This window comes from Silurus meridionalis, chromosome 8 (genome assembly GCF_014805685.1).
Source record: "Silurus meridionalis isolate SWU-2019-XX chromosome 8, ASM1480568v1, whole genome shotgun sequence".
Classification (NCBI taxonomy): Eukaryota; Metazoa; Chordata; class Actinopteri; order Siluriformes; family Siluridae; genus Silurus; species Silurus meridionalis.
Genome location: NC_060891.1, coordinates 6,389,176 through 6,457,196, shown reverse-complemented (window position 1 = coordinate 6,457,196; position 68,021 = coordinate 6,389,176). Strand labels below are relative to the sequence as shown.

At 38.8% G+C, this 68,021-nt stretch overlaps 1 protein-coding gene across 2 annotated transcripts; it reads left to right on the top strand.

Annotated features, from left to right (window-relative positions):
• Positions 1-19,777: 19,777 nt before the first annotated feature.
• Positions 19,778-67,802, top strand: akt1 (v-akt murine thymoma viral oncogene homolog 1). Of its 2 annotated transcripts, none has more exons than XM_046855709.1 (14): positions 19,778-19,980; positions 30,647-30,792; positions 50,941-51,069; positions 52,940-53,051; positions 53,538-53,664; positions 54,584-54,715; positions 55,709-55,774; positions 56,965-57,033; positions 57,131-57,256; positions 58,260-58,388; positions 63,649-63,863; positions 64,054-64,141; positions 64,570-64,672; positions 66,523-67,802. In XM_046855709.1, the coding sequence occupies exons 2-14, from the start codon at positions 30,747-30,749 to the stop codon at positions 66,600-66,602; spliced, it is 1,422 nt and encodes a 473-aa protein (XP_046711665.1). In that variant the 5' UTR covers positions 19,778-19,980; positions 30,647-30,746; the 3' UTR covers positions 66,603-67,802. The 2 variants fall into 2 exon arrangements, with proteins under 2 accessions (XP_046711665.1, XP_046711666.1); XM_046855710.1 differs by lacking the exon at positions 19,778-19,980 and adding an exon at positions 20,009-20,127.
• Positions 67,803-68,021: the final 219 nt, after the last annotated feature.

Here is a 68,021-nt window from a genome sequence, read left to right as displayed (position 1 = left end):
GAATCTGCACTTGTTTTTGGATGAATTGCTGCACTCAGGAAAAGTTTTCTAGAGATTATGGTACATGCACATTTAGTGTTACTGATACGACATTATATCTATAGAAAAAGCCTGTGTATACAAACACTATATCGGGAAGACAATTAGTCAGCCAGTGATGTGGCAGCAGCACAGTGTATAATATCATGCAGATACAGGTCATTAATCTTCATATCAAACATCAGCATGAAGAAAAACATGCAATCTCTGGGATTTTAACCATGGTATTGGTTGTGGGTACAAGGGCTGTTTGGAGAATTTTAGAAACAGGGATTTTCTCAAAAGTCTCTAGAAATTAGCACAGAATAGTGAAAAACAAATAAACAAAAACTAAATACTGAAATGGAAAACACAAACACCTTTACTGTTACTTTGAAATTTTTTTTTATATCTATTAATTGGTCAGATAAGAGTAGATTGATCAGACTGGCTGGATCACTAATAAGCTGTCAGGTAACTCAAACAGCTCTCTCAAACAAGCAGAAAAACATCTCACAATGCTCTCATCTCACAACACATCAAACCTGAAGGTGGATGAGTTACAACAGCATTAGCTACTACTCCTATCAGCCAAGAACAACAACTGGAAGCCATTATTCAACTGTCAAAAGTGTTTCAACTGTCAAGAAAATGAATTGGCATCATCCAAATAAATGTTGTCTAGAACCATATATGTCCTGTCTCTGGAAGCAGGTCTTGCTCCACAGCAGCAGAGCATCAGCTGCAGATGTTGAAATGTCATAATGACAGATAAGTGACTTTTTAAATTGAGGAATAAATGACGACGTTAATTGTAAAATGGTTTCTTTGACGTTTCACATGTGGTGGTTGAATGGAAGTGTTCCAAAACATCAAGTATTATTTGTATTTCTGCAATTTAAGAAGTCAGTTGATAGATGCCAAGTCATAACATTTTAAATATATATTAGGCAAATTAGCTTCTAGTAATGTTCTGGTAATGCTATAGGTGACAAAAGATGGTTGCCTTGAAGGCTTTAAGAATGTACTGACAAACGCCTCATTTGGTTAGTAAAGGTTCGATATACAAAAAGTGGAGTTACTGGTGTACCATTTGGAGGACTATATATTTTTATCAAACACCTTTGAGGATATCTGACCCTTTTTTTTAGCATAAAAATGGTGTTGAATTCTGAATAAAAAATGTGTTGGGTTTTGTAGCCGATTTTGCTCATTGTGATTCCTTGACTAGTTTTGAACAAAATTATTCAAATTTCTTTCACATAGTAGACAGTTGTTTGGACATGTTTGCTGTCCTAATAAGCAATTCATTATCTTAACAACATATCCACCAAGTAAAGAATTACAGTGGCCTACAAATGAGCATCCTGCCAACAGCAGATATAGAGTTTTAAATGACTAATCTGGGTAATGGTTTTGAAAATTAACAAGCAAAATGTGTTTGCATCTAAAATGACATAAATCCAGTCTCAAGGATTTCATACCCAACCTTCCAATCATGTATGGGGTTTTATATATACTATTTTGCACGAGTGGTTGAATTTGCTTGGACTTCAGATATTCCTGAATCTGCACATCTGATTCCAGTGTCTCGTACTGAAGCAGCATGTCATCTTATTTAAGCATATTTTTCCCCAACAAAAGCACAATATGTCTATAGAATAATCCCTTGCTATCACAGAACGCCTAGAAGGCGACTGCAAACAGGAAAAAAGACCATACCATGTAGAAACGTCCAGTTTTAGAGTATGATACAAGTCAAAAATATTTGTACCACATTTGGAGTTCATATTGAAATTCCTCATGAATCTTAAAAGCTGGACCTCTGATCCTGAATGTGTTTTGTATTAACACTCAGGTTTAAAATGGCTGCCACTGCATTAATGCTTAGCAAATGCATTAGCTTTTCCTTTTTTTTTTTTTTAGATGAATTATGCATTATACCAAACCAAGTATTTCAGACACTGCTTAACAACTTGGAGGATGTGAATTCAGCCTGCAGTTTGCAAAGGGATAATTGTTGGTCATAAACAGGGGTGTGGCTAGAAATCCATAGGCCAAAAAATGATAAAGAAAAGAAATAAAAAAGCTTAGAGCTGGGCTCTCCACAACTCATATCCTCGAACCCCCTCTGAAACTATTTGTAGTTTTCTTAGACCTGCTTAATAAATTACATAACTTGTTTACTTTAGACTTGAACTGGTATAACTCAGGAACCAAAAGGTGTTTATTTGTTTGTAATTTAAATCATGTGTTAAGCATTTACTATACAATTCCAAATTATGGCGCTACCTCTAATCAAAGCATGCTTTTACTTTCTCTCTCTCTCTCTCTCTCTCTCTCTCTCTCTCTCTCTCTATATATATATATATATATATATATATATATATATACACACACATGACCACTAATGAGGTTTCTCCCACAGTTGTTGCAAGGTTGTGACAGATTGTATAATGTTACAGTATCTCGTTTTTTTAATGTTCTTCATCTTAAAAAATAAATCAACCATATCAGCTGTGTAAATGATACACATCATACATCATTATCATACACATCCAGCCTTTTCAGCAACATGCCGAGAGATATGGATACATAAAGATGTAGCACTGCAGCCGTCTCCCTGATCTACTTGACCTAAAGCCAGGTGCCTCCATCCAGTAGTTGCTGAGCGTAGCCTTGCACAAAAATCCCCAAGGTCACAAACCAGCACATTTTTTGTGCAAGACATATCCTCACGTAGAGTACTTCAACCAAACTGAGTGGCAACTCGAATGAACCCAAGAGTCTCGAAGTAAGAGCAGTCTCTTTCTCGAGAAAATCAAGTGCCCACTTAGAGGGGGTTCTAGACGTTTAGCAGTGAAGAACCCGCCTAAATAGATTTTAATGTTCCTGATTGTTGCTATTCCATCAAATGAGTTGAGGAAAATGCATTCCTGTCTTTTCACTAGATTTAAGTGTATAATTAGAGGCCCTTGCAGACAGTTCCCGCCTCCATCTCTGCACACTGTTGTGAGTGTGTGTGTGTGTGTGGATCTAGGATCTCATGGAGTGTGGTAAGGGGCTAATCCTGATCAGAGTTGGAATGCTTTGGCTCTGACTCACCTCTTAGCGATGCTAATGTTGGCACACACACACACACACACACACACACACACACTCAACGTTTCATACGTAATAACTGGTAATGTGTATTATTATTTAGCATTTTCATCATATTTATCAACTTAGATTGCGTTTGAGAAAAATAATATGTGTAATCAGATTCGTTACTCCTGATAGATTTTAGTCAATAGGTATGTCCTTATTTCTTAGACCCAGCTAAAGAATGTACCTTTAATCCTTGCCTTCACACCTACAAATATATTTTGAGTTGATCATTTTATACAGCAGACAGTAAAATAAAGGAAGTCGATAACATTGACACGCTATGACGACTCAAAACATTTAGTCATTTCTTACAATGTTGATTAAAAAGGAAAATGTTCAAAGAGCCATGTGTGAGCGTGTCATAGGCTGTATGAATATTAATGAGGCCATTGGCATTCGGCCACACACTTGGAATAATTTTATTCACACATCATGCATCGTATTAAAACTTCTTCTTTTTAGACATTTATAGATTTCAGAAAGAGGGAGAAAGAATATTATATGTTCATTTGATTGCAATTAGGTCAAGCAGTTACAAAACCTTTTTTTTCTCCATGTCTTTCCATCCTTCTTCAAAAACTCATGTTAAGGAGTGTAGTAAAGAAGCAAACTTGGAGGTGCAGCTGCTGAGCTTGTGCCCTCCACAACTGCTCAGGTCACCTTTGGCCCGGGTCCCAGCTGTCAAACGCTTTGAAAAGCCCATTTGCAGCTTCTCCCTGGGGTGCTGGGAGAGTTCTGCTTGCACACTGATTCGAGACCAGATTTGTTGCTTCTTCTACACTGGCCCGAGGGTTCTGATTACTTAGTTTGTAGCAGTATGAAAGGTTTTATTGCCCTGGGGAAGCAGTAGATATTGGGTACCATGGTGGAAGGGTTCTTCCACAGCTCCAGTAAATTCCTTGAGAGAGACTATTAATTAGTTTTATAGGTAAACCTCTTTTCATATTAAACAATGATTCATTTTTTGTTCTGATTCTATTCTATATTGTATTTGTTAATTAAATGTATTGGTTTATTTGAAGCTTAATATCAATTGTATATTATAAATGGTATGAATATATACACACTAATTTACTAGTAATTTGTTTATTAGCAGTAAATAATTACAGGATAGTTTATAAGCGTATGTAAGTTATAAGTGTCACATAACTCTGAAATGATCCAATATGGAAACAGTGAATATGTTGACTTCTCTATCGAAACCAACTATGTCCTGTTTGTAAAGCAGCCTGATCAGCATGGGTGTAATGATTTCCTGAGGACGATGTTGTTCTATGAGATGTAAATGAAGCCCCTGGTTTTCCCAACCGGAGAGAGGGAGGTTGATTGTGTTTCGCTGGGGTGTGTGTTTATGGGTGAAACAAAGCAGTTGTTGTGCACCCTGGGACCGGAGCTCCTGAGAGAGCCAGCAACTACGAGAGGTTCTCACAGAAGGGAGAGACAGAGAGCTTCCAGGAGGCTCACTCTTTCACTTTGCACTCATCAATGGCCCCACCCCCTCCCCCCGCCCCCGACCCTCTCTTCACTCAGACAATAGCAGCGCATTCCTTTGCGGACCTTTGCACAGCTCAGCCAGAGTTTCACCATGTCATTCATTTCCAGTTCCAGCACACGGGACATTAGATGCTCCTCACACTCACAGTCTCACAGGCAGCATCTGTGTGGTACTGAATGTCCTAATGTATTCTGAAAATACAAAGGCAGGGGAAACATAATGTACACTGTGGAAAAATTAGGTTTTAGGGGTTCACATGTAGGATTTAACCTCCAGTAAAAATAATATAAAACGATTCAGAATCTTTTTTTAGTTTGTTTGTTATTTTTTACATATATGCAGTGTTTTGTTAAATTTAGCGGATGTATCTAATCAGGGCTTTATTTGTGCATTTATTTTTATAGGAGGCCATGTGCACAACAAGAAAACCAAGCAGGACATTAGAAAACTATTAATTATAAAAACTATATAAACTCATAAGTGAAAGTGCAGGTCCATCATAAATATTATTCATGCTTTTTGCTGATTGAACATAGCAGACGACTTTGACAAAAAAATGGAAGTGCATTTCAGTTGCAGTTATCTGGTTAGCATCAGTGGTGTACAGTAACAAAGTCAATGTAATTCATTACTGTATGAGTAGCCATTTTGTGTATCTGTACTTTACTGAAGTATTTCCATTTGGGGAGACTTTTACTTTAACTTACTCAATACATTTAGCAAAATCAGCCGTTCCTTTTTATTTATTTATATACTTATTATTTATTTATGGATTGAGACTCGTGGTATCTACTCATCACCTACATACAGTTCAACCTTAGTTCAACAGTAAGCAAAACATTTTGAGAGTAATGAATGATGGAAGAATTACCACAACACCTGTGGCCTTATTTGTGTGATTTTTTAGTAGTTGAAAAGAAGATTTTGGGCTAATGATAATTTTAATAGACATCAATCAGTGTTTGACTCAATAATATGATTCTATTAATAGATTGGTTTGCTAAGTCTTTTTACATAAACTGAGTTAATTAAGCAACAGTCCTGTGACAAAAAATGATATTCTGAACATTATAGCCATAATAAATCTTAGTATTTTGGACATTTAAGTACATTTGAAGGCAAATAGATACATCAAATGCAATGTTATTTAATATACATGTCTTAACTAATACTGTTTGTTTCTATTACATCACTCAGACCTTTTGGGTAAGAGCTTGCCAAATGAGCAGATTTACTTATTTACCAAATTGTGAAAATACTCCAGTTAAAATTCCACACTTTTCGCATTGGATTTAAATTTAGAACTGATTGAGCCAATTCGAAACAACAACTCTTTTGTATTGACTTGGATTTGTGCTTTGGGTCATTAGTATGCTGAAGGGTGACATTTTTTCTAACAAATAGATTGGAATTTAAAGCTATCCATTTCTGTCTATCCTGACTAGAACTCCAGTCCTGGAAGAACAAAAGCAGGCCCATAGAATGATGCTGTCACCACCATGCTTCACCATGCTTATGATGTTCTTTGGATGATAAACTGTCATGTGTTTGCACAAAGCCACATTTTTAAGAATGATGCAATTTAATTTCCACTGTGGTCTCATCAGAATTTAAGACAATTTTTGGCAGGTTTGGATGTTTTTTTTTCTTTTCTGTGAGAAAGGGTCTCCATCTTAGCCAGCGTACCCTATAGTGCAGAGATTGCTGTCACATTCAATTAAATTTCAATTCATTTTTATTTGTATAGCACTTTTAACAATTAACAATGTCTCAAAGCAGCTTTGCACAGATAATGTGGTAAGAAAGAATCAATACGATTTTTAAGGACTGACCAACCAGCTTACTTCTTGTCCATTCATTAATTTTGGAGAGATGTCCTGTTATTGGAAAATCACTGTGATACCCTTTTTTCTCCACTTCTTGTTGATGGCCTTCAGTGTTCCATGGTACATCTAATGGTCTGAAAATTCTGTTGTACCTGACTTTGTGGAACAAAGCTGCAGCAGAACTAGTTGATCTTTATTTTGGTTTAAGTAGAAGGGCTTAACCGATGACAGGTGTATTATAAATAGTTTTGAATATGAGCACAGTCACTTGACCCAAAATGATATAGTTACTTCTGCAGCCTGCAATTGCTATTACATTGAATGCAGAAAATGTTCTTTTGTTTTGTTTGTTTGTTTGTTTATACTGTACTGTACCTCCAGTGAAAGAATTGAGCATGAAAAAAAGCATCAGTGATTTAATTAAAAATGACTGAAAACTTCCTCTACTGCTATTTTGTTCCGTAGATTTCAGACTTCCATGTGCTTCAGCAATCATATGATGTTCAGTATGGACTTACTGTTTTTATTTTGTGCTAATGCTGTTGTTTCAGAGTTTCCTGGGTTTTTGTTTAGTTTTGTTTTGTTTTGTTTTGCTGCTGTTTCCAGTTTTTCTGTTAAGTCTTATGTTGTCTTTTGTATGTTCTTTGTTGCTGATGTTCCTGACTTGCTATTATGTTTTTTTTGCATTGGAAATTGCATTCATGATTCATCTGAATTATTTCTGCTAACGCCAATTAATGATGAATTTCTAAAATTGTATTTAATTGCCTTTTTCATAAAATTTTAAATGTTTTATTTAAATCTACAATTTTTTATCTGTAAGCATGGGAACCGCAGTAGTTAGTGCTGTCCCTTACAGCTCCAGGGTTTCTGATTCAATCCTTAACTCAGATTACCGTCTGGGTGGAGTTCACTCCAGGTTCTCCAGTTTCCTCCTACTGTCAGAAACATACAGGTTGACAGATTGGCTTTGATAAATCGCCCCTAGGTGGGAACGAGAGTGTGGGAGTGTGTGATTATCCATGGTGTAATGAATAAACTTCCACTTTGCTGTAAGCATTTTCCGACATCATAAACAACTTCTGTGTAACTGGACAGCAATGACCTTTTTGTGCCAAAATGGATAGTACAACTATACAGACAATGGTATAGTATAATAGACAATTTCCATGGTTAGAAGTGCTATACAAATAAAAATTAATTGAACTATACAAAATTGCCCATTTTCGACTGCCCGTATTTGTCCCCACTGATCCATTGCAATTGTTGCATGTACGACTATGTACATCTGAGGGAACAGTCACTGTCAATTCATTCTATAAAGAACAAGTTCAGCAGATGTCACATCAAGTGAAAGCAGGGATTTACAGTGTGTGGTTAAGGAAGACAGGAAGATTAATGCCTTGCACTTCATTTTTAACCATTTCTTTTATTGTATTGTTTATTATGATGATATAGTTTGGTATAATGGACATTATCTTTTTTTACTACGTGGCAATAAGCTTTTTTCATGGAAACATTTGACGGAACCTGGTCAGAGTAATATTGATTTAAGGACCAGACCATCCTATATCCTTAACATGCTACTGTGAATTAATTATTATAATATTAGCTATGATATTGTTACTGAAAAGATTAATTACATTTAATTAAATAATAATAAAAATTATAAAATAAATGTAGACTAAATATGCACTGATATCATGCTGTTTAGCTGTAAGACAACTTTTCCCCATAATGTTTAGTGAGTGTCTAACAAGCTCTTACCATTTATACAGTACAGACCAAAAGTTTGGACACACCTTCTCATTCAAAGAGTCTTCTTTATTTTCATGACTATGAAAATTGTAGAGTCACACTGAAGGCATCAAGGCATCAATAATTCCACGTGTTAATTCATAGTTTTGATGCCTTCAGTGTGAATCTACAATTTTCATAGTCGTGAAAATAAAGAAAATTCTTTGAATGAGAAGGTGTGTCCAAACTTTTGGTCTGTACTGTATATTTTTTTGTATATGGATATACTCTGATCAGTTACATCACAGATATAACATTAGACCCACAGAAAGGTAATAACATTGATTATCTTGTCAAACGGCATATCTTGTTAAAATCGCTCATCGAATGAGATATATGAGGCAGCAAGCGAACAGAAAGTTCTGAATGGGCAAGACTAAGGAACTGAGTGACACTGACGAGGGTCAAACTGTGATAGCTAAACATCCAGGTCAGAGCATCTCTAAATTAGCAGGTCTTCTTTGGTTATACGGAGGTTAGTACCTCCAGAAAGTGGTCTAGTTAAGGACATGTGAAAGAGCAAAAAAGATAAACGGCACCCAAGGTTCATTTAAACCTATTTGATGTTACAAAAGAGCTCCTGTAGCATAAATTGCTGAAAAATGCTGACATTTCCATGGATTATATCCAGTGTGTGTCAATATCATCCTGAATAAACCCTAGCAAATCTTGAAATATTTTCCCTGAAAATTTCAGAAGGTCAGCAAAACTATTGAAACCAGAAATAGCGCAGTAACAAACACGGCACACTTAATAATTTATTCCAACTCAGATGTGAACATTTAATCATTTTGGAATTTTCTATAGTAATGTTGGCTGCAAACCAAAATGTAACTTTGACAATGCAGATATCATATTCTACTCGAAAAATATAGCCACATTAGCTTGAAACATTGCAACTAGTAGGGAACACTAAACATGCTCCAAGTTCATGGAAGTCACTGAGTAAATTACTGTACATTTTAATTTTGGGAAACCTCGGTACATTTTTGTGTAATACAGTGCCCTTCACTAATTTTTCACCCTTGTTAAATATGAGCAAAGAGAAAATTCTGAACATTTGATCTTTTATAAAAACAAAAAAAACAAGTGGCACAATTATTAGCACCCCTATGAATGTATATGAGTAAAATATATTTGAAGTATGTTCCCAATGCTATTTTTTTTTACATTTGATCCAAATGGAATAATCTAAAAAATACATTAAAACCAACACAAAAATAAATTGCTGATCACAATTACAAGGTCCTGCCATGGCCATCCCAGTCATCTAACCTGAACTACATAGAAAACTTGGAGAATCTGAGAGATTCTGTATTGAGGAATGGTTTAAAATCCCTTGTCATGTATTCTCCAACCTCATAAGGAATTATGTGATCTGGACAAAATGAGGTAGCACAAAGTATTGAATAAAAGGATGAAAATAAACGTGACACACCAGACACACACGTGCATACTGTATATAACTACTGTAAGAGTCAAGAGTTTGTTACATAATTTATTACTATTATAATGTTCTGCTTGCTGTTGAACTGATGCTAACTGTAAGCTGGTGATAAGTAGATACCATTAAGCGGCAATCAAAACAAGTTCTAAACAGAGCGTGTGCTCTACACTGATTGGTGGCTTGCTGCATGCTTCACCAGTTACGTTTTTATCCACGCATAAATAAAAAGGAACGACTGATTTAGCAAAATGCAGTTGAGTAAAATGTAAGACATTTGACTTTGAAATATAGGAAAATTAAAGTAAAAGTCTTCCCAAATTAGCAAAGTAGAGATACATGAAAAAGCTACTTAAGTAAAGTAACAAATTACATTTACTTTATTGTCCACCACTGTATGACAAGAAAACAAAGAAAATCCCTCTCTGATCATATTTAGGGTGCCAATATTAGTGGATGGTACTGTATCTGATTCCACTATATTTCAGAAAAACTTACAGTTCTTTGCTATTTTGATGTAAATACATACTTTGTATTAAATGAGAACTTTTCGTGAAACCACAAATGTAACCCTACAGTTCTCATGAGAGTTGTGTGGAGTAAAGGGTTCTTTCACTGTGTACCTGTAACAATACAAAACTCTCTCTTAATAAGGAATGATGTGCAGGAGAATGAAACATCAACTTGCAAAAGTGATTAAAGTCCTAAATTCATAGAACAGTACTTTTACATTTGATATATTTATAAGCATTTCTACCTTTAATTCCATGAACGTGAACGTCTGCTGTTTAAACGTACTTTTCCTGACATTTTCTGATTTTTGTTAAATAAATGTCTTCAGATTCCAATCTTTATTTGATTAAAACAAACTGTTGTACTTGGTGCTATCAGAAACCCATGAATGGTGAGAGTCATTGGTAGTTACAGATAATAGCATAGTGTAATCATGGTTATGGGGAGGAGACTGGATTTAAGTGGTGGAATGACATGGGATAGTTTTTTCAATTTGCATGTCCATGCATATTCATCGTAGTGAACTGAATTCCAGCTCTTTTCAGGGAGTCAAAGCAATCAGGTCAGTTCTTCAATGTGAATCAACTCTTTCAGCTTTCTCTCTTTCTCTCTCTTTATCTATCTCTCTCTTTTTTTTCTTCTCAGAACCATTTAGTTTGTCAGCTTTGTCCATTTTCCATTTTTAATTGCTCAATAAAATCTTTGGTAATCTTTGCTTTGTAACTGTTTAACAATATAACATCAATTTGACCTTTGATATAAAATCAAAATCATTATAAAACCAACATTGTACTACTTAAAAAAAAAACACACCACACTAGATACATACATGTGACTTTATATCACTATGCTTTGCAAAATGTCAATAAAATTCACTTAATGGCTTTGTGTTACATTAGAAGCAGAAGAATAGCCTTTTTTTGTCACATACATTACAGCACAGTTAAATTCTTTCTTCACATGGGGTCGTAGTGCAGCGTCAGCCATGACACAGCACCTCTGGAGCACAGAGGGTTAAGGGCCTTGCTTAAGGGCCCAAGAGTGGTGGCTTGGCGATACTGGGGCCTGAACCCCAAACCTTCTGATCAGTAAATCAACACCTTACCCACAGAGCGACCACCTCTGCAAAGTTTTAGACAATAATCAATAATATTGAAAACAGTGAGTAAAGAAGGCTCTATATATTTTCTTTATTGTTTAACCAATTGATCTTTGTTAAAAAATATCTCATGGATATCAAACATTTTCTAACACAACAGTTTTGTAAAAGAAAACAAATGTTGTTAAATGTGTGTAGAATTTTTAAGCACCCTTATGAATTCATCTGTGTAAACTATATTTAAACTATATATTTTATATTTTTAGTATACTTAAGTGACTAGAAGGAAATTAGAAAATTATTCACACATTATTTCCTGTTTCACAGAGTATAAATATGAGGTAAATTTACATCATTGATCACTTTGGGTAGCTGTGATGTGGAGGGAAGAGCATATGAGTCACCTTCAACAAGCCAAATTGTTCTGGATCATATTTAATAAACACATCTGTATGTAGTAATGTATGAGGAAACGAGGCCGAGATGTTCTAGATCATCAGCATTTCTCCAGTACATCCGGGTAAAAAAAAGTTGGGAATTCTAAATGTTTTGAGAATTTCAGCACGTTGGAAAATAAAAGTCAGAACTGTATCCTCCTCCTATTGTACGAGAGTGAGAGTCATATTCAGCTTTTATTGGTTTAATTTATAATTAGTCAGTGTGTATTTATAGTGCTACTGTATGTGCCATTCTTCTACCAATATAATTCATGTCCCTCCTCTGCACATGTCCAAGCCATCTCAATCTCGCCTCCCTCACCTTGTCACCAAAACATCCTACAGGGACAGCGCATGTAGGATGTTTTGGTGACAAGGTGAGAGAGGTGAGATTAAGATGGTTTGGACATGTGCAGAGGAGGGACATGAATTATATTGGTAGAAGAATGCTGAGGATGGAGCCACCAGGTAGGAGGAAAAGAGGGAGGCAAAGGAGGAGGTTCATGGATGTGGTGAGGGAAGACATGCAGGTTGTTGGTGTGAAAGAGGCAGATGTAGAGGACAGAGTAGTATGGAGACGGATGATTCGCTGTGGCGTCCCCTAATGGGAGCAGCCGAAAGAAGAAGAAGAAGAAGACTGTATGTGCCATACTGATATACACTATATGGACAAAATTATTGGGACACAATTGAATTTCCCAGTCATATGTCATGCAGAAGTAAACATGTTCCAACATGAAATGTTCCTTTGCACAAAGCCAATTCAATTCATTTTTATTTGTATAGTGCTTTTAACAATGAACATTGTCTCAAAGCAGCTTTACACAGATAATGTGGTGATAAGAAATGAATATGTTCTTTATAAGTACGTTTTTCCCTGATGAGTGAGCCGGTGGCGACTGTGGCAAGGAAAAACTCCCTGAGATGGCATAAGGAAGAAACCTTGAGAGAAACCAGACTCAAGAGGAACCCATCCTCCTCTGGGTTGCACCGAATGTCCATTTATTGCAGATATACAATGTTGCGGGGTACAGTGATGATGATCAGAAGTGAACTGTATCCTGAGTCAGTGTAGCAGACTGTTGACATTAACTACAGTCCAAATCCATCCTCAAAGCTCCCGTTCTTACTCCGGAATTTCATGGAACCACCCAAGGCGTTGATGAGAAACCATCCCAGGCTGCACAGAGTGGCCTCCAGTCGAAGAGGACACTATCCAGAGGCAGGCCTGGACGAAGTGGGAAGATCTACAGAGGGAAAAGGGGCAGGAACAGTGGTCACTGGAACCTCAGGAGCATGTTTAACTCGACTGAGAGAGAGAGGAAGAACATGTGGTTTAAATGAGACTGATTTTTAAAAAGCATTCCACATACAGTAACTCACAAAAGTGAGTGCACCCCTCACATTTCAGCAAACACTTTATTATATCTCCCCACAGGACAATAGTATAGAAATGAAACTTGGATATATTTAAGAGGTAGCTTGCATATCAGTACAGATTTACTGTCCTCTAAAAATAACTCAACATACAGCAATTATTGTCAAAATAACTGGCAACAAAAAGTAAGTACACCCTTAGTGATAACAGTTGTATGACCAGCAACCATGCAAAGCCACATGTCCTATTCATCATGTTCGTGTTTTTGTCTGCTTGACAGGACCATACTAATTTGTGTATTTTGTATTAGAGCAGTTAAGATTTGGTTCTTTGAGTACAATTCTCTCATACTGACCACTGGATGTTTAACATGGCACCTCATGGTAAATACTCTCTGAGGATTTGAGAATTAGAATTGTTGCTTTTCACAAAGACGGCTGAGGCTATAAGAAGATTGGTAACACCCTGAAGTTGAGTTACAGTACAGTGGCCAGGTTCATACAGAGGTTTTCCAAGACGGGTTCCACTCGGAACAGACCTCGCAAGGGTATTAAGAGACTAAGATAAACTTGTTCTAAGATAAACTTGGCTCATATTGTGTCTAGCATGTGTAGCGACACCCTGGTGAGAGAAATGTGTCTTGCCTACAGTCAAGCATAGTGGAGGTAGCGTCATGGTCTGAAGCAGAAAATGGTGCCATCTTTTCAGAAACTGGGCCGAGCGCCAGTTTTCCAACATAATAACGACCCCAAACACACCGCCAAAATGACAACTGGCTTGTTGAGGAAGCTAAAGGTGAAGGTGAAGGTGATGGAGTGGCCAAGTATGTCTCCAGACCTAAACCCTACCGAGCACCTGTGGGGCATCCTCAAGCAGAAGGTGGAGAAGCACCATGTGTCTTAGTTCTGTGATGTCATTATAGAGGAGTGGAAGAGGATCCCAACAACAACATGTGCAGCTCTGGTGAATTCCGTGCCCATTTAAGGCAGTGTTACATAACAATGGTGCTCACACAAAATATTCAAACTTTGGACACAGTTTTGACATGTTCACTTCAGGTGTAGTCACTTTTTTTTTTTTTTACTTTTACCAGTATTTATACAATTATGGTTGTATTATGGTTGAGTTATTTTTAGAGGACAGTAAATCTGTACTGCTATGCAAGCTGCATATTGACTACTCAAAAATATATCCAAGTTTAATTTCTATTGTATTGTCCCTCGAGAAGAAATACTAAAATGGTTGCTCACTTATGTGAGATACTGTAATTGTTTCAGACTGTACATCAAATAGGTGTTTGCATGATTTAGACTTGTAAAATTACAACACTAGGACTAAAGTGACAGGCACTTGCCCTAGCAATCTGTTTAATTTGATGAAGGGTTGAAGTGCAGTGGAGTTTCTTACTGTGTTGATTTGTTTTTTTATACAGTACTATCTGCAATGTTGGAAGTTTACGTTTCTATAATGAAGAATACAATGACAGAAAACACTTTAAATACATATACATGTTCTTTTTGCATATGGATTCAGAGCCTATCCCAGGAACACTGAGCACAAGGCAGGAATAAACCATGGATGTGACACCAGTTAATTCATAGGGCATCATTTGTACATGCATGCACACATTCCTTTTACAATACAATTTATTTCACCTGCTGGAATGCTTTTGGGTGGTGTGAGGAAACCAGACAGGAAACCTCACATGAGCAAGACTGAAGCTCTGGATTACACCAGGCAATTTGTATCTGTAACTTCTGAATCACTGTGTTATATTCATTCACAAATATACAGGATGCACAGCAGGTCTGTGCCTGCCCTGATTACTAGATTATTACAGTAATAATCGACCTTCTGTAAGTTTTTTCCCATCACCACACATAATCAAGGGTTTACACAAAGCTCATCAGGTTCTTGGTCAACTCTATTATCAAGACCTTTCTCTACAATTCGCTCAGTTTTAGCATCTACTGTAGCTTTAGGAATAGACCTGGTTGTTCCAAACATCTTTCATAAGAATCGTAAATTTTAGGTAGCCTTACTCAGAAATGGGCCTTGACACAATAATTTTCTGAGCACTACATCATGGCTTTTTTTTTTTTTTTTTACCTCTGATACCTGTTACACCTTATATAGACAGGTGTGTGCCTTTCCAAATTATGTCCAATCAGTTGAATTTGCCACAGATGGACTCGTGTAAAAGCATCTCAAAGATGATGGAAAGAAATAGACATCAAGATCTTAATATTTATGTCAATGTTATATTCAATTGTTTTCTTTGTAATAAGTATGCAAGGTTATCACAAATCTAGGTTTTGCTTTGTCATTTTAGGGGTATGAATTTTACATTCATGTGAAACAAACAAACAAAAAAAAAGTATTTATGATAGCCACCCTTATCCAGTGCAACTTACAATTATTTTCTTTATACAACAGCAGATGAGGGTTAAGGGCCTTGCTCAATGGCTCAACTGTGATATCATGGTGGTGCTAGAATGTGATATCAGAAGCTTCCAATCAGAACTCCAAAAACCCTAAAAACCAATTCCCATAACGGTAGCATAAGGCTGCAACATAATAAAATAAAAAGCCTGAATATCTTCTGAAATCACTGTAGCATCTGCCCAACACTTATGAGCCACAACATACAGTACTAGTGGTGGATGGGGTAACTCATAAATGATGCTCTTACCAAGGAAATGCAGCCATCATAAAAAAAAATTACTGGTTTGTTTAAGGCACTGAATTTAAATGTATTATTATTTTTCTCAGAAATGAGTAAATTCAGGTATTAGGAATAAACCCTTGTTTGTAGCCTGAGTAGTGTAGTCTTTCTAAATGAGCATAAATTAATTAATTTATTAATTAATTAAAATATAATCAATTACATATTTATTCTAGTGCAGGTAGTGGTGGATCTGTATGTAGAACCCATGTAGACAAACAGAACTTTGCTCTAAGACTAAATATGTGACATGAGATGTTCAAAAAGCACATACAAATCTTATGGTCACTTTTATACATATAGAGTATATTTTTAATGATGTATGCAATGTTTTATTTGCATACATTAAATGGAAAAATGGAGCGATGTGGGCCCTGAGGCCTGAAGAATTTGACAGACTCAGATTCAGCGATAACACTGTGCATGCTAAATATGCAGTATATGGTTAAATTTCCCTTAGTTCAATTCAATTCAATTCATTTTTATCTGTATAGTGCTTTTAACAATGAATATTGTCTCAAAGCAGCTTTACACAGATAATGTGGTGATTAAAAGTAAATATGTTCTTTGTAAGTAAGTTTGTCCCTGATGAGCAACTGTGGCAAGGAAAAACTCCCCAAGATGGCATAAGGAAGAAACCTTGAGAGGAACCAGACTCAAGAGGAAACCCATCCTCATCTGAGTTGCACCGAATGTCCATTTGTAGCAGAAATGTTGCGGGGTACAGTGATGATGATCAGAAGGGAACTGTATTCCTGAGTCAGTGTAGCAGACTGTTGACATTAACTACAGTCCAATCCATCCTCAAAGCTCCTGTTCTTACTCCGGAATTTCATGGAACCACCCAAGGCGTTGATGAGAAACCGTCTAGTTTAGTTAAAGTATACAAGTCAAAGTTACTGTTTTGTTTTGTTTTGTTTTGTTTTGTATTGGTACTCCACTGTTTGAGCTCCACCTCTGCCTTGTACATGTTGTAAAGATAAGTCATACATACATACATAAAGTGGGGGAAATAATTATTTGATCTCCTGCAGATTTTGTGAGTTTTTACCCCCTTACAAAAAAATTTACAGTCTAGAATTTTTATGGTAGGTTTATTTTAACGGAGAGACAAAATCTAAAAAAATCTATAAAAAAATTAAACAAAGGCTATAAATTATTTTTTATTTGATCGAGTGAAATAAGTTTTTGATCCTGTACCAAAACAGCAAGAATTCTGACTCCCACAGACCAAAATGAGTCTCTTTAGGAAAGAGCTCCTAATATCAACTCATTATGTATGTAAAAGTCACCAGTCACAGAATCAACCTCTTCCATTCAAACCTCTCCACCACCATGGAAAAGACCAAATAGCTGTCTAAGGGCGTCTGGGACGAGATTGTAGACCTCGTTCATGTGGTGAATTCTTTCTGTACCCTTAGCAGAGACGGTCCCAAAGCAGAATGTTTCTCCTCCATGTTTGACAGTGGGGATGATGTTCTTGAGGTCATATTCAGCATTTCTCTGCCTCCAAACACGGCGAGTCAAGTTGATGCCAGAGAGCTAAATTTTGGTCACATCTGACCACATCACAATCTCCCAGGCCTTCTCTGAATCATGCAGGTGTTCATCAGTGAACTTCAGACGAGTCTGTTCATGTACATTCTTGAGCAGAGGGTCTTTGCTGTGTTACCAATAGTTTTCTTGGTGACTGTGGTCCCAGCTCCCTTGAGATCATTAACAAGATCCTTCCGTATAATTCTGGACTGATCCCTCACCTTTCTCAGAATCATCCTTACCCCTACCCCATGAGGTAAGATTTTGACTTATCTTGTATTTCTTCTATTTTTTTATTATTTCCATTCCAGCCTTGTGCAGGTCTACAATCTTGTCCCTGACCTTCTTTTGACAGCTCTTTGGTTTTGTAAACTGTGGTGACGAGGAAGAGGTTGATTCTGTGGCGTGTCACGTTTATACACATAACAAGTTGATATTAGGAGCTCTTTCTTATAGGCACAGGAATAATTTGGGTGTGCACTTCATGTAGAGTTTGGACATTGGAACTCTTCGTATTTTTAAAGGCTTTGGCATGGAGGACTTGGTGTCGGATATATGATGATCTCAAATGATGTCAAACTATTTTATTATTTGCTTAGTAGCTCCTGCTTCCATAATGTCAATTGATTGTATAAGACTGTAGAAAGGACATTATTCAAAATCTCACACACTCTGGTACTCATGATAGTTCTCACTCTCCTGTGTTTTGTATTGTTTTAAGTTTTAAAGTCACACTCTTGATATCACCCAAATGAGGATGGGTTTCCCTTTTAAGTCTGGTACCTCTCAAGGTTTATTCCTCATAACATATGAGTTTTCCCTTGACACAGTCGTCCCAGGCTGCTCATTAGGGTTAAATACACATCATTCACTTTAATTCTTAAATTCTGTGAAGCTGTTTTCAGACAATGTATATTGTGAAAAGCGCTATAGAAATTAACTTGAAACTTAAAACTTGAAAAAGGCCCAGCAGAGGTTGTACTTCCTTCACCAACTGAGGAAATTCAACCTGCCACATGAGCTGCTGAAACAGTTGTACTCGGCTATCATTGAGTCTATCCTGTGTACATCTATAACTGTCTGGTTTGGTTTAGCTACCAAATCAGACATCAAGAGGCTACACTGGATGGTCAGGACTATTAATGCCCTACTGCCCAATCTCCAAGATCTTTACTCATCCAGACTGGAGAAAATCTATAAGAAAATCACTTTAGACCCACACACCCAGCCCACTCTCTCTTCGAACTGTTGCCTTCTGGTCGGCGCCACAGAGCCTCGTCCACCAGAACAGCCCGGCACAAAAACAGTTTTTTCTGCAGGCTATACTCAGCCTGAACAATTAGAATATTCATAACTACACATTGTACATCATAACGGACACATTTATACATAGAACCCAAATGGTACATTTGTAAACTGCACACTTGTAAATAACATCGGTACATTTATTTAAACAATATTTCTACTTCTGTCTATAGTGCATTATTTAATTGTCTGTTTTACTTACAATTTGTTATATTATGTCTGTACTTTCTTCTGCACTGGAAGTTCCTGTCGTCAAGTCAAATTCCTTGTGTAAACATACTTGGTTATAAAGCTATTTCTGATTCTGATTCTAAAACACACACACACACACACACACACACACTTACATACACATATATATTACCCAAATGGGGTAACACATGTTACCTATTTAATAACATTTTGTTTCTATTTATTAAATTTCATTTAATCAATTAAATTTGTGGCAGTTTAATTCATTATTTAAATTAATCAATATAATAAAAAACATGTTGCATTAATCAGATTTTTTCAATTTTATTTTTTCATAAAATATTATAAAATATTTATATTATAAAAAAATTTATATTATTTAACCAAGCAGTCATTTTTTTTAATAAAAAATTTAAACTGTTCAAATATTGACGATCACTTTAATAAAATAAAATAAAAAACAAGCTTTGATCCTGAATTACAATAAATAGCAAGTACTTTTTGTACTTTTATGCAAGCATGAGGAGTAGTTTGACTTTTATTTAAGTAATATTTAAGCAGGGGATTTGTACTTTTTACTCAAGCACAGGAACGCTTGCTAAAAATGATATACTGTGATGCTAGTCAGAATATAGCTGTTAACCAACTACAGATTGATGGATAGATGGATGATAGGTTTTTCCTATATTATATTTTAACTATATATTTATCTACATTAATTAGTTTTTAAAAATAGTTTTAAAAAATGCTAAAGAAGTGGGTTGAGGGTGTTCTTTGTATACCTGATTCGACTGATGGTGTGCACGTGGTCATTATGTGCAGGGTGGTGTTGAGCGGGTCGGCGCTAGGACCGCGGTGTCCTACTAGTTGTAGCAGCCCTGCAGCACCAGAGCCGTTTGGGAGGCGTAGTGGAGTAAAGGCAAAAGGGGAGCGGGGTAAATGAAAACACTTTACCTGGCCTTTTATTTTATTTATTTTTTTTACCGTGGGATTTTAGCAGCCAGCGAAAATCGCCTGACGCCACCCAGGGCAATGCTTCGGAGACATTTTTGATCTGTCATCGAGGTAAGGTGCCATTTTGTAGCTCGGTTTCGGCGGCGGGCGACGCGGACGGCGGACTGTTAATGTGAAAGGGAAGCTCAGTGTGCGCGCTATAGGATGCAGTCCTGCTCTCTCAGGCCTTTTATTCTTCTGCTCGTCTGTATTGCGCTGGTAAATATTCAGACGTGGCGTGTACAACATTTCGGTGTTTAAAACAACAACAACCGTGTGTGTGTAAACAAGAAGAGTGTGTGTTGGTGTGTGTGAAGAGCCCGAGTGCTGTATTGATCTGTCATTTCTCTACATTGTGTCTCTCCGCCGCCGCGTGGACTCTGAAGGCCTGCTCGGTTTTGCTCCCTCACATCCCTCATCTTCATCCATTTTCTTTATCTGAATGCTTTCTGAAACAGAAATGTAGGTGGATTTTTCCTTTGTCTATCTGCTGTGTTTTTCCCCTTTGGCAGGGTAACACCCGTGAGTAGTAGTGGCTATTTAAGTTGATTTATTGTCCATCCTTGTGTTTCTACTGTATATCGATATCGACACTGCTGTGTCTCAAACAGCTTCTTGTTTACTTGTAGTGCAGTAGATGGTATTATCCAGACACACCTAGTGCACCTATGTAGGGATGATTTGATGTATTTGGAAAGAGGTCTGTTCAGATAGTTGCAGGAAGAACAATAATGCCATTGCCTTTTTATTGCTTCTTACTTAACCTATTGTAGCTTTATTATTTTATTATTATTAATTATTATATAGCTCTGATTACTCCCCCCCCCGTGTCTTTAAACTCAGGAGACCTTAATAAGGGCTGTTTTCCCCATCTTTAATAGAGAAAGTCGTTGATGCCTTGAAGATGCTGAGGCATTTTTCCCCCTCCTGCACTCCCCATTTCATTCCTTATGTTCATTAATATGTGAAAGGGCTCCGAGTTCCTCTGGGTCCCGTTGACGCAAATGTGCCGTCAGTGACATGCAGAATCTGAGGAATGTGGCCTGAAATCTCTCGCACACAGTCGAGGTTATTGTGTGTATCGGTGCTGGGTAGGGGAGGCATACCTCAGGAGTCAGGCCTAAACATCAACAAGGCGAAGGAACATAAACAACAAACAAACCTGCTGCTGCTCGCCTTGTCATATGACTGGCCCATTATCACTTAAGATCTTTTTTTTAGGCTTTTGGAGGAACATCTTAGGAACTCCCGCGTTTACACAGACTGCTTTTTAGCCAGGATTTGCTGTTGGACATCTTCAGGGTTTATGTGGTGCTGATTTAATGCTACTGAGGCCGAAGACATGAAGCACCAACATTAAAGAGATTCAAAAATGTAGCATAAATCTCAAGGATACAGAGCATTGATGCTCATTTAAAAAGCCACCAATATCCAAACAGCAATCCAAACATGCAGACCAGCTCTGAATGGTTATGGATTGTTCTGATCTTCATCATGTAATCTGACCTGGAGAACACATGGTTGTGTGACCTGTCTTTTTTTGTGATCACTTTATAGATTGTAACAAAACATAATCTTCCAGTTCTCTAAAATCACCCGGATCCTTATAAGACCTGATGGTATCACGATTGAAATGTTCTCAGATCGGAGTCATATTTAAAGTCCAGCCCATTTCCTCTGTTTTTTTTTTTTTGGTTTTTTTTTTTGGTAAACCACCTCAATGTAGCCTCAGCTAATTATGTGCTCCACTTGCTTTTTTTGTTGTAAACATGACCAGTAATGGAGTGGAGTATGTAATAGCTTGACCTCCTACTTGCATGTGTGAGCTGCTCAGAGTTTATGGAAAATGGAATAAATTGTTTTATTGCCAAAACCAGACATTCTTTGCAAGCTGAAGCATGTACAGGCTTTTTGCATTTACAGCTTCAGAACCTCGTAGCCCTTTGGGGTCACGACTCATTTGCTGATCGTGAAATATTAAAGCAATGCCTTCTTCTAATCCTATCATACGTCATTGAACTTAGGGATGGTGTTTGGTGTGTGCTTGTTCTCCAGACTGTATTTTATTTCAGAAATTCCCTCAGCATTCTTGCTGCCTCTGTTTATACATTCAACTTTCCAATCCAGGGATTCTGTGCTTCTGTTGAATTTTACCTTTCTTGTTTTTTTTTTTGTTATTTCACTACAGACTGAGCTGATCCAACCCCATAATCGGATAGTTGTGTTGTAATGGCAGAGCATGATGCATCATTACATGTGACGGAACCAGTGACTAGTGTGTTTCTAATCCAGTTTGACTTCAAACTCTTTATGGTTTCTGTAATGTGGTCTACTTGACTCATTTGATAAAGTGTATAAGCCATACCTTAGAGGAAAACCTCCTCTCTGGAGCACAATGTAATGGCTTTGCTGGTAGCGGATTATTATACCTGTAAGAAGCCAAAGAGAGACAATCCTAGCACAGTTACAACAGTAACCTGAAGCAAACTCAAATGGTAATGTCAAGAGCTTAGCTTCTCTCCCATCATTTCCCACTGATGTTTCGTATTAATGAGATTTCTGCTGTAGAAGTAGAGGAAACAACAAACATTGGACTCAAAAAAAGAGACTGCGTTGCCTCTTTATGAGTTGCAGCAGTGACAAGATTGCAATCCTGGTACTGTTAGCCTTAAAATAGAAGGTTTGAGTAGAGTACACTAAAAGACGAAAGTGCTGCTGCATTGCCCTCTTTATGTAGAGATGAAGAGAGAGCTAAAGCCCACTGGACCCAGCATTTAGTATTTGAATGCCTTTCGCAAACTTACTCAACATGAACTATGCTGAGGAGAAGCGGTTTTAATTAAAAATATAAGATCTAAAAAAAATCAGGGCTTTATTTCTTAAGAAATTGTGGATGCTTGTAAAGAACAAATACTCGTACACGATTATATACAAAATTAGTTCTGAGTGGATTTTTCCATTAATACGCTGTAGCAGTAGTGCTATTATTACTCCAGTGTTTCCCCTGATATGAGGCATCTTCAGCACTTCTTGTCATTCTTGATGACTCATTTTTGCCCTAAAACGTTCTTCCACGTTGTAGTGGTAGTGTAGAAAAACTGTTCCACCAGGACGTGGTTAAGTCTGAGCCATGAGGCACTGATTTACTTTGAATGAGGCCGATTTGTGCAGGCCGGACTGGAATGATGAATGGCGAGAGAGAGAGAGAGAGAGAGAGAGAGAGAGAGAGAGAGTGTGTGTGTGTGTGTGTGTCTGTGTCTGTGAGTGTGAGTGGGTGGAGGCCTGGAAGCTGCCGTAGACCATGTGACCCCGAGTCAGGGTATTGAGTTCATTCAGTTGCTGCTGGCTGGCTGCCAGCAATGCAGGCATTTAGCTGTTGGTAACGCAGAGACTGCTGTGTTTAATGGTAGCACTGTGTTTGGGTTTCAGGCCCATCATACACTGCTGTTATTTTCTTTTTTTTTTTTTCTCTCTCTTTCCTTTTTCCATTTCTGTCCATTTCTCTCAGCTAAACACTGTGTTTTCTGTATAAACCTCCTCACTCTGAGTGCTTCTGTGGTTTGATATCTTTAGCCTGGTAGTTGAGATGCTGTGGGTGTATCCCAAGTGCTACTGTTTAGAAAAAAAAAGGTACTTTTTTTTAATGAAATTTTAGCTTGTTCAGTATCTGATATTAATGTGCATGGATGGTGAATACACGATTTCCAGCTCCTAGACCTATAGTGCTGCTTTATGCAGATATCTTTCCGCTTTTATTTTTTATATATAATAACATGCACAGAGGAATGTATGGGCGTATTTGGGGATGGATGATGTTTATAGATGCACACTGTCTCGGTTCACCTCAACTGGTATGCGCTAATTCAGTAACCGTCTGTTCGAGCTGACCCGGTTCAGGGCTGTCTGTGCCGTACCTATGACCATTTCCCCTCAATAATCATTAAAACCTTTTTTTTTTTTTTTTTTTTAGTTAACTACTTCATTACCACTTCTCTTAAGTAGTTTCATATTGCTTACGGTATGGTAATGTGTGTGCATGCGTGCGGTGCTTTTGAGGAAATCGCGCGGTGGTGGAAGGCACACCCAAACAAAGCCGAGTGGGGCAATATTTTCATTGAAGTGAGAGAGAATGCAAAGTGAAAAGTTGCCGACTGTGTTAAATTGCAACAAAAACAGGAGTCACCCCTCGTCTGTGGCTGAATCTCACCTGCAAGCAAAGAACATTTACTCATGAGAAGGAAATCAATCAGGATTTGGATGAAGATGTGTGAAGATGGTGGATTTTAAATAAGAAGCTCCATTAAATCTCACTGGCGAGAAAACCAAACATTTGATGAATTAATATTAAATCTGAAATGTTACATTTATTTAAAAAATGTGACTATAAAAAGAATGTTTCAGATTTGATCATTTAAATCACAAACCTACTAGGATGAGGATATTTTTATTAGAGAGAAACTTTTGTCCGTAACTGCAGTAGCTACACAATTACTGTAAACTAAAAGTAATTTATAACAACTGTTTTTTTGTGTGTTTTTTTTTTTTTGTCTATATTTAGCACCCGTGATCTGCTAAATCTTCAAGAATAACAAAAAATGCAGTAGTGTAGTAGTATAAAATGTGTAGTTGAGGGTGGAATGAATTGAGTTTATTTGCACAGTGTATAGGAAGTGTATCGGGGAACACAGACTCAGAAGGGTCTTAAATAAAAATGGTAAGAAAACAGTTCAAGCATTTAGACAGAACAATGAAACCAGATTTAAAAACCCGAAACTGGGTGCATGTTGAGGACGGCTCTGTTATCAGTGTGAAGAATCTGTGCAGTAAGTGCAAACGAAGTGTCCACGCATCTTAAAATGAAGTCGGGAATATGATGATGTGAACACCGCTGATTAAAGGAAAATTACAAGCTAAAGCCCTCCGAGTTCACTCATAGTGGGGTCATGACACTGCACAGCCTCATCACGGTGCCATTAATTCTGCCATCGTTCTATTAAAGCTGATGGGAAATTTAGTTATCCAGGGATAGAGTATATTATTTTATTATAATAATATAGTTATTAAAGTGTGTGTGTGTCATTGAAACTGTTCTAAAATACACCATACATACATGTTTGTGATGTTGGTTTGAGCCAGCCCTTCACTAGCACAGAACTTAGCAAGCTAACAGGTAAACGTTACATCAACCGATTGCTAACACCAGCCAGAGGCTTCTGATCAGTAGTGTAGCCTGTAGGGTTATTTTCGAACTCTGACTCAATAGAGTAAACATCAGCATAATCATCTAAACTAACCTAAACAAACACAGTAGATCTGTGTCTGCTCTTTAAATCCGGCTTCCATTTCTGAGCTTATCAGGCTGTCAGGTGTGGCAGAAAACCAAATAGTGGCTAAGATCCCAGATCTAAATATAAATACTAATAAAAATTTAGTGTGTTTATTTGACATGAAATGTGCTAATGATATTATGATTTGACCTTTGAGAACACAAGTTAATTCCAGTGTTTTTAGCTTTTCCTCAAACAGGTCACTGCAGCGAATGTGGCACAGGAATGTCTCAGGAGTGCACGTGTTTAATCTGCTCATTTCCTGACGTTTTTTCCGTAAAGTAAAAAAAAAATACCTGCCCTTTGTGCCTGAGAATTTAAAATGAAACTCATTTCTCAGAAGCTCCAACCTTAGCTTGGTAGCAAACAGTCCGTCAGTCAGTCATGACTCGGCTCTAAAGAGTGTGTCCAATTTTGTTTATTATTCCCCCCAGTCACCGCCGATTCCACACGTTTGATTAATCTGAATTTCAAGTTCAGTGGAACTATCAGCAAGGGCTTCTGCTGGGTTGGAATGAAAACCTTTGCTGATAAGACTGGACTAAAATCCTCATTTGACAATGATTAAATAAAAACGCGTCGACCTTCTTTAGAGTATTTTGCACGTCAGATCTTCAGGAACTAGGTCTTACCGTGCACATTTTAGGCTTAAAGCACGGGCGTGCCCTAAATGTGTGAGGCGTATCTACCGCACTTTTTCTGCTTCCAAACTCTCTACCACACGGACTCAAAGGTGACACTCATTATAAGATGTTACAAATCACAGGAACGGTTTTGAAGGACGGAGAACGTTTCCTGCGTCACTAATATGACCGTGATCTATTGTGATAACAGGAAGTAACTTGTCTTGCAGGGGTTCAAAAACATTTAATGCAACTATAAATGATTAAAAGGGAGCAAGCACTGAAGGGTCCCTAAATTACATGTCGTACTTTTATATTATTATAAATAATTGATGGAATTACAAAGAACCAGAAGATAAAAAGAGAGCAAATAAAGCGAATCACAGTGAATCAAAAGAATGTGGAATTTGGGTTTTTGGCTCTCACAAGTAGAAGGTCAGCATGACTTGTAAGAGGAGCATGCGCTCAATACGTTTCTGTTTGTCAGATGCTGAAGTCCCTCTTCCTTCATCAAATAAGGAAAGGAAAATTGTATTTTGGAGGATGACTCTAGTTAGCCATAAATACAGAACGATCAGCTATTAAAAAAACTTGAAGCTTGGAGATAACCATTTTCCTTTTAAGTGTTTTTAATCATAGCTCAGAAATATCCTAAAGCTAAAGTAATCACACCCGTCGCCCCAACACTATTACAATAAATTCCTACTATTATGTACTCTCTATATACATTTATTTAATAAATCAGCTAATCAGAAAAGTGTAATAGAAAAGAACACACCACATGAATCTCAGGAATCGGATGTAACACTGAAATGTGGAGCTCGGTATAGTCTTCAGTTGTTGTAATCTATCTGCCTCAGTGTTCAACTCAATGTGTGTTCTGAAATCTGTTTCTAAGCTAAAAATAGAGGGGGAACATATTAAAAAAATGACTGTTTTTCCAGCCAATCAGGCAGGTGAAACTCCCAACCTTGTGCTGGTCCAGTCTGCTGCATTGGTTGCCTGGAACTTTACAGGATAACATTTAAACCCCACAGAGTAAAATCAAGCTAAATGGATTAATGCTGATTAATCTGAGTGAATGCTTGTCCTCCTGTAGAGGAAAGCATTGTGTTTGATGGCAATGTCTTTATTTGCAATGGACCTTCCTAGTCCAACAGGCAACTACACAAGCAGCCCAGAACCACACTGTCTGTATGACTTGGACTAGGGAGGGTTTTTTGTTTTTGTTTGTTTAACTTTTGCACACTTTAGTCCTACTTCATTAATTGAAGATAATTGGATGGTAATTGTGCAGGTTTTTGTAGTTGGTTATGCCTAGATCTGAACAAATGATCAAATTATGGAGCAAATGAAAACATTTTTCCCACCGGGAAACAGGTGCAGGAATCGCAGTTCTCTAATTCTCCACTGAGTTCATGCTACAACCAGGTGCATCGTTTTATTATATTTATTTCAGGTTACTAAAAGGTTGGAGGCACCCAATTGTATTTGTGATGTATTTGGATGTGGTAGCATTGATTTGATTTATCCCTTCACTTGATCTAGGAGACCCAAACCCTTTTCAGCATGATAATACCCCTGTGCACAAAGCGACCTCAATGAAAATCTGGTTTACATGGGTTGGAGTGGAAGATCTTGAGTGGCCTGCTATAGAGCTCTGACCTCAACCCTAATAAACAGATTTGGGATAAATTAGAATGCTGACTGCACTCCAGCCCCTGACTTTACTAATGGGGAATGAGATGTTCAAAAAATCACATACTAACCATATGGTCAGGTGTCCACAAGCTTTTGTCATTACAGTGTGTATGCCACAAGTATATGACAACATGCTTCACACTTAATGTTTAGAATTCCAAATAACATATCAAGCTACATTGAATTGCATGCAAAATTAATAGTAATTAGCTGCATTTTTAAATGTATGATGATACAAATAAATATGGATTTATCATTGATGTATATTTACGTTCTAAAAAAATAGATTGCGTGCAGCCACGTATTCTTAAAAAATGTGATCTCTGTGACTTTGACTATTCGAGTATTTCATAATCTGCTGTTCTTCTGGGATTTTCACACGTAGTCTCTAAAGTTTGCAGAGAATGATGCTAAAAGCAAAAACAGCATGCGAGTTGAGTAAGTGCATGCTGAAACCTCTTGATAAGAGAGATCAGAGGAAATTAAGCAGACTGTTTTAATCAGACAGGAAGTATGTAGTAACATCAAAGAATTTCAGAATGCCCAACACCTCAATCTTTGAGGTGGACAGGGTACAGGCTCATCAGGTACCACTTATGGCAGCCACGGACAAGAACCTAAGGCGATCATGGGCAGCGTTTTACTGATATTGGACAGATAAAACCTGGGAAAAAGTATTCATACCCCTTAACCATTTCCACATTTTGTCACGTTATAACCACAACCTTACATGTATTTCATTGAGATTTTATGCGAAAGACCAACTCAAATTATTGCATAATTGTGTAAGAAGGAAAATGATTTATGGTGGTAAAAGATTTTTTTACTAAAATCTGAAAAGTGTGGCGTATTCAGTCCCCTTTACTCTGATACCCCTGATATAAAATCCAGTGCAATCAACTGCCTTCGGATGTCACCTAATTAGTGATTAGAGTCTACCTGTGTGTAATTTAATCCCAGTATAATTACAGCTGTTCTGTGAAGGCCTCAGAGGTTTGTTAGAGAACATTAGTGAGCAAACTGCATCATGAAGACTAAAGAACACACCAGACAGGTCAGGGATAAAGTTGTGGAGAGGTTTAAAGCAGGGTCAGGTTATAAAAACACATCTCACGGAGCACTGTTCCATCCATCATCCAAAAATGGAAAGAGTATAGCGCAACTGCTACCAAGACATGACCGTCCACCTAAACTGACAGGCCGGGCAAGGAGAGCATTGATCCAAGAAGCAGCCGGAACCCTCATGGTAACTCTGGAGGAGCTGCAGAGATCCACAGCTCAGATAGGAGAGTCTGTCCACAGGACAACTATTAGTGGTGCACTCTACCAATCTGGTTATTATGGAAGAGTGGCAAGAAGAAAGCCATTGATGACAAAAAAAAAACAAAATTAAGAAGTCTAGTTTGCCACAAGCAATGTAAGGGACACACAAACATGTGAAAGAAGGAGCTGTGGTCAGATGAGACCAAAATGGAACTTGTCCTACATGCAAAACGCTGTGTGTTGCGGAAACCTAACACTCCACATCAGCCTGAACACACCATCCCCACTGTGAAACATTACGCTGTGGGGATGCTTTTCTTCAGCAGGGACAGGGAAGCTGATGGGAAGATGGATGGAACTAAATACAGGTCAATCCTGGAAGAAAACCTATTAGAGACCGTGAAAGATTTGAGACAGGGGCAGAGGTTCACCTTCCACAGGACAACGACCCTGAACATACAGCCAGAGCTACAATGGAATGGTTGAGATCGAAGCACATTCATGTGTTTGAATGGCCCAGTCAAAGTCCAGACCTAAATCGTATTGAGAATCTTTGTGGCAAAACTTGAAAATTGCTGTTCACAGACGTTCTCCATCCAATCTGATTTAACAGTTTTGCAAAGAAGAATAGGCAAAAATGACAGTCTCTAGATGTGCAACACTGGTAGAGACAAACCCAATAGACTTGCAGCTGTAACTGCAGCGAAAGGTGGTTCACCCAAGTATTGACTGAATACATATGCACACCATTTTTATTTATAAAAGAATCTTTAACTCCATGTATCATTTTCCTTTCACTTCACAATTATGCAATACTTTTGTGTTAGTAAAATCCCAATAAAATGCATGTAAGTTTTTGATTATAACGTGACAAAATGTGAAAATATTCAAGGGGTATGAATACTTTTGCAATGCACAGTATTTTCCAGGTTTTAGTGGTCCAGTTATGGTGATATAATACCTTTTTTCAAAATTCTATTTCTCAAACACAATTGCATAATTCTGTAGTAACACAAATGAAAAATACACTATATGGACAATGTTTAGTTGACACCTGACCATCAGATTTGTGTGTGCTTTTTTTTTTTAAACACCCCATTCCACATTTAGTCTCTATTTACTGTTCTAGTAATACTTCTGCGAGGCCTGTGGTGCAGTCAGTGTTTCAGTTCATCCCAAAGGTTTTCTATATTGTTGTAGTCAGAGCTCTGTAGCAGGCCACTGAAGATCTTCACTCCAATCTATGTAAATCATATCTTCATGGAGCTGGCTTTGTGCACGAAGGCATTGTCATGCTGGGACCGGTTTGGGTCTCCTAGTTCAAGTATGGGGAAAATGGAATGCTTCTGCATCCAGAAATACAATTGTGTGCCTTCTACTTTGTGGTAACAGTTTGTGTAGTTTGGGGTAAAACTACATATGGCTGGTCAGATGCCCCATACATTATTCCTTATTGTGTAGATGTTTTAGGTAATAACACAGAAGACCTCAAATCTGTGTGTAGCCGTGATTGCAATTTTATTAATGCTCTCCTACATCTTTGTTAACACTTGCTGGGAGGGATTTCTCAGACAGAGGATTTTCAGTAAGATCTTGAAAATGGTGACTGGATCTACGTTGTCTTGCCAATGTAGCACACCACAATAGTATGATGTGTAATTTGGTAAGTTGTCTAGAAGAGAATTCTCAGATGTTCTTTAAATGAACACGTGGGTTTTTCCATACAGGAGAAAAATGTATTTTGCGCTGTGAACGTGTTCTGCGATGTTTTCACTTGCTGTTGATGCAGCAGACTAATGTGTATTTTGCTCTGTGCTCGAACAGGTAAGCTTTGAGAAGAGGCTCCTTGCCCAAGTGAAGGAGTTTGTGGGCTGTGGAGCTGCTGCTCTCCATCTGAGACGCTGACTGTCTTCCTCTGTCCAGTATGACGGACGTGGTGATCGTGAAGGAGGGATGGCTCCACAAACGAGGTGTGTAACATGTATTTGTGTCTTGCTAGAAACGATCAGCCAGCCAGGCTTTTCGTTCCCTCTACAGTTCATATTTGCCTCTCACACATATGATGACTTAACACAATAATGGGTTTATGTGGAGAAAAGCACAGTTACCTGCCGTTTGAGGTTTTATACCAGCCGTAGCTGTTAATTATAATAGGCACATTTATCTTTCTTCTAATAAACTCCCAGTGTTGGTGGTTTGTAATTAGGGGTAAACCAATTCTAATGCATCCTCCATGATGTCATTGGTATATTTGTGGATCTAACCTGTAATGAAATGTATACAGATGAGTAAAATGTACCAATACAGCAGCCTTTATTCCTCCCTGAACACATTCACCCCGTTCCGTTTTATGTTTATTATAACTACAGTGAAATAAGGAATGCTCCGTTGATCTTTCTCAGTTTTCCATTTCCAGAAACTCTGGCTTGGTTCGAGTGACTGCGACTGCGTCCTGGTGTACACAAACATTTTAATGGCATAACATGTTTGTGTTAACATCGTATGTTTTCAGTGGAGTTAAACTCCAGGAAAGATGAGACAAAGGCTTTACTTTTATTTCATAGAAGTATGAGAAGAGAAAGCACACATTTTTGGTTTCTAAGTCTTGTCAGTTAGGAGCTTCGCTAAGGAGAATAAAGCATTTGAGATAAACAAAAATATCTTAAATATCCATCTTAACTATCCACTTGGTATCGACATCAGTCTCCGTTTATCCTAACACAAGTCTGAACAGGATGCAAAGCTACTTAATTGTTTAGAGAGAAAAAAAAGGGTTGCATGTACAAATTGTAACAACTGTATTGTGGCACAATGGCTGGTTGCGTTGCTGGTTTGCTTCAGTAAATCAGTCTCACTAAGTGCTCAACCACGGCGCATTTCCTTTTGGTTTTAGTGCAACAAGCAGTTTCTGTTTACCTCATCCGCTAATCGATTGACTTTGATAACATGAGTCAGAGGAGTAGCATCTTAATTCTGCTGAAACGGAGAGAGGAAGTGAGCACAGCTGATGTGTGAGAGTGCAGTCAGAGAATAGAGCGGCTCTTTAGGCTTTCCTATCTCTCTTGCACACACACTCCCTTGTATATACAGCACATATGCAGCCTGTGCAATAAAGAAAATGCAACTTTTAAATTAAACAGACTTGTGCACATAAACTCCTTGGGTCCATTGGTTAAGTGAAAATGGGTCTTAGCATTCAGGATGCTGTTGGTTTTCAAAGGAAGTGATGCTCGTTTTGCAAGCGTCATGCATTCTGTAGCTTTCCGTAAATGACCAGCGAACCTTCTAACCATACCGCGCTGAGGATCTTATATTATACATTTTAATTCGAATCAGTACGCCTAAACGAACATTCTGTTATATTCTTACCATTTAGCCAATTACGGCGGCCATTTTGATTTTATTTGGTTTGGAATTGTCGAATGTATGCATCAATTGCTTGGGATTGTACCATCTACAATGCTTGATATATATATATATTTATAGCGACTTATTTATAAAGCTGCACATACACCATGTTCTCATTATTCTCAGCTCCGCCAAAGCTCCCATATGACTGCGAGACGCTCTTCAACCATGAAGAAATTGCTACCATTCAAGTTGACTTTTGTCGTGGGGCCGTGGGGGATCTGGAGTGACATCAGATTAAAGCAGAGCAGGAAGTAGCAAGCCATTAGGGAGAAAAATGCTGGTTTGGTTGCTGCTAGTCAGTAGATCTGTTAACATTCTTACTCACTTTGATTAGCTGGACGACATACAAGATATGGGATCATGTTTAAACTATTGACTGAACACACAGGAAAGTGGTAGCTCAGTGGGTAAAACATTAGAATTCTGATTGGAAGATTGTTAGTTTACATCCCAGCACCATGCCTGTTGCCACTACTGGGCCCTTGAGCAAGCCCCTCAACATTTAAGTGCTTAGATGTATAATTGTAAGTTGCTCTGGATAAGGACATCTGCCAAATGTCGTGAATGTAAATCTAAATAGTGGAAGCAAGGTAGTACCATGTGCTGCTGTCTGCGACCAAAAAAACACACTAGTGTCATGTCTTCGATCAGACGAACTATCGTGTTCCATTTCAAGGAGCTTCAACTCCGATTTTTGAAGAGACGAAGTTCCACAGATCACAACAACAGTCCTGCCGACAGCAGAACGAAGCTCGTCGGATTAACATGCATAAATTTGTTAAACTTTACAGTTTGGTTTGACCTAAAGACGGGCATGGGTGTTGGGCTCTGATGTGTCAAATAGTAGATGCCATTTTTAGTCCTCCAGACGTGCGAGACTTTCAAACAGTTCTGCATGGTAAAAGGGAAGTTTAATCTTATCAGTATGTTGGAAAAATATCTTCGACACTAGAAGTGTGTAGAGTTAACTCAGAATGGTGCTAAAAACTTAAAATATCCAGAAAGTGTGGGGGAAAAACGTGTATATCATCCATGAGAGAGATCGGAATGTCCACATTGACTCGATACACGATACACTCTCTGTCGCCGCACCTCTTTATTCCAGCCAGTCCTCATTGAGTGTTGTACTTTCATGAAGCCAGCAGCTGTGCGCAGTGAGATGACATCGAGTGTCTGTGTGATTTGATCGGAGGGCAAGCGTTTCTATCAGCTAGAGCAAAAGGCCTCGCCGCAAGTCTGACTCAGTGTCACATCACTGTCAAGTTCTCTTTGCTTCAACCTCCCCACTGCGCAGGAGGCCATTTTAGCTTGACATTGTTCCTCCATGGTCACTTTGGTCGCTACTCATAAACAACAAAACACTTTTTTTGAAAAGCTTATGACATTTCTGACACTCATTTGCTCTGTGTCTCAGCCTTTTCTGTTTTTTTCTTTTTTTTTTGGTAAACTGTAATATCTTGAATCATTTTCAGAAAAAAATGTGTTCAGCGTAATGAACACGAGGAACTTTTGGAATGTGTTGCAGAAAGGTTATTGGTGTCTGGGTTTAAATGTTTGACCGTCAATGTGGTATTACCTCCAGGCAGATGTGTGTAGATGAAAGGGGAACAGCTGTGACTTGGAGAGAAGAATGTCTGTGTCATAAAGACTATTCATGCTTTTGTAGAAATGGACTAGCCATGTGATGTTGCTCGGCCACAGCTGATGTTTGTCCTGCAGCGTCATCAATTCATTCATTCGTTTTCACTAACATATGTTGTCTTTTCCGAAGTATTATTTATTTATTTATTTTCCATCTGTCTTTCTTCCTTTTTTTTTGACGTGGTTATATTAAGCAGAATCTATATTTCCGGAACACAAGCTGTGAGGTAATAATACACCCCGGGTGGGACAACAGTTTAGCAGAGAGCACCATGGACACACACATTTGCACCTTTAGATCACTTTTTATTCTGTGTTTCCCATGTATGGACCTCACTTTGCTCATACTACTTCAATCAGGTGTTTTTATCCATTGTTTGTTGGCGTAAGATGCAAATCTCAGGATTACCAAAAATCCTTCCCAGACTTTTAACCCTCCTGTGATTAGTCTTCATCTGTCTGCTTTAGATAAAAGCCTGTTTAAATAATGTCAATGTACCAATAAAACCAGAAGAACAAACATTTTCTTACACATCGAAAAGGAGACCTGTTGGTGTTTTGCAGTTAAGATAAACATAATGAATAACAAACCCATGCGCCGGGAGGAAATTGTACAAAGTCCCACAGGAAGCTCTAAATCTAAGAGACGTAAAGTTCTATTCCGTTCTTCTTTCAAGCTCTTCACACGCTGGGTCCAGTGCTGACATTCACTCTGCTCGTTCATGAGGCGATGAGTGTTGGGAAGTTTCCTGAAGTTCTTGACTGGAACTGTGATTGTTTTAATTGATAAAAGAGGTTCTTCCAGACCCCCTCCATGTTCTGGCCAGATATTGCTCTTACAATGCAACAGGCCTGAATGGAGTGTTTGTTCGGGGGGCGGGGGGGAATATATTTTTATTCAGACACAAAACAAATCCAGTTTTCACAAGCAAGAGTGTTATGTGGCGCTTAGTGTGAAGTTTTACATCTCGTCACATTTCTAAATGCTTGTGTTTATTTAAGTTAAGGGGCTTGAAGTTAGTTTGTAAGAGAGAACAAAAAAGCACCACTAAACCCAGTCATGACCCACTGCCTCTTTACTTTGAGGATATGATTAACGGGGTAGAGCGTATGAAAATGGCTCCGCTGACAAGTTAGCCAGAGAAAGAGTGCCGTCTTTGTGCTCCTGTAATTGTGTTTGATGTGTGTTATGTTGGTCAACTGCATGTCCAGACTTGTGCTCAAGAGCTTTCTAGCTCCATGGTGGTCATATGATTAGAGCACACCTGTGCATTATATTGTGGAAGCCCCAGTGGTATAAATTAGGCAGGATTGTGTGCGCATGTGGACCCCATTCCCCCCCGTGAACAAAGCTAAACTCTCGCATTATTGTTTAATTCTTATTAGATAAAACTCTCTCCTGTTTCCTTGCTCTTGTTCATTCAGGTTTTCTGTGCTTTTAGAACCATGATTAGCACCATGCCAAAGCGACACTCTTCTGAACAGCCGCCACCTTCACAGCCAGGCAATCTAACTAACAACAAATACCCCCCCCCCCTTCTTTTTCTTTTTCTTTTTTTTTCTTTTTTTTTTTTTTTTTTTTTTTTTTTTTGTGCCCATTCATCATTAACACCACATCCTGTCTATTAAGGATGCTCTCTAGACTACACGGAAAGTGTCCATCACTGGTTAACCCCTCACATAACACACACACACACGCACATGCAAAATTGCACTTTGTTCTATCTGCAACATATTTTAACTGTCAACTGGTGACATGATGATGTGGATCAGATAAAAGTAGTTGGAGTCCAAAAGTGCTGACAGAGGTGGTTCTTCCCAGCACCCGAAGTATTTTTTTTTCTTTCTTTATTGATAGGAGCAAAATCGGAACATTTCCTCTAAGGATGGTGTCAGGCTTCCCGTGATGAGAGCACTCTGTCTGCTGTCTGGAGGCCAGCAGGGCCTTGAGTGAGAGCAGACTGGCTCTTGCTAAATGTGCTGGAGAGATGTAAATTGCCAGGGTGTAGCTGTTGGGAGGGGGAGTGTGTGTGTGTGTGTGTGTGTGTGTGTGTGTGTGTGTGTGTGTGTGTGTGTGTGTGTGTGTGTGTGTGTGTGTGTGTGTGTGTGTGTGTGTGTGTGCACCAGCAAGACCCACCTCTGTCGCAGTCAGCCTGCTGTGTGCTTACTTTTCTGTGCCAAAGCCTCCTGCTCTGCAACTGCGCTGCAAGGATAAGTCATTTTTCTCTGTGTTTCCTTTTTGTCGTTAATGTTTCCCCCATCATTATTCCTCCCCTCCTCGACATGCTTTCGCTTCTCTACTGATTTCTCCGACTTCTGTTCAGCGCCTGTATGAACCCCTATTATTCATCTGCTGCACTCGTATTCCTCTTTTACCCTCTCTTTTTCTGTCTCTCTCTCCCAGGCTAAAGTTCATTCCTCCCCGTTTGTTCCTCCTCCTGGTCAACGTAAAGTTCTCACAGATTCCGCACACCTTCTTTGTCTCTCGCTTTCAGCCCACTTTCCCCTTCTGCTATATTATATTTCTACTTTCTTTTGTACAATGCGATACGATAAATCCACCACCATCCTACTTTTCTGTCACCATTTCTCACAGAGCTGGGTCGTATAGGTGGAGTTAAATCCCAAATGGCTTTCTGTCCACTTTGTTTGATCCCTACATAGAGTATATCATAAAGGTATAATCATGACAAGCCACCAGTGCCATCATTCGAGATCCAGCTAAAGAAAATCTCCATGTCTACTTCTTAGTTTCATGGGAAAAAGACAAACGCTCTCAACCAGGATGTAGAGAACTGTGGGTTCGGATTTCTGTGTTTTGGCGCGAAAGTGCTAAAATTGTTCTCTCTCCCTCCACTCTGGCAGTTTCTGCAAGTCCCTTCTGTCCCTTACTTAATACAGACATTCCTTCTGCTGTCCCAGCCCCCCTCTCTTTTCTCTCTCTCTCTCTTCCCCCCCTCTGTTCTCCCTCTGTTGAGTCCAGAGACCCCACTGTCTTCCCAAAGTGCTTTGCGTAGGCTGCTTCTGGTTGGCGTTTCACTCATCTATCCCAAACATCCATCATCAGCTCTGCATTCTTCAGCAGCTGGCCAGAGCAATGCAGATATTCTGCTGCTTTCTTCTGCGCAGCTCAGGTATTAACAGTGAATATGGAGTCTGGTGTCTCAGCCAGGCTGGAGATCAGCTTCTGCAGTTACCTGCTGCATTATCAACTTTTGTTTTTCTTACATCATCGTGCTTTTTGTTTGAAATAGTGGTTTGTTCATTAGGGGGATTTTTTATTTACATTCTTTCTGTATAAATGGAAACATCAAACACTATCTAGACAAAGTATGGGGACACCTGACTTTTCCAGCCACATGTGATTCTTCCCCAAACTGGTACTACAAAGTTGGTGGCCCACATTCATGTAGGACATCTCTGGATGCGGTAGCATTGAATTCAGCATGACAATGCTCCTCTGCTTAAAGCGAGATCTTGTGGTAGATGTGCTTTACATGGTTTGGAGTAGAAGATCTTGAGTGGTCTGCAACACAGCTCTGATCACAACCCTGCTGAAAACCTTTGGGCTGAATTGTAACCCTGACTGCACCCCAGGTCTCCCCACCCTGTACCTGACTTTATTAATGCACTTGTAGCTGAATGTGTTCAAATCTCCACAAGCACAATCCAACATCTAGTGAAAAATCTTCTCAGAAGAGTGCAGGTTATAACAGCAAACGTGGAATGGGATTAAAAAAAAAAGGACAATCTTATGTGCAGGTGTCCACAAACTTTTGAAATATTATATTTACACTAATAGTTTTCTGTATCTAAACAAAGATATACAGAAAACATGAATAAGCACAGGAGCATAACAGAATATAGAAATGTGGAAGTGAAACCCCATTAATGAATTACACATTCTTTAAAACAAATTAAGGACCTGAAACACCAAAAGTTAATCCTTGAATATCTTGTCTAGGTTATGCGCCATCTAGAAAAAGGAAAAAAACCCTGTCAGTGGTCCGTCCTCTAGAATTGTCCCACACATTTGTAATGAAGGCCTTTGAGACTGCGGAATTCCGTTTTCTCCCCCTGTTTGTTTATTTGTTTCCTGTGCAGCAGCCCATTTAACTAATCCGCCAAGCGCTTGTTTACCGAAAGAGGAAGGGGGGGGTTGAAACAGAATTTAAACCGGAGGGGGAGACGACGACGGAGGAGGGCCGGGCCTTCACACAGCGTCTCTATGGTAATCAGCAGGTGCCTCTGGCTGACGAGAAGAAGCGAGGGCTTTCTTACGAGCGTGAGAAACAGGGGCCCGAGTCCTCTCTTCATCCTCCTTCCCCCCATTTTTTCCCCCTTTCCTGTAGCGGTGGCAGCGCCCACCCCAGTGGCAGAAAAAGGGAGAGGAAAAAAAGGGGTGACTGCCAAAAAGCTTCGTCCTCCCATCCAGCTGCAGGGGAGAATGAAAAAAGGAGGCCAACAAAAGAGGGGAAGAAAGGAGGGACAGAGCAGGGAGAGTGGGACGGAGGCGGAGGCTGAGCGTGGCATGCGTGCGTGGGTCGTCCAGACCATAGACGTGGTGGGGGACGGCATTGATGGGGTTCCGCTGATGCAGGACTCATTGAAATGCTGGGCGCAGTGGTGGCTGGCACAGCTGCAGGATGCCAGTGTAGAGGGAGAGAGAGAGAGAGAGAAAGAGAGAAAGAAAGGGGGGTGACCCAGGAAAAGGAAAACTAAAGCACTCCATTCCCAGTTTTTAAGTTTTAATTCCCTTAATCCTCCACCTTACTGCCTGCCTGCCCCTTTTTCTATTTTCTCCCATCACACTCAAGTCTCTTTTTTTCTTGCTTTTTCTGTCCCTCCTTCTCAGTCTCTCTCTCTCTCACACACACACACACACACACACACACACACACACACACACACACACACACACACACACACACACACAGTCATTACTGCCTCTTAGTCTCTTTCCTTCCCTGGAAGATGAATGGAAGAGGACAAAAAGCAGTGGCTGCTCTCTCAGGAAGTTCTCCCCTTTAACCACTAACACTTTAAAGGGTCTTCCCCACCCCGCCCTCTCTCTCTCTTTCTCCCCTCCACCACCCACACAGTCTTACACTCTTAAGTGTGTCTGTTTGACTGTCTCTTTCTCTCTCTTTCTCTTTCTTGCAATCTGTTGTCTATCTATCTCTTTATCTCTGTCTTTCTGCATCTCTCTATGTCTCTGTTCCTGTGTTTCTCATTGTCTCTCTCTGTTTGTGCATTTGCCCATCTGTTTGTCTGTCTCTCCCTCTCTCCTTCTCTGTCTGATTTTGTCTCAGGTTAGTCTCTCCGTTTTCTCTCGGTCTGTGTGTCTCTGTCTCTTACGATCAAGTTCAAAGTGGGCTTCACTGGTCTGAGTGTTATTGAAGCGTAAAATGATGAATTTGCCAAACAAACACCGAATGGAACATGAATAGATGATTAATGAACAAACGCATTACAGAACAGACATTAATAAATAAACATTAGAATAGAATGGATTAGGGTTAGATTGAACTATGTAAGAGGTGATTTGTGTTTCCTGTGTAATTAACAATGAATGAGTGTCGGTGCAGATGCACACTTCCTTTGTGTTCCCCTAAAACAGCTCAGTTTCTTCTCAGTGCTCAGAGAAGTTTGGTTTTTGGTGGCTCTGAAGTAATCTCTCTCTCTCTCTCTCTCTCTCTCTCTCTCTCTCTCTCTCTGTGTGTCTCTGTCTCTCTCTCTCTCTCTCTCTCACTCACTCTCTGTGTGTCTCTGTCTCTCTCTCTCTGTCTCTCTCTCTCGCTTTCTTTTGCTCTTTCTACAGAGTTATCTTAGCCCCACTTTTAGTTTCATGTTTTTCACTCTCATGTCTTTTGTTACCTCTTTTTTTGTGGTTGTTTGTTTGCACTGCTGTGTTTCCTCACATCATTATTAATGGGCATCTTGTTGTTTTATCCACTTATATATTTTAGCTCTTATCATTGTTTTTTTCCCAGTGTCTTTATTTAATCTCCCTGTCTCTCTTCATGTAGAACTTCATTCATGTTTTAGTGAGCATTAACCCATTCTCCGTTAGAGGGACTTGCCTCTGCTTTCTTTCGTCCGTTCACTTATTCATTCTCTCGCCCATTTGCTTGTTTGTTGTTTCTTTTGTTCTTGCTTTCCTTTCTTTCATACTTTTATTCTGTCCATCTTTCTGAGAGGTTTTAAGCACAACTAGTTCCAGCACTTCCTGTAAAATGGAGCAAACCCTGCACAACTTCACGTTAATTCCCCCTGCTGCCGAACGGAGCCATCAGCTGTAACTCCACAGCGACACATCTGTACTCAGCAACTTCCAGCACCTGATAGTCGAACAGCTCAGGTTTCTGTCCAGTCCATCAGTCCAGTTTGAACGGAGAGGTTCGGAGTGCTGTATAAGCATTTCTGTCTGATGATGTTCGAATATCTCGCTGACTTGGCTCACACGGCTTCAACGGTTTTTGTGTCGCGCTTGGATGTTTAAGCTCGATGTAGCCGTCTACACAAACTGCGAATCTGAGGTGTTGTCAAGGGTGTAGTCGAAGAGGCAAGAAATATTTGAGGATGTTTTTTGTGTGATAGGTGATGTTTTGAGAAAGCGAGAGAGAGGAATACTGCTTTTAGTGCGGTTTAGGGAGTGCAGCGGTTGTCAGATAGAGATGAAGTGTGTGTGTGTGTGTGTGTGTGTGTGTGTGTGTGTGTGTGTGTGTGTGTCAGAAGTAAGTTGTCAGATAGAGATGAATTCTCTTTTGAGTGCTAGAATCTTGCTCTTCATTATATTCCACTTTAGCATCCCTGAGCTCTGCAGCTGTTCTGCATGTATAAGCACTCTATCAGGACCTGACAGGTCTACACACACACACACACACACACACACACAGAGTCGTTTATCTCCAATTTATCTCTATCTGACAACAGCTGTAAAATCAGCAGATCTATGCATGTACAGTTTATTGCCGTACACACACACACACACACACACACAACCTTTGCTCCAAGTCACATGTGTCTCTCTGACAAGCTCTAAACATCACTTTATAATCATCTTCTTGCAAACACAGCATGTTCCTAAAATCTGTCTGAGACCTAAACAGTGTAATGTGGCCTTCTCTGTGCTGCAGCAGAAGCTGATAACACTGTGCCAAACACAGCGCTCTCACTTGACTTACTCACAGGCCACTTCCTGTTTGTGTGAAACTCTGATCAATCGATGCCACAGTCTATTGTGCCAGTGTAGGTAGATAACGGACATCGGTTATATCACATGATCTGCTGAACTGAGGAATAGCGTTTTACACTCTCTCTCTCTCTCTCTCTCTCTCTCTCTCTCTCTCTCTCTCACTCGACTCCCAGGTGAAATGTTTCGTGTGTGTGCAGACGATCGAGTGATATTGAATTTTGAGCTGTTGTGTGACGTGTGTATTGTTACTGAAGTTTATAAGTTGTGTTGCATTTCAGGAGAAATTAATAGACAGTGTAAGTTGTAATCTGATTCAGGGAAGTAGATCTTTATTTTTATTTGCTTCTTACTTTCTGTAATCTTTTTAAATAATTAAGTTTATACTTTTTTGAAAGTTGATGTGTATTAGATCAGGCTCCGTGTCTCCCTTCTTACTAAGGTTTTTTTCCCGCTCTCTATTTAATATAAAGACGAACAATAACAAGCCTTTCTTTTGCCTGTCTTTCCTTTTGTCTGTCTGTTAATCTTTTCTATTTCCTGTCTCTCTGTCTGTCTCTCTGTCTGTCACTGTCTGTCTGTCTCTCTGTCTGTCTGTCTGCGTTTTCTTCCTTCCATCATTTCGTCTGTCTGCTTGTGTATGCCTGTGCTGTCACTTCCACGGTTCCCTCCGTTGGTTCTTGCCTGAGAACAACCGTGGCATTTTTGGAAATATCTCCTTTTCGTTCCCCAGATTCCGTATCTGTTTTGTAATTTTTTTTTAAACAGCTACTCTGTTAACAAACTGTTATAAATTCTCTACACCACAGTCACCAGAGGTTTTAACACCCTCACTTAACCAACCAGAGAAACAAAACCTACTTCCTACTGACTTTCACGAAAGCAAAGAGAACATGGTCTGTACTTTTTGTCCTAGCTATATAATATTAAATGGATGCTGGATAATCTGTCCAGAGTCAGGATGTATAGAAACTTGGATGGATGGATAGATGGATGGATGGATGGATGGATGGATGGATGGACAGATGCACACTGCGCACAAAAGTTTTTAGACACCTGACCATTAGATTTGTATGTGCTTTTCGAACATCCCATTCCACATGTGGTTCCCATTTGCTGTTATAATATCCTCCACTCTTCTTGGAAAACGTTTTTACTAGATTCCACTTCTAGAGTGTGCTTGTGGAGATTTGTGCTCATTTAGCCATGCAGGTGTTGGTAAAGTCAGCTACTGATGTATCTGGGGGCAGTCAGTGTTCCATTCATCCCAAAGGGGTTCACTTCAAAGAATGTAAATCATGTTCTTGATGCTTAATTTGTGCTCAGCAGCACTGTTATGCTGGAACAGGTTTGTGCCTCCAACTATGTAGTAATGGCCAGGTGGAAGATCAGTGGTTAAGGCTCTGGGTTGCTAATAGGAAAGTGTAGGGTCCAAGCCCAAGAATTGCCAGGCTGCCACACTTGGGGCCCTTGAGAAAGGCTCTTAACGTTTTGTGCTCCACTGTGATTACTGCGTTCTGAACCCAGCTTCCTAACATTGCATGAAGAAAAAAATTAATTGTGCTGTAGAGTACATATGCCAAGTATACTTCTTTCTTTCTTTCTTTCTCTCTTTCTCTCTTTCTTTCTCTCTTTCTTTCAGTTTGGAGAAGAACCACATATGCTGGAAAAATCAGGTGTCCCAATACTTGACTCCATATTGTGTAGTTACAGTTGGAGCGAGAAAGAGAGACACTTTTCTTGGCCACTTGTGAGGGGCTCATGGGACTTTTTTCAGGCAATATAATAAGTTCTTGTCCTAAACATACAATCCACTGTAAATAATTGTTTGTGTTTTTTTCTTCCACAACCTGTTAAGTGTTCTAGAACAAAACGAACAAAACAAATCTCCCAGTACTTCCTGCTTTGTAGCTTTCTGTCCACGTGCTCAGTGACATTTTATTCTCCTCCACATTGTTATTGTGACCTCATCCTGAGACCCAAACATGGACAAACACACTCACAGCCAACACTCATACGCTTCGTTCCTTGTTTACTGTCTCTGTACGAGAAACAGGAGGTGAGTGTAAAAAAAGTGGAAGCAGTGTGGGTGAAAAAAGAGGAAGAGTTGTTAAAAAAAAAAGGAAACGTGGGTGGATGTGGTGGCTGTGTGTGTGTGTGTGTGTGTGTGTGTGTAGGGGGTGAATTCGCAGAAGTGATTTTATTAGAAGCTGGCTGATGTGAAAGGGAAGGTGAAAGAGACCAGCAGACGGTCAGACGGATGTGGTGGGCAGGAAAACTGTTGCCAGTAGTGTTGCTCTTTCACTCTTTGAACTATATTGTGCAAATTCTGTAGTAACTCAGATGACTGGACTAGAGAGCAAAATAATTATTTCTTTTTCAAAAAATGTTTTCTTCTGGTCAGTGTATGCAGCCTTCGTTCTTTATTTTATTTCTTTTATTTACATTTTTTATCACACAAATGTGTAGTCATCAAAGTCTCACTGTAACAAATAGGATCAATGCTCTAAAGCAGTGGTCCCCAACCTTTTATGTGCCACGGACAGGTTTAATGTCAGACAATATTTTCATTGTGTGGAGGATAAATACAACAAAATAAAATGATACGACCGGCATAAAAACTATATTTTATAAATATTTTATAAATATAATAATAAACGTGAATCCACTGTGTTGTGTTTTGTTTATTTTGCTTGCTTAGGGTTTGAATTTAGCGGTTTTAGTGGAAGTTAGCACATAATGTTTTATGTGTTAGCGGCCGTAGCCCCTTTAAGAAGGTAGCGGATGTTGGTAAGACGTGACCGAGGCATCATGACATGCATCAAGAGTGAGTCATAGACAGATGCGGTGGAGAGAATCCGCTAATTTTCCAAAATAAAACATCGTTCAGAATCAGATAATAAATAAAACAGAAATAATATTAGTTATGTATTCTTTCTGTGCGGCCCGGTACCAATTGACCCGGGGGTTGGGGACCACTGAACTAAAGTGCCTATATATCTAATCGAACTATCCTAACCTAAAAAAGTGTTTCTTGCTTAGAAAGAAATGATGCATAATATTAATACAAATATTATTTACTACAGCAATATTTTACACGTACTAGTAGTACACTTACTACAGCATTTATTAGCATAGATATTTTATTTGAATATGAAATTATTTTCATTTTGAAAACCAAAAATGAATGCAAATGTTCACTGTATTTATTCTTTCTGAAACTTTCAAATATATTGTGGAATTTAGCAGGTACCTCTGACTGTAAAACAGTGTATAATTGGTCTATTAATACCTAATACATTACTATATACTCTAATAATCAACTATATTAATGTCTAATACATAATTATATTATAAAATGTGTTTTGTTGCACTGCATGTGGTGAAGGAAAACTATCAAAGCAATCTTGGGTTGAATGTGTAGAAAATGTAATATATAATTCTGATTATAGACTAAATCGCAAAGATGCTAATTGTATTTTGAAAATAAATTAATTTCTGGAACAGAAATAAATATATATATTTTTTAGATATAATTTAATTTAATTTCAAAATAATGTTTTTGAGTTTGTGACCAGTGAGTAGTTACTCAGTATTTAGGGAGCGCGGATGCTTTGTTGTAAATAACCGTGTACACGTTTAACATCAGAATAATCCTGCATTTCACTTCCTGTTCTGCCTCCAACCTCACAATTATTTTCAATTAGGACAGAATTGATTCCTCGAGTAACTCAAATAATTTGATTACAAAAATGAATTTAGGCAAATTAATTTGCCTCAGTGCTTCATTTAGTCCATTTAACTAAACACGGAGCACTGTGTTTCCCACGGACCATTATTACTGACGCACCACCTGCTAAACTCCAGAGCAGACGCTGCAGAATGAAAAACTGAGGAACGGGGAGAAAACAGCGAGGGGCAGAGGAGAAGATTCAGACCACAGAAAACGCAAGAAAGTTTGTAAAGTTTGGGATCATTACAAACTAAATCATAAAACACAGTACAGATTTTAATATTTGTATTTATATACAGTGTGGTCACATAGAGCAGGTAGTAGAGCAGTTTTTAGTGATAAATACACGGATACAAACGTGGAAAATTTTAACAGCTTTTCCAGTGAAGAGAAAACCACATCGCGATACTGTGCGAGATTTAATACACAAATACACGAGTGAGATTAATTGAGTTTCATTAAACGAATGGTTTTCCGTATCTTGCGATACGCGGCCGCTGCAGGGAGACTTTTTGAACGTAACTGTATTTGTATTTTAATGTAATGTGGCTAAAATGCATGGTAAATGCGGTAAATGCATTAAATGGGTTTCACTGATATTCCTGTTTGCAATTTAAGCAATAAAATGCAAATTTTTCCAGAAAAAAACAAAACAAATTACTTGTTCGTTTTAAGAGAACGGACTTATTTTCTTTCTTATTTAGTATCGCTCTCTAATAAAGAAAAAGGTGCTTCTTATCTGATTAATCAATGGAATAATCATCAGAATACTCGAGTACTAAATCAATAGCCGCAGCTCGATTTTCATTCATTTAAAATATAGAGCAGGAACCTGCTTTTTCTGAAGAGATGTTTTATTGTACCATGACTGACTCAAAAGCCTGTGCAGATCTCTATAGAAAAAGTAATTTGATTTTACACAGCTATAATTCCTTTTATTTAATGGATAGACATATAATTCATATTGGCTCTAATCAGTTTGGCGCACAAATCGTGGCATCGGTGTTCGGGCAGGTTTCACAACGCAAGCTTGTAAAACCCTTTACATAAATTAGACGCACTGGTCACTTTCATTCACCCAAAATCCAGGTGCACCAAGTTCCTGATAGTTCACATGCAGTCATGTTATTGAAAGACATTATAAGAAATAATTACAAAATACAAGCAGATTTTATGAGAATTAAAAGCACCATTAAGGCTTTTTTGCATCGAGTAACACACTTACGCTCTGTTTTCATTGCGAATGCTGGAACCAAGTCAAGACTGCATTCATTCAAGAAGGCATTATATACCAGTGTTTCTGCTGGAGTTAACGGCGACATGAGCAGAGAAATGAACGTATCAGCAGTTCACTCTTAATTATAGGAAAGAATTTTGAAAAGGTAAAAGGACATGCTTAAGAGCAAGGCAAGCCTCCAGGTGGAATTCCTACTTTTTATGTTCTCCGTTACCTGACAGCGTCTTCAATACTAAAGAAATGTGCCAACGGTGAGAACATGCAGAGTTTAGAATCTATAGCAACTACAAGATTCCCTCGGGAAACGCCACGGGATCTTTGCTGTCCCCAAATGAATGGAGATCTGGCGGCCTGAATGTTTTACACATCATGCGCTTTTTGATACTCAGAATTTTCAACAAATTTGCATGACCTGAATCGAAATCCGATAAATACCTCTCACCATAAACCTCTGTTTTATATTTTATCATGGAAATGAGTATTTTAGATTAATATTTTACGACAAAGTCTTCATTTAGGGTGATTTATATAACCGTAAAGTATCAACGGCTTGACTAATAGCCATCAACAAGGAAATGTTTATCGTTTTTTCCGCTTGAGCAAATGCAGTACTAGGGGAGATGGCGAAAAAACAAACAAAAAAACAACAAACATTAAGCAAATACCTTTAAAGTCACTTCACACCGAACCTGGGTGAAAGAAATTCGCTTTCTTTGAAAAGAGGCTCCAAGTGGTGTATAAAGTGTATGTTTATATTTTCTTCTAGCCAGCAGGGAAGAGAACACTTAGTAAGACCATGTTGCATGTAGCGCAAGGAACCAAAAACCACCTTCAGGTGCTTGACTTGGAACCAGACTACAGACATTATGTGCAGCTCTGGTTATGAACCCATTATAATATTCAAATAATGATATGTAGGAAATAAGTCTAATTCCAGTCAGGCACCTTGCTTGTTATTTTCATTGAATTAGTTCTGCTTATTAAAAATATTTCCATATATAAATCCTGCACACATTCATGCAAATGAGAATGCTAACGAATATGTATATCCTAGTAATTGTTAAACGGTGTAGTTCTAGCATGTTCTTGAGTACTATAGCTTTCATTTCACACATCTGTTGCTTAGTGACACTTTAATGCCATTGGTTTAGAATTGATCAGAGGTTTTGGGATGAATTGGAACACTGACTGCAGTTGGAACAGTGAGGGCATTTGGCAGACACCCTTATCTAGAGGAACAGTGATCTCATTTATACTCCTGAGCAGGTGACTGTTAAGGGGCTTGGTGGTAGCTTGCTGGTGCTGGGAACAGAACTCATGACCTTCTGATCAAAGGTTGAACACAATATCCACTGAGTTACCATGTCCCCTCACATCAGATCATCAGTACTTGATTTTACTAATGCCCGTGCGGCTGAAGTCTCCACAAGCACCATGCGAAATTGTTGTCCATGCACAGTAACTAATAGTTTTAGTAAAGGTTGTTCCAGCGAGATCATGCTTCAGTGATTCAGCACTGTGTAGATTCACACCCACTCTACAGTTTATTAGATTTAAACCTAACCTACATAATGTTTCGCAAAGATCTTTAGGGAGTATTTTTTGAGTATGGTGTTTTCTATGTTTATTTTAGAATAATAAATATGTCTAGTCCTCCTCTGTATAACTACGAATAAAACTAACAGCTGAGACACAAAGTCTCTACACATACATATATTTGAAAGTGAACGAGCTGGATGGTGTGACCTCTCCTGAGGGCTACAATGTGCGTATTTATTTGTTGGATGCCAGCCTGGCTGACGCACAGCACCCACCCCAACCAGCATGTGTCGGCTGCTCCTTGTGCTCATCGCCCGTGATGACGAGCAGTGCCACCCACTGAGGCAGTCATAACATAGTCAGAAGCTATTTCTTGTGCACACACACACACACACACACACACACACACAGAATCAGAGCTCTGGGTCCTTATGCACACATACAATTACATATCTTTACACACAAACAGTCAGTAGTTAGTGACTGTTATTATTCTGACCCAGTCTGTAAATTGTAAAGCACATTTTGACTAAACTTTTTGTACTGAAAGTACTGGTAGTGTATGTGTGAGCATCTGTAAGTTGCCCTGGGGATCCTATATCTCTCCCTCTCTGTTTATCTCGCTCAGGTTCTCTGTCACAGCACCATGGCCATGATGTGGCATGCTGTTCTTGGACTCACTTGGCAGCTAAACAGCTTTTGAGATTGAGAGCAAGAGAGAGGAAGGAAGATGTAGTTTCAAAGATATACCCTATGGCTAAAAGTAATGGTTGGTGGTCAGTAGATATCTGTAGATACAATTTGGTATGATTGTGTATGATGTCTTTTTGTACTTTGTAGCTTTACAATTGTTTTCACTGGATTTAAGGGGATCAAATGTGTTCCAGCAGGTCAATGCCCCTATACACAAAGCGAGCTCCATGAAGACCAGGTTTGTCTGGTGCGCAAGAACTTGAGCAGATTGATCAGAGTTTTGATCTCAACTAAACTGAACACCTTTGGGATGAACTAAAGCACTGACTGAACACCAGACTTCCATATGCAACATCAGTGTGTGTTATGTCGCTTATGCGCTTCTGGTTGAATTCCCCACAGCCACTCTCCTTTATCTAGTGGAAAGCTTTTTCCAGAAAACTGGAGATTATTATAACAGCAAAAAGAAAAAGACTAAATCCGCAATATGTTGTTCCATAAGAACATCGGTGTACTCTAATGTGTGCAAATAATAAACACCATATAGTGTGGCTCATATAAGGTGCCCCAGCCAGATTTGTTTTCTTGAGAAAGCCGGAAATAATCTGCTACAAAAGCTGCAAAAAGTAACAGCTCGTAGTTTTAAATTGTTAAACAGATCATATACTGTTATTTCTAAAATCATACCAGTTTCTTGTTAAAAATGTACAAATCCACTTTGAGTCCCAAGTTCTTGATCAAGTTCACTGACGGTCTTAATTTCTAAAAATTTCTCAATTTTTTAAACATTTAATAATAAGCATATCTCAGTATGTTTATACATTTTTGATTAAACGATTGTTTGCTATTAAGACAAAATGCTTAAAAACATTGTATTGACAAAAGTTTGTGGAAACCTGACCATCGGATTTGCATGTGTTTTTTGAACATTTCATTTTACATTTAGTCCCAATTTACTGCTCTAATAATCTCCACTTTCTGGAAAAATGTTCCACTAGATTTTGGGGTATTTGGGGAGATGTTTGCTCATTTCACCACAAAGGTTTTTAGCAAAGTCTTATACTGATGTATGGTGAGGAGGTCTGTAGTGCAGTCAGTGTTCCAGATTATTCTTTGGGGGGAAATGTTTTCAGTCACAGTTTATTTTGTAAATGTAAAAATAAAAAAAATCATATCAGCTGCTCTTTTACAGTGACCGAGAGAGCTCAATTTTAAATAAAAACAGGCAGCCTGATACCATGTACCAGTGGTACCACACACACACGCACACATTCTTAAAGGTCCCTTTTTAACTTTCGCTAAACCTGATCACCTTCTCTTCTTTTTGTTACATGGCAAATAAACAATGAGAGAATTCAGGCGCAGTTTCGCTCTTCTCATACCGCTCAGTTGTGCAGCTTGAGAAGTTGCGACATCGTTGATGCTCCTGTTACAAAGTGTCTTTTGATCGCCGAACCTCTTTACTTAGCAGATCGGGCAGCTACGCGGGAGTCCTTCCGCTTTCTGATGGCGCGATGAAAAATGACAACCGTAATAACACAATGGACATCTGGTGCAAAATCGTGTGCAGATCTGGGAGGCGGATGTTTTCCCCAACATGTACCAGTAGACGCCCAGTTGTGTTTCAGGAGGATGTGTTCGGTGGGCAATTGTACAGTCATATTAGACATTTTGGTAAAATGTAAGGGATGGAGTTTCATGCCTGTGGTTTCTTTTTATTTATTTTTTTATTTGACCTATGTGACGTTTAGCAAACAGATTACTATCAACTGAGTGAAGTGTGATGTTCTATTGACAGGGTGGATATCAGTTGCATTAGCTGATGAATGTGTTGGCAGTCCAGCGCAGGAGTTCAGGCTCGATTGTGTGTTCAGTTCTATGACAGGTCCGTCACAGTGGGAACATATCAGAGCTCAGTGGATGGCAGAGAGGAAGCAGTTTGCTGTGGCAGCTCTGACTGATTCTGCATGCCTCAGAACTGAAGCGCCAGGAGTAAATGGGCCAATTAAGGACAGCTTGCTCAGCCTCTGCATGGGGTTAATACCACTCTGCCATAATTAAAAATGAATTCAGATCCTCTATCCTGGAAAACTATTTCATTCCAACTTTTTATTCAGTAAGACATTGCAGATGCTTCACTTGCCCCTTATTATTTATATTCTATTTTATATTATATACCAAGAATTCTTACTAGCATGGTAGCATGCAGTGTTGCATTGCCATATTCTTCTATATGGTTCATGGCTGTTGTACAAGCCATTTCATTATATTCATTATATATATTTTCATACACGTGTGTGTGTGTGTGTGTGTGTGTGTGTGTGTGTGTACATCACATCACTGTGTTCACACCCCCTTTGCTGAGAAACAAAGCGCTGGGGTTGCACAATTCTGGGTAGTCACGGCTGGAAACAAAAGGAAGAGAAACCACTGGTAAAAGGAACTTGATTAGGTTTAAAAGGAAAAAGAAAGTAGCCATTGGTGAGGTCAAAAAGTCATTTGTGTGGTAGTGCGATTATACACAGAGACTAACCATGGCAACAGCCCTTGCCTGCAGTTCTGTATTAGAAAATTCAAAATAAGACTTTGACATACCAGTACCATGCAGTAATATAACACAATGTCTCGATATAAACTGAAACCGTGGTCTCTTCCTAATTGCTCCACAGGAGAGTACATAAAGACGTGGAGGCCGAGGTATTTCTTGCTGAAGAAAGATGGTACGTTTATTGGCTATAAGGAGCGGCCCCAGGACGTGGACCAGCTGGAGACTCCGCTCAATAACTTCTCTGTGGCACGTGAGTATCTCATGCTAATGCTTTGATAGGTGGATATGCATGACCCCAAGAACTTGCGGACTTCAGTTGAAAGTCTCTTGTAAGAGTTCCAGCACTTCTTTCTCTGTCTCACTTTCCCCTTTCTGAACTCAGCTGAGCATCAACCCTCCATCGCTGCCAAAAGCCGCTTGAATGATTGAACAGGCTAATTAGACAGCCATATTGTTTGTTAAAGGAAGTGCTTCCACCCTGACACTCGTGAGTTATAACGGTTATTAAGTGCCTTATTCTCATTATTTATCTCTGCTCTGCTCCAAAGCAGCAGCAGCAGCAGCAGCAGTCGTCCCTGGCGTCAGGAGCAGTCAGTCGTGTAACAGCAATGATGTTGGTGTACACCGATGACATGGTGCAAAGCATTCTGGGCTGTTGATGAGCCCTGCTGGAGCGCAGTGGTGGCCTCCACTCAAGTCCTCCATCTCCTCGACAGGCCTCTTATGTCGCCCCCCTCCTTTCATCTCCTGCCCCAAATGGCTATGTGCTACAGCTTCCTCTTCCACATATGGCTCCTGATGCGACTCCACTGCCATTGTGCTTTGTGACTTCAGAAAGCACAAGTCATGATATTTTTGTGTAGTTGCCACTGCTTATTTTTTGTTTCCTCGCTAAAAAAGACGTGAGTGTTTGCTATTTAACTGCTGATGTACAATTCTCTGACTTTTTTCAGTGTAAGCACAGAGAGCGAAAAGGTGTTGATTTTTAGCATCTCCACAACTCATTACACCGAACATAGTTTGAACCTGGTTTAATGTTTACTTAATTTATCATTTATATTGTAGACAGGCAATTTTTTTAATGATATAAAAATATCTGTATATATATATATATATATATATATATATATATATATATATATATATATATATATATATACAGTATACAGTATACAGTATTTTGTATATTCATATACAGTAATACTCTTTTTATCGCCGTGGTTACGTTCCAAAACCGCTTGCGTTTTTTCATTATTATTATCGTTTAAGCCGTAAATCATCCTCCCACACACTTTAAACACACACATTTGCAAGAATAAAGTAATTATATTTTTATCAATACATTTTATTATTTCAACATAATTTCAACTGTAAGTGTTTTGGTCTATCGTGCGAGACCAGGAAAACAAATTAGTTATGTGGCAATGCAATTCCACATTAAACCGGGGGCACGAGACTTTTATATATATATATATATATATATATATATATATATATATATATATATATATATAAGTGAACAAAAGGGGAGGGGGGACATCAAATCAACTGTTCATTTCTTTTTTTTTTTTTATAGACTTTAATATTAAATTTAAATTTTTTAAGCTGAATGTAAGAGGGGCTGAGAGCACGCTGACTCCTATAAAAAAAAAAAAAGAGAGAGAAATTGATCTATTAAAACTAACATAAAATTTGCTGCGTCGATTTTAGTGTTAAAACTACATTATTTTTTACAATATTTGTGACATGCGGAATATCATTTCATGCTCGACGTGTGTTTTTCCACTGTAAAAAAGACAAGGACGAAGTAGAGCAGTCTCATCAAGGTTGCAACTGCATCACCAATATTACAGAGAACACCAGGACTGGAACACTGTTGCAGTCCCATGATGCACCTGCTCAGCTGCAGTGCAACTGGGGATCTCTTCTACTATGTGTGTTTAATGCAGTACAGGGGATGAATGGAGATAAATGACTGTCACTATGTCTTTCTCGCCTCTCATTTATTTCTCTCTGCATCTGTCTCTCACACCCTCACTCTCTCACGCTTTTTCTCTCGCTCTTCCTTGCTCGCTTGCTCATTCGCTCACTCCCTGGTGCACTTTTGTGTCCGTGTCCAGAATGTCAGCTGATGAAGACAGAGAGGCCGAAGCCCAACACATTTATAATCCGTTGTCTGCAGTGGACCACTGTTATTGAGCGCACGTTCCACGTGGAGACCCCAGAAGAACGGTCAGACTTCCTAAAACATGCTTACCCCAGCACTTTTCTCATTCTATTCAGATTCAGTTTAAACATTTAACACGATAATAGTGATGTACCTATTCGCACGACACACCCACACTTTTAGCTGAATTCAAGAAATGTTCATTCTACACATTAGTGGTATGATGTATTCACATCTGTTATATAAATGACTCAATATCATAATTATATTTATTATACAATATTGTAATTTGGTGCTAATATCTGAAAATATGATTTATAATTAAAAAAAAGGATATTATCATGGATCTGTTAACCAGATTAATTAATCTCAGTGTCAGAATGTCAGTGCTGAAGTTCAAATTAATTTTTTGTAAATTTAAAGCACCAATTTATTAATTTTTATTGAGTAACCTCTATCATTTCATAAAGGTTTATGTTTACTTTGATTCCTTATTTAATAAATCAAGATTTATTTGAAATGTGCTTTTGTTAACTTCTTTTTCCCCACAGGGAGGAATGGACTAAAGCCATCCAGGCCGTGGCTGATAGCCTGCAGAAACAGGAGGAGGAGATGATGGACTCTTCTCCCGACCCCATGGACATGGAGATGTACCTAACCAAACCTCGGCAAAAAGTGGTACGCTCCGCCGCCGCATCAATTTTCTGTAATCTTTTCCCCCACACTGAGGGAACAAATATTTTCTGCCCCACCCAAAACTGTTTTGTCCAAATACACTGGAATCAGTAGCTAGGTAATATTGTGACTGTAATTACAGTACGGCTGTGCTCTAAGAGTTCATGTTACGAAGCATAGCTGCAAATTTTGTCCGTTCATCAGGTTTTTAAAGGAAACTGTAATCAGCCTAAGAATATAATTGTTCTCTTTCTGCTTAGCAGTTCAAGAGCATTTATTCCCCATGGGCTTCACAAAATAACTGCTCAGGTTGCATAGTGGGAAGATTTCAGAAGCTTTGTTGCTAAATATAGAGACCATGAGGAAAGATAAAAAAAAAAAAGAGGGGGGTTTTGTTTGCTGAATATTTGTTGCTAAATTAAGGAAAATATTCGGTTCTGCTGAAGCAATAAGGCTTTTCCCATACAGTTCTTCTAAACCAGTGGTTCTCAAAATGTGTTCCAGGGACAACCAGGAATCCATGAAGCAGCCTGTCTGTGATCTTTTCCTGTTTTTAAAGTCCTCAATTTATTAATTAGTTATTGATTTATTATGTGGGAAGTGGTGATGGTATGCCACTTAAAATAAAAAAAACAAAAACAAATTCTCGTTATGTCTCGCCAACACACCCATGGAGGTGGATCTTTTACCAGATCAACTTGGCCATTCTGAGGTCAAATGTGTACCTCACGCAAGCAGTTTCATTAATGAGGGATAGGGGCCAAATGTGCAGTGTGAGGATGGAGCTGTTGTGTAAATAAATACAATGCTGTAAACAGGGCCTTTTCACTCCTGCATCTATGCTTTGTAACTCCTTGTAGGATTATTGTTCTGAACTTGTTTGTTGACATTTTCTTGTTCTTCTATTTGTGTGCCGTTTCAGACTATGCATGACTTTGAATACCTCAAACTCCTTGGCAAAGGCACTTTTGGCAAAGTCATCCTAGTGAAGGAGAAGGCCACAGGAAAATATTACGCCATGAAAATCCTTAAGAAGGAAGTAATTGTAGCAAAAGTAAGTAAAAGGGACGCGAGGTTATATGAAGGGATCGATTGAGTTAAAAGTGGAGGATACTAGACAAGTATGTGCATGTCTTTGTATACACTCCTGGGGCAAAAAAAAAAAAGGCAAAATATGGAGCTTTTAATGGTCCTTACAACAAATAATTGTTAAGGAAATGAGCAAGAATTGACCAAAAAAGGTAACTGTGTGGCATAACATTTTCCCTTTAATTTCTTTTAAGTTTTAAACATTTTGAGTAACCTTGTAGACAGAAAGAAGAGCCAGTGTAGTTCCAGTCAATGGATAATGGCTTCAAACTGTTGATGAGTACTTGAAAAATGTTTCCCCAAACAGCTTTTGTTTAATGCAAGACCAAATAAGTCTCAACAGGGTTCACATCTGGACTAACAAGGCCAGAACATGAGTCTGAAAAATTTGTTCTCAAGCCGTTTTTGGTTGCCTGTGGGTTTGAGTATTGTAAAATAACATCTGGATCGTTCCTCATTTTTCAGTTGTGGGAAGCCTTTCTGCAATAATCTCCCGTATTCCAGAGCGTAATTCACTTTAGACATTGAAGCAGCTCACCAGTACCAACAGCAAGGTCTTTTTAAAAACCTGACACATTTTCCATGTGAAACTGTGGTAGAGATGCAGTCATTATTGTATTTCTTACCAGATCCTGATTTAATGCTCCACACAACTCTGCTGAACCACCATCAAACTTTCCATACTGTGCCAAACAGCCTCAGGGAGTGCATTTGTTTCACTCCTGCTCATTTTCTGACTAATTATTTGTTGTTCGCTTATTATTGGGGCATTTGGGGCCCCAGCAGGCCCCCCCCAGTCCATCTTACTTGTGACTGATTTGTTTGTGTGCTTATTTGTGTGTGTGTGTGTGTGTGTGTGTGTGTGTGTGTGTGTGTGTGTGTGTGTGTGTGTGTGTGAGAGAGAGAGAGATTCCATATAATCCAAATACACTACAGCTCTTTGTGATCCATCTCTCAGGATGAAGTGGCTCACACACTCACAGAAAACCGTGTCCTTCAGAATTCTAAGCACCCTTTCTTGACGGTGAGGGAATCTGCGTGTGAGCACGCACACACACACACACACACACACACACACACACACACACCCCTAACATTTCTCTTTTACTTCCCGCCTGGCATTTAAATAACATCTCTTTTCCAGGCTGTTTATTTCCATTGGTTCTCTCCTTACAATTTAATGGTGCTATAAAACTCTGCTCTAGCTATTTTAGAATTTTGTCATTTAATTCGTTTGACAGTGAAGAGACACTGCTTGGGGCAACCGGTCAACTAAGGGAAATTTGGATGTGGACAGTGTTCAGAATCTGTTAGGCTTTATATAAAAAAGCAGTACTCAAACATGACCAAGACAGTAAAACTATAATGTTATTTTCACTTACAAAATCTGTTTTCTAAACACAGTTTATAAAACACACAAAAGTTAGCTAGGTAAAATCTAAGACAATTTGATTTCTTTCTGTGCTAATGGTTTTGAATTTGATAGAAGTGTAAAAGCATTAGGGTCACATAGAGCAGACAGAACTTTGACTGCTCTCTCTTTACAGCCATTATCCAAAAGAGCATCACCTAAAAAAAACCCCAGAAAGCACAAGTAGCCTCATATGGATGAAACATTAGTGACCAAAGGCGTCCGAAAAATTTTGCCTGGCAGAATTTGCATAACAGGACATTGAGGATTTAGTTAAAAATAGGGCTTAATGGAGAGAAGATTTTTCATGTAGTAGTAATAATTTCATCATTAAACAAAGATTAAGTTTACCACGCATTGCAATATCTGTGTAAGTACAAGGAATATCCATTTAAATCTCAACAATATGTTCATACAGTTGTTGCTGTATTTCTACACATGAAGGCAGTTCCTTGAAAGTTTTCCAAACCCTCGTCATCGACTTTGAGTATAAACTAAGGGATTTTTTTAATCAAGCTGGAAGTGAAAGGAATTATTTGTAAATTGTTTGCAGACCAAAGAAATGTTACTCATGAAAATCCAGTTCAGAAAAACATTCATATCCAGCCGAAGTGTCTGAATTTGTTTAAATTTACATATATGAAGGCTTATTAAATGAGCCTTGACTGATATATATATATATATACTGTATATTTGTGTTATTCCGAATTTCTTTTTTTGTTTTGTCCAAAGAGTCAATTGTTGAATGATTTGGTGATGAATAAGATTGAGTGTTGAATTGTTTTTATTTTTATTTTTTTAAGGCCCTGAAATACTCATTCCAAACACATGACCGCTTGTGCTTCGTCATGGAGTATGCAAATGGAGGAGAGGTGAGTAAGGAATGGTGTTTGAACTCATTTAGTTAATTAGGTAAAGTAGCCTATGTGGCTAAAGGCACTAAATATACAAACCTTTTCTTCCCAAAAGCTTTTCTTCCACTTGTCCCGGGACCGGGTATTCTCTGAGGATCGGGCTCGCTTCTATGGGGCAGAAATAGTTTCTGCACTGGACTATTTACATTTGGAGAGGAACGTAGTTTACCGTGACCTGAAGGTGAACAGCTTTTTAGACTGAATCTAGTGATCTAAATGAATGCTATAATATTAATGTTTTGAATATTATTTTGTTTGCCTTCTGAAAAGTTTGGAGTGCTTTGAGTGTGTGACACACCCATTTCCTTTACCATCCTTGGGAGGACCGATCACTGACCCCCTAATGGGGGATCAACCAAATGTCCCTACAAGGTCAAAACTATTAACAAAATATAAAAAAAAAAAAAAACCCACACACACACCGATATAAAAAAACTCCCATAAACTATTTAGAATCCTATTTCCTTAAATAGCAGTAGAACAGTTATGTCATCCTTCATGTGCTTCATGCATTTGCACATTAGCAGGGCACTAAAATAACATTTCCTCATCCTGCATATCAGCTTTGATAGAAGCAACTGTGCAATCTGTACATGAATTAATAAATCTTGTCAGATCAATAGAATACTGAGCAATCTGCATTCCCCCTCCTTCTGTGTTTCTCTTTTACACTATTTATCTATTCTCTCTCTCTCTCTCTCTCTCTCTTACTCTGCAATTTCTCGTATTCTCCCAGCCGCTGGCCCCCACCCCTTTTAAGCTGTGCTTGAGTTGTGGTACGGTTTCTTTGAAATTGCCTTAGTAGCAGGTTGGGGTAGTTTGTGCTGACTGGTGTGCCTGAGCCTCTGGCCACGTGTGAGCTACAGCTGCCAGGTGACTTTTAGTAGCCCCAGAGACAGAAAGTACATGCTGATATTAAACCCCTGCAACACACACACTCAAACTGGAGTGCTTATACACTAGATATGTTGGACCAGTGGTGTTTATTGCCCCTCTCTGCCCAGCTGCAGATTTAGAATTGTGTTGAGTTAAATATGATTGGTAATTGGTTACATTTAAAAATTTACTTTTGCCCCAGAACAATGAAATGGACGGAGGCCTGGGAAACCTAATACAGGCCTAATATACAGCATCTTGCTCTGGCTTATGCACTCTTTGCTTTTTTCTTGTATTTGTTTCTTTAGCTGGAAAATCTGATGCTGGACAAAGACGGCCATATAAAGATCACCGACTTCGGGCTTTGTAAAGAAGGCATAACGGATGGAGCAACTATGAAGACCTTCTGCGGCACCCCAGAGTATCTGGCCCCTGAGGTAACTACACACACACACACACACACACTCACACACATCATGTTTCAGAGATTTGCCTAAATTAACCAATCAGGTCAAAGTGATTTTTTTAAAGCAGTATTGTAACACATGTATGCATGAATGGGAGTTGTGTTTTTACGTTCTTGAGACTTGAGGTAAATGATTAATCTCTGCCAGGAAAGCTGAGGTAAAGAGCAGCTGTGTGGTGATACACCCATTGTGATAGTGTTGGGGTGTGGCTCTCGCTAGTGCATGCAGGTATGACATATGGCACTTAAACAGTAACATAATAGGGCATTTTGTTTGTATGCATATATGTGTGTGTGTGTGTGTGTGTGTGTGTGTGTGTGTGTGTGTGTGGTTGCCACCATCATGAGGAATGTTTTCTGGGTGAAGGGTGCTTGTGTTGACAGTTTTGGTATTCGTTGGGAGATCAGCATGGCATGTAAGCCTTAATGCCAGTAAAATCGACTCCATATTACTGGCAGCTCCCTCGCTCCTCAGATGACCGATACCCACGTTCTGATGTAGTTGGGCATGCTCGATCACAGTCATAGTTTAGGATTAGGACCTAAGATATAGTGCTTAGATTGAGCTGGATGGTAATGAATCATAAAGAAGGATCAGCTGAGTGAAATGTCTGTAATTGTTTGCATTGAAGTAACCAGGATTACAGAAATGGAGGGCAGTAGTGGCCTTTTACAGCTTGATTACGGTTCCTTAACATTTCTGCTCCCGTAATAGAGCCAACTGCGCTAATGACCCTACCTGATTTGTCCCATATTTTAAAAGTTGCCCTCAGACCCCATCAGAGCTGGCATCCTTTTATTCTGAATGTTACTCTCTCACCCAGTTCTCCTCACACTGATATGACTATGCAGTCCCGTTTATCAAGACCTGTTGTTGTTGGGGAGGATATCGCTGTGGAAACAGTGCGACCTCTTCAGTGGGCTGAGTTACAGGTTGTTCTGCCATACACAATGAGCTTGTTGTTTGGGCACAGGGCTAAGGAATGCCTTTCCGTCTGGGAATATTCCACACACACACACGCACAGAGAGAGAGAGAGAGAGAGAGAGAGAGAGAGAGAGAGAGAGATGGTCACTCAGGGTACACTCAGAGACATTCTTTTACTCAGTGTTTGAATATCAGAACCAGGAACCTGCATGACAAAAGACTATACACTCAGATATACAATTAAACATTCAATTATAATCATATAACCTTAATGCTAATGGTTACTACAGTATATGCCGTACATTTGATTTACGTTCTGTATCAGATGTCATTTTCACCAGCAATCAGTGCAGGTAGAAAATAAAGATGGGAGTCCGGCGGTTTGGTTAGTCAGTTTACAGCATCATACATCATTTTAAGAGAATAGATGCAAATTGTAATTTGACTCTGTCAGTGAAAGCATTAACAATGTTGCAAATATTCTTAAACAATGAAGACAATACAGTTTGTTTGTATTCCCAGTAAACATGATTATGGATTTGGCCACTTAATAAAATCGATCATACACGTGTCGCTACTTATGTTTTATTTCATGGCAAAAATAAATTGATACAGTATTAAATACATATTAGCTATGAGGCATTTGGTTGGGTGATATCTGTAAATTTGATGGACAAAAGTATTGGGACACCAGACATGTGTGGTTCTTCCCCAAACCCTTATAACACTTATTGCATGCTTTGGTAGCATTACATTTTCCCTTCACCCAAACCTGTTCCAGCATGACAATGCCCCTGTGCATAAAGGGTTGGAGTTGGATGATTCTGTGTGGCCTGCTGTAAAGCTCTGACCTCAACCTTACTTAACACATTTGGGATGAATTAGAACACTGACTGCACCCCAGGTTTTCTCACCCTACACCAGTACAGACTTTAATAATGCATGTGTGGCTGAATAAGCACAAATCCCCACAAGCACACTCCACAATCTCATGAAACAACATCTCAGAAAAGTGGAGCCAAATCTAACAGCAGACTAAAAGTTGAATTTTTAAGCTTTGTTAAAGCTTTAAGCTTGGAGACATTTTCAGAAACTAAGAGGACCTAGAAGGGGGAAAGGGAGTTTAAAGTCTAATCACAAGACGAGAAGGCTTTAGTAGTCTAAAAGTTTTCTTGCTCATACTGGATAAGAGCGTATACCAAGACTGCAAAGCAGCGTGTGTGTGTTCTTGTGTGTGTTTGTACAAACATGACAGGTGGAAGAAAATAGGTGGCCCTTGTGTGTTTGTGTATGCAGAGCTTCTGAGGAAGCCTTCAAGCTTCCTTGGGGTGTTTCTGTACCCATGTACACAGTTTGTGTATGTATGTGTGTGTGAGGGAAAGGCTTTGGCTCCTGGACTCCTGGCAGCTCCACAGCTGTGCCGCTTTTCTACATATAAGGGGCAGCTGCAGGCCCAGCTGTCTGTCTCGGCCTTTCTGTGAGTCACACGACAGCGGCGCTGGAAATAGAGAGCAGTTCGTAATCCAAGCAGCACACTGGCTTCACCTTACCACCACGGGCTTAGTCTCTCCCTCTGAGGGCACAGTGTTCACCCTGACCTGCTCACTCTACCATGGGTCTTATACACTGCTGGGATACACACACAGGGGGTAAAAAACGTATTATAGCTATATGACCCAGCCATGTAAATTAGTATACAGTGATGACCAGAAATGTATGCACCCTGCAGGTCTCTTCACAAACTTTGTACAGGGATTTTGGGATTAGTTTTCAATCTATTAAATTATTTACAAATATATATTTTTTTTAATTTTAAGTAAAACTGTAATAATAATGTCAATACAGCTCTGCCTGTTTTTTGTTTTGTTTAGTTTTTTTTTTTTAAATACCAATAACATGAGGCATCTATGTTTGCTGGTGTCATTGAAATTTGACAAGCAAAGAGCAGAGGGCTGTAAAAATGACAAACTGCATCTTTAATGCAGCGGCTCTCAAACTGTTTTGCGGCTGTGGATTTAAACTGTAAAACATATTCCACAAAACTACTGTTACCGATTTATTTGACAGACATTATTATATTATAAATGTGTACAATAATATTTTGTACTTTCCACTGATTATAGCGTGTTATGTTTGAGGATTATCTGCTCACTGTTGAGATTTGGATTATTACTCATTTCCTCCTTTCTTGTTTTGAAGAAGTGCAGATTAATAAAAGTTTATTTTATTAATAATAAAAGTGCTGAAAAGGTCTTTTATGAATAACCAGTGCTCATACTAGTCATGCTGGGAAATAACCAGTCACACCTCAATCACACTAACCTGAATATTTATGCCAGTAATCATTATAGGGGGACTGTTTTTGTTTTCTTTTTCTTTTCTTTTTTCTTTTTCTTCAAATTGCATTTGTGTGTTAAGTATATAAGGAGTTCATGTACAGGACAGGAGTTTGGTTCCCCCTCGTCACTACATTAACTGCAGCGTGTCAGTAAACAGTAAAGCGAATATACTTGTTTTCTTCTGAGTTTAGTTTTTAAGTAAATATATGAGATTTTTAATACCGAGATCTTTGAACATATTTTTTAAACTCGTACTTAAAATTTTTTTTTTCATGTTTCTGTTCTTGTGTTTTTACTCATAGCGTTTGAGCAGTTTGAACAAAATGGAAAGCCTTTCACATGGGCTGTATGCATGTCTGATATGATATGGCAGGTTTGAAAAGCTATTGGACTTGGCAGCTGTGTTTGTATTGATAAGGACGTGTACAAACACACACACGGTCACATACAGTCGCTCACCCACACTGGCTATTTATTCTCCAACCTGTAGCTCATAATAATTTGCCGGAGCCTTGTATTAAAATAAATCCAAACCGATTGTTTACTAAATTACAAACATAGCAAAGTTTTAAGATGATGAGCAGTGCCTCATGGATGACATTACTAATGGCTTGGCCTCAAACTAAGTTGAATGACTTCAATTCAGTTTTATTTGTATAGCAAATGCTTTGCAGCTTTACATTTGTACTGTAAATGTAAAGCTGCAAAGCATTTGCTATACAAATAAAGCCATTGCCATTAGTAATGTACACACACACCTGCACGTGTGGATTTTTAAGGCTGAATAAATATCTGGTGAGGTGTAACGTTGATGCTGAAGCATTCAGGGCTTTGAAGGACACTGAATTAAGAAAAAAATTGCTGTTAACATGCATATTAACATCTCTGTTCCCTATTTATGGTTTCCTGTTTGTGGCTTTTGTATCATGCAGTTTACCTTTTGTGTCGTGGCTTTTGTTTTCTTGTCCCCTGGTTACATTGGTGGTGTATCAGTTCTGTTTGAACCGACACCTATTTGTAATGAGCAACACAAGAGGAGGGCTTGGCATTTCTGCAACTTATTTGAAATCTGGAAAAGCAGCTATTTGCATGTGCAAGAATAAGCACTTTTCTATGGCAGATTTGCGTCTTTTTACATGGGGTCAGAACATTCCCATGTATCGTTGGTTTAAGAACTCTGCCTGATGGCTCGCTTTCCTGAGACCAAGTGAGACTGTTAGACTCATCTCACTGCTGCCAGTTCAACTGCATCTCTAGCGCTTGGTTACTGCAGTGACTATGCTGACACAGTGTTCTGTGCTTCTGAGAGAAAAGCTATCTCCAGCTGTCTGGTGCCAGCTGGGAGCTCTGCCTGACCACAGACACCCCAAGAAAGGGAAAGGGGCAATCCAGATTTAATCGAAAACATTTTGGCCAGTAATTAAGTATGTTTTGTATTAATGGTACTTCTTGGTAAAGTGTTGTTTCTATCAAGTCTGATTTGTGTTAATGACACACAGAGAAAGAGAGAGAAGCAGTGCTGTTCAGTGCCGTTCCTGGTGATCATTTCGATTTCTCACTGGTTCTTTCCAGCAAAAAGCATTAAGCAATGCATCTGTGTATGAGTAAGATCCATGATTCTATTAATATAACTACTACAGTACAGAGTGATCTTCACTTTTGGTTTTACAGATTGTACAGAACAGGAGTCAGAAAAGACTGTTAATGTCCCATGAATCGGACAGGGATGGTTTTTTTTTTTTGCCAGCAAGGATGTTTACTAATGTACTACAACACCACCAAGCGGCCTAGGCAATGTATTGCTGAACTTTTAATTGCAGGTTGGAATTACATGTTGGGAATTAGCATGATTTTAGGCTTTGCCCCATCCTTTGTGGTGCTACATATAAAATTGCACACATTCTATACATTTGGGATGACTAAAAGCTCTGATATTCAGTATTTTGTGATAACTGATGCGTTGCAGGTGCTGGAGGACAACGATTATGGCCGTGCTGTAGACTGGTGGGGCCTGGGTGTGGTCATGTACGAAATGATGTGCGGTCGCCTGCCCTTCTATAACCAGGACCACGAGCGCCTATTCGAGCTCATCTTAATGGAGGACATCCGCTTTCCTCGTACCCTCGCCCCTGACGCTAAATCATTGCTCAGCGGCCTTCTTAAGAAAGATCCCAAACAGCGGTGAGGAGCAGCTTCTATCATTACACTTCCTATAAAGTCATGGACAGATAACACATGTAACTATGAGTTAATATTACTCTGTGTAGAAGTCCAGGGTATGTGTAATTTAACTGCAAAAATAAAATCAATAGTTATGCAAATATTGAATGCAAAGAGAAACTTATCTTTTTCCTTAAATGCGTGTTTTTAGGTTAGGAGGTGGGCCTGATGACGCGAAAGAAATCATGCAGCACAAGTTTTTTGCTGGAATTGTGTGGCAAGATGTTTATGAGAAAAAGGTAAGGAAACAGATGAGGACTGTTGTTTTTCTTCTGTTCATGTAAATGAATACGGTTACAGCTACTAGTTTGTTTGTTTGTTTTGTTTCATTGATTGTTTCAGTGTACAAGTGAAACACAACACCTTTAAACATGGATTCAGTGTGATCACACCCTCAGCTGTAGCTTAAACTATAAATAAGGGTTTGGTCTCATGTTAATCCCCTGTTTAAAAGCCGCACCACACCCTTCCCTGTATTTTTCATTGTGCCGATGACGGCTTTTTTCCTGATTTTCAATTGATTACAAGAGTTGATAGTGCAACCTGAAAGCCTGATTTAGTAGATACAATTTTAGCATTGGTCTAAAACTCACCTTTTTCTTTCTCTCTCTCTCTCTCTCTCTCTCTCTCTCTCTCTCTCTCTATCTTCTATCTTCTATCTTCTCAGCTAATCCCTCCATTTAAGCCACAGGTTACCTCAGAAACAGATACAAGATATTTCGATGAGGAGTTCACTGCACAGACCATCACTATCACACCACCGGGAGAAGGTATTTATCTAAACAATATGTGAATTGGGCAGGCAGCACATGGGTAGACTTGCCACCTCCCAGCTCCAGGGACCCTGATTTTCAGCTTGAGCATGTTCTCTTGGTTTTCTTCCACCTCTCAGTAGGTGAACCAGTTGCGTTAAGACTGCATCCACATTCGTCCAGATAGATCTAGAAAGCACATTTTGTTTTCCAAACGCACTCTGTCTAGAATCAGGTTAAGTGGCTTTACTGCCATTTCAACCATATACAATTGGTACAGTACACAGTGAAGTAAAACAATGTTCCTCCTGCTATGTAAAATACAGATTTACAGAAGACAACACATGATTAAGCAGACCTACACATAGAACTTCTTAAAGTGCATAAATTAATGAACAATTCAAATTATAAAGAACATTCCTATTCATTCTTTCTCCTCACATTATCTGTGTAAAGCTGCTTCGAGACAATGCCAATTGTTAAAAGTGCTATACAAATAGAAATGAATTGGGCACAATAGTAGTTTTGTACACATCTGCTTATTTAATATAACCTGAGCATGAGCTTTAGAATTTTTGAAGTTTTAGGTTCCACAAACAGGAATGAATGAGCTTTTGTTCAGAAGGCATCAGAATTAGAAAAGACCACCAAAGAATCACTTGTTCACTGAGCGAACTCTGCCCCCTGCTGGAAAGTGAAAACTCTGCCAAATCAAGTTAAACCTCAAGTTCCCGAGTCTTGGTCTAGACCAGGGGTCTGTGACTATAATAATAAATGAGTATTTCATTTAAATGTATTTTATTTAATTTAATTTTTTTTACATGTAATTCTAAATTTGAAGATGATCTTTTAACTTCAAAATAAAATTTCATTTTTTTGTCACTTAAAATAAGCGTCACACCGATTGACTGCACGCACCAGTACACACTACAAAAGGATGACAGCACACAGAAGCAGACAGGATTTTTAGTCTGCTGCAGGTGGATAATTTAAGTTTGGCTTTTTATTTCATAAATACGAAGAGGACTCAAATAGACATTGAGTAATTTATTTGGAAGTGACCTTCAACCCAGCGTCTTTTTTTTTTTTTTTTTTGCTTTTGTTTTTGCTGCATGCAGAAATAAAAATTCATTTTCTATTTTATTGATTTCATAATTGCAACACACTAAAGCTTTTTTTATACATAGCATAAAGGTAAAATATGATATATGCAGGGTTATTTTAATTTTAGATGGTTTTGTGGCTCCCAGTGTTTTCTTTTCTGGGGAAATCGGGTCCAAATGGCTCTTTGAGTGTTTAAGGTTGTTGATCCCTGCTCTAGAATACCTCTTGCCCTGTATATGTTCGTATTTCTCCTGCTCTAACTCTCCCACTTCAATTTAAAAGTGGCTGAATCAGGTACATTAGCGCTGGGAAAACATATAAATGCTGCAAAGTCAAGGGTTTGTGGACACGTGCATCCGATTCAAACGTGCTTTTTGACCATCCCATTCAACATTTAGTCCCCATTCTCTGCTGTTAACCTCCACACTTCTGAGATGTTCTCTTTTTCTGCTTAACTTAGTAGATAGTCTATAGTGAATCTGTCATAACACAAACTAACTTTATAAAGTGTTCATGAAAGGAACATTAGAATTGTTGGGAACTTGCTGTGGTATAATAGAGAATTAAGGACTGTCATAGGAAAATAATCGGCTTCAGATTGGGAACGGGAGCTGTGTTACACATTGGGTCTCATCGCACCACTCTGTGGGTTCTTTTCCAGTAACAGTTCATTTCCTGTTAAGTCTTTTAGTGCGAAAATACATTTTCACTTGGAAAAACAAATTGCTATTCTGTCATTCTCTCCCTCTCTTTTTCTCTTTTAGATGAAAACATGGAGCCATTTGACAGTGAGAGGAGACCCCACTTCCCCAAGTTCTCCTACTCTGCCAGTGGAACCTGTTAGATGAACCCCTATTCCTGTATCAGCCTCCGCGCCACTGAGTCCAGCGCCCTCTGCCGGGTGCTTCGGGTAGCTGTTGCTCTTTTGCACCACTGACCAACGACACATTTCCCCTTAAAACACAGAAACTGCCCTAAGCGTGCAGGCAGTCTTCCCCTGGATTTCATCCTCTTCAGATTGTGGCTCTTTTCACCATTTTTGGTTTGCTTTACATTTCATAATCTTACAAACATCAACCTTCCAGCAATTTTAGGTTTCCTTTGTGGCCTTCGGATAATTTAATTGTATTTTTATTTTTTTCTGAGGACGTGAGAAGGAACACAATGAGAACATCAGCTGACGGGTCTGATAGCACTTCAGAAACCAAGCCAGATATATATATATATATATATATATATATATATATATATATATATATATATATATATATATATATATATATACAGTAGATCTAATGAAATGCCAAATATACTTGTTTTACATGTATTTAAAATAAAAGAAGACCAATCATTTGGAAGAACCAAACCATTTCTACGTTTTTATACACTGAAAGACTCAATTCAACAACGTGTCTTTGGGGGAGGGTGGGGGTGTAACGCAATATTTCAATAGCCTAGGCTGTATGAATATCAGTTCTTCTAGATGTGTGGACTGGAATCGTTTTGGCCCACCTGCTTTAGGCTCAGTTTTCCCCTGTATTTATAATCATTTGTACTAAAATGTGCAATACTGTAGCAAATAATAAATAGATTCTAGTACCATGGTTAAGTTTAAAGCAAAGCCAATTCAGTCATTAGGAAATGAGCATTTTACACATTTTTCTTCCCTTTAATCCTCAAACAGTCAGGAGTTGTTCTCATGCATCCAACTTTTCTGGACTTTATCCCACATGCCATGCATAGTATAATCTTTTTGTCTTGGTACTCATCTTCCAATTTCCATTCTTTATTTACTTACTTTTTGTTGGTCCTTTTTTTTTTCCTGTATGAAGTGCATTATCCGCAGTGCACATTGCACAGCCTCAGTGAGGTACTACAGCTAGAACTACTCTAACTTTAGGGACTTTCTTTGGCTTTGAATCCAAGGGACCCGTGTGGCAGAACCAGCTTGCGTCCTTTTGGACTGTCTCATATTGTATTTTTTTTTTATTAATTTTTTTTTTTTTACTTGGATGTGTTCCATATTTATATATATATATATCTATCTAAAAAAAAAAAAAAAAAAAAAGGCAGATTGACTGTGCAGGACAAGTGCTCTTTTCTGCTTCAAATGTTGTTTCGTTTGTACATTTCGGCATTATACACACCGTAGGGGAGCTACACGTGAAACTAAACATATCGTGGTGCTTACGCTTCCCCCCCCCTCCACACACACACACACACACACACACACACACACACACACACACACACACACACACAC

Coding starts and splice junctions, on each gene's coding strand:
- akt1 (XM_046855709.1), top strand. CDS start 30,747: ATGACGGACGTGGTGATCGTGAAGGAGGGATGGCTCCACAAACGAG. Junction 53,052..53,537: donor GTGGAGACCCCAGAAGAACG/GTCAGACTTCCT, acceptor TTTTCCCCACAG/GGAGGAATGGACTAAAGCCA. Junction 64,673..66,522: donor TATCACACCACCGGGAGAAG/GTATTTATCTAA, acceptor TTTCTCTTTTAG/ATGAAAACATGGAGCCATTT.